The following is a 71,806-nucleotide window of genomic DNA, read 5'->3' on the forward strand; positions in this document are numbered from 1 at the left end:
AAAATCGCATCTAAACAATCAGAGGTATGGAAGATATACTTTATATGACACCAATCTAAGTGATTTTCACCGCTATGTGATCGGTATGTAAACCGGTAGCACAATTTATTGGGTTTAGTTTCGTACATAAAGGAGATATATGGCAAAAACTGGTATCTTAACAATTAGTGCTATAGGAGATAAAGCTTATACAGCATAGATTTTGACGATTTTCTCAGTAGACTTTGTATTATCTATATATATAAAATTCAAATTATGTATGTACCTATAGACACACTTGGCTCCTAAACGAATAAGCCGATCGTAACCAAATTTTACACACGCACTGGATATCTTCCAGGGATGGTCACAGGGTAAAAAATATTTTGATATATAAAGGGGGCGTGGCCCCAAAACGTGGACCCGGGTAACCTTAGGATGTATTTGTTTAATATGGGTATCAAATTAAAGCTGTTCATGAGTGCTTTAAGATAGAGCAATTTTCATATAGCTGGGTGACTAGGGTCTCGAGATATAGACCAAAATGTGGACCTGGGTAACCTTGGGTGTATTTGTTCAATATGGGTATCAAATGAAAGCCGTTCATGAATGCTTTAAGATTGAGCACTTTTCATATAGCTGGGTGAGTAGGGTCTCGAGATATAGACCAAAACGTGGACCTGGGTAACCTTGGGTATATTTGTTCAGTATGGGTATCAAATGAAAGCTGTTCATGAATGCTTTAAGATTGAGCACTTTTCATATAGCTGGGTGACTAGGGTCTCGAGATACAGACCAAAACGTGGACCCGGGTAACTTTAGGATGTATTTGTTTAATATGGGTATCAAATTAAAGCTGTTCATGAGTGCTTTAAGATTGAGCACTTTTCATATAGCTGGGTGACTAGGGTCTCGAGATACAGACCAAAACGTGGACCCGGGTAACCTTAGGATGTATTTGTTTAATATGGGTATCAAATTAAAGCTGTTCATGAATGCTTTAAGATAGAGCACTTTTCAAATAGCTGGGTGACTAGGGTCTCGAGATATAGACCAAAACGTGGACCTGGGTAACCTTGGGTGTATTTGTTTAATATGGGTATCAAATGAAAGCTGTTCATGAATGCTTTAAGATTGAGCACTTTTCATATAGCTGGGTGACTTGGGTCACGAGATACAGACCAAAACGTGGACCCGGGTAAACTTAGGCTGTATTTGTTTAATATCGGCATAAAATGAAAGCTGTTATGTCAAAAGTATGCGGAAGCAAATAAAAAAAAAATTAAAAAATTCATGAATACCGTTTTAGTGAAAAATAAAATTGAGTAATGCGGACAGTTCTTTAATCTTCTTTAATATAAAAATTAATATAAAAATAAGTAGGGTTTTCCTTCCTGACGCTATAACTCCAGAACGCACGAACCGATTTTCACGGTTTTGCATTCGTTGGAGGTTTATAGCTAGGAAAATTCAGGAAAAATTTCAATAGAAAAGTATATGGTGTGTGAGTATCCCCCACGAAAATAAGTATGTTTCATTTAAAGTAGATGGTGCCATTGTTTAACAGCTATTCATTGTACTTTGCTCAGTTAATTTCATGTGACACTAGCGAATACCCGGCGTGCTTCGCTGCGCCTTAAAAGTAATTTTGTTTTGTTACTCCCTCTCACAACATTTGAAAATATTATTTAATATTGCTGTACATATTTGTATAGTAGGGAGATTTTTTCAAATTATATAAATATACGTTATTTGAATATTGAATCAATACACGTTTGAGGAAAGGGTGCGATAGTAGACTCCAGTTATAAGATTATAAATTAAATTTCCAAGAGAAAGTCGGTTCTTTACATATTTTCTAATTACCTTCGAAAATATATTAACTCAAAAAAAAAATAAACAATGCTTCATAGATCGATTTTTTTAAATCTAACTTCATAAAGTTCTTTAAAAATATTTTGTAAATGAGGCCATAAGAGCTTAGGGGGAGAGTTACAACACAAAAATACATTTAAGGCGCAGCGAAGCACGCCGGGTAATTGCTAGTTATTTATAAAATATCTTACGAAATTTATCGGTTTTAGCTGTTCAAATAAAGGAGTTTTACAGTAAAATCCCATATCTGAACAATCAGATGTATGGAAGATATATGTTGTAGTCATCCGATCCTTGTTATTTTCACTGTAAGTATTCTGTTAATAATGAGTGAAAATGGTGCGAAATTTCATGTTCCTAACTGCATAAATGGAGGAGTTATGATAAAAGACCTCATATCTGAACAATCAGTTGTATGGGGGCTGCAGGTTATAGTGACCCGATCTTTGTTATTTTCGCTGTAAGTCTTCTGTTGATAATAAGTGAAAACAGCGCGAAATTTCATGGTCCTAGCTACATAAATGGAGGAATTATAACGAAAAATCTCAGATCTGAACAATCAGTTGTATGGGAGCTATAGGTTATAGTTACCCGATCTTTTTAATTTTCACTGTAAGTTTTCTGTTGATAATTATTGAAAACAGTGCGGAATTTCATGTTCCTAGCTATATAAATGGAGGACTTATAACGCAAAATTTTATATCTGAACAATCAGTTGTATGGGAGCTATAGGTTATAGTGACCCGATCTTTGTAATTTTCACTGTAAGTATTCTGTTGATAATGGGTGCAAGTATTGCAAAATTTCATGTTCGCAGCTGCATAAATGGAGAAGTTATAATGAAAAATCTCATATCTGAACAATCAGTTGTATGGGAGCTATATGTTATAGTGGTCCGATTCTTCCGGTTCGGACAAATGATTAATACATTATAAAAATACACCCACCTACCAAATTTGATCCGGATATCTCGAAAACTGAGAGACTAGATTGCATACAAACAGACAGACAGACGGACAGACGGACAGACGGACATGGCTAAATCAACTCAGCTCGACGTTCTGATCATATAAGTATACATTTTCATGGGTCTATCTCTTTTTGTTCTGGTACTTACAAACATCGGACCAAAGTTATAATACCATTTCATGCTCATGAAAGGTATAAAAAAGCCTTACAAATTGCCAAAATCTAGTTAAGAAATTTTCGAATTCCCACCCGACCTATACATAAAATCGCATCAAATTTCGACACAATCAGTATCGTATGTACTGACAGAGGTGTAGGGGTACGTATCTACATATGTAGCTCAATAACAAAGTTCAATGTAATTTGTGAACCACCCTAGGTACCAACGTACGCTATATGTATGTGTGCATGAGTCGGAACTACTTTACAGAAGTCGTATTTTATTATTTTCTTTAAAATGCTGAAAATATTGTAAAGTGGAAAATTTATATATATTTCATTCAGGAAAATGCTTGCATATTTATTGCTTTAAGGAAGTATACAGCAAAAGCAAAATACTTTTTCAAGCAACAGTAACAATGGAAAATATTTCTTCAAATTTGTCTTGAAAGCTTTATACTTAGCTGTTAACACAAATATGTACCTAACTAGTAAATAAAATGTTGGTTCGTATCTTTCACTTTAACATTAAAATCGTTCTTAAAACAGGACAGAGAGCTTTTGTGTAAGCCATTTCGTGCTCATGCGCGTCATTGAAACGAATGCTCTTTCAGTGCCCAAGGAGGTTTGTTAGATGTTAAGTTAACGATGCAAAGAGAACCGGCTTAAGCTCAGAGACCGGCCGGCAAGTGTTTCCTTCCTGAAAATTGTAGTTGCCACAGTGAAAGTATTTTAATATTTGCCATTATTTCAATGTCCAGTGAAAGCTTATTTAGTATTTTCTACTGTATTGGGTTCTTTGCGAGGAAAATGGAAAGGAAGACTGAAGCCGGAAAATTTAAGTGAAAAGTATTTTACAAACGCAGCTAGAAATATGGTAAATAATTGGGCAAAATTGCATCAAAAAGTGCGATAGCGATTCGAAAATTGTTGCTAACTGGTTATAGAATCCCCCCCATGGTATGAAGTGATATGAACTGTAGATGCGCTAAGGACCGGTTACTCAATGTCCGGAGGTAGAAGTTTCGGTTAAATGAAACAACTGCTTTATCGATTATATGTTATATGCATTATGTCGATAATGACGTTTAACTGGGAGGTAGTGATGACCAGAATGTTATGCATAAGCATGTCGATAAAGAGGCTTAACTTGGGATTAGTGTTAACTAGAGATGGACGTTTTCGACTTCATCCAGTAAGTACTTGCAGCAAGAGCGTATAAAAATAAAAAAAATATACCTTGGAGTTAAATAGTTCACGCATATTTTATTTTCACTAATTTTGTTAAATGAAATCATCCTTTTAAACACTTTGTTTACATTTGAATGTGAAACATAACCTCATTTTTATCATCTGCGAATTCCTGCTAGTACAATTTTTACTTGCACGAATTTGCAGCTCTCTCGGATTGTTAGGTTCTCGAATTCGCTCTCTATTGCAAATTTTTGAATGCATTTCCATTAGAAACTTGCAAGTACTGGTAACAGAATCTCCCCCAGGTGTAATAATAAGATCGAGAAGAAAGATTTGACGCTATATTATTTGAAAATTTGAATAATCTACGGACAATAAAGCGAGACTGCTATTTTATTACTTCACCTGTTTATAACTCATGATTTAATAACTAAATGATTGCTCACTAGTGACATTCCAGTTTTTACACTCCCTTAACTTCCTTACAGAAGCTTTGCACACACACACGAACCCACACACAATGCCATGCTAAGGGATTTGACAAGAGGGAGCGAGAGAACTGTCTTCTGAGCAAATCTTTTATTATTGAATCATGTTTATAACTTCCCTATGCGACCTATTTTAAATTTTTTTTTAAGTTACAAAATACTTGAATAGAGCCTCATAATACCAAAAGTAAAGAAAAAATATTAAAAAATTTTTTTGGGTAGCTATTAGGGCTGCCTCAAATTTGTGCAATATATTGTACAAAAGTCCGCAAAGGATTAAAAGCCCTCAAGAAAACTCAATAAATATTTCACTAAATTTGACGGAAGAAAACTTATATTTCATTGAAAATGAAATTATTTATGCACAAACTAATTGATTTTTATGCAGATATGTTGGAATGAATATTTTATACTTTTTTAAGTATCTTTGGTTAAGATTTGCATTAAAAAATATTAAATTTTCTCCATGAGAAGAAAATTATATAAAGAAATTTTGAAAAATTTCAGATAAAATTACAATATAAAATACAAATGATCCGTTTTAATAAACCTTCCCGGTTTTTCTGCCTTCAGTAGATCAAGAAATCAAGAACCTACCCTTTAGTGCAACAACAGCGCACAGGCATTTCAAAAACCACCCTAATTGCCTGTTCAACTGCAACCTTTGCGGACGTTTGTACAATATATGTCTTGCACAAGACACTTACAACCTTTCCGTGTAATTGTTCAATATATTGGTAAATTGTTTTTGAGCTCTGGGGAAAAATATTTTAATTCATCATAGTTTAATTTTAGCACTTTTATATCTGTGTTCGTATGGAAAAGAAGCTTATATCGAAAGGCTGGCTTTAGTATAAATTGGCATTCGCAGCATACGATTGCGAATGACTCATTGGCGCTGAGCCGTTGAAGAACTTTTGGCTAATAAACGCGCAAGAAATAGTTCCGATACTAGCAAATCAATATTCTTATTAAGTCTCATCAAAAAATTCGTTGTCGTTTAAAGAACAAAGGGAATGCCGCATTATACTAAAGCCAGCCTTTCGACATAAGCTACTGTTCCATACGAACACAGATATGATGAAATGCTTTTTATATTTCACGTATTTTTTGTACGGTAAATTACCACAACTTGCGTGTCACTGGAATTTTGTAAAATGGTATATTTTTGAATTAAATTCTAAAAATATTTTTGAAACGTTTTTGATTTTGAAATTTACGTAAACGATTCGGAACATTCCAAAACTTCGTAAAATTTAATTTGTTTTCAAAAATATTTTTAGATTTAGATTTTTAGTAGCACGCTTCCAATGTTACAAAAAATTAAATGTACAATATATTGTACAAATGCAGGGAAAGGGTTAAAATTACGTTAAGATGAAGTTTGTATGATCAGCAGAACGCGAGATATAACGATTTGAAAAGTACACGAATAATCAGAATCACGAAAAAATGCAAACTTTAACAGATCATATCTCCGAAAAAAAAACCTCGAACACAGCTTATTTCATGTATAGAACCCATATATGTAATACTTCTATATAGGCAGTAAGCTAGCTTCTCAATGTGTAAGCATTCCGAAATCAAAGCGAGACAGTCTAGTACCGTTTTTGTCAATGTATTGCGTACTTGACCCACTGGGAAAATAGGTAAGCACCTTGCGAGGTAAGCCATGTTTTCTTTCAGTTTTTAGTACCAAAATTGTCATCATGGCCAATGTCATCTACTAGTAAAGGGCAAAATGAACACCTCCGAAGACACATTACGTTGTCAGTTGCAAAATAACGTGCAGCCGAAGTTATTTCCAAGCACCGAACTACTCCGAGCGACTGCTCTGCATTACACGTAACTTACTTTGTAAAGCGGCTCAGAAGTATGTCTGCTACCAAATGTACATTCTAAATCCCTACTTACATAAGGCGGCCATGCCTTTGTAAAAGTAAGGGACGTTCGGCAGGGAAATGGTAATGACTGCCAGGTGAAGAGTAAGTTGCTAATAAGGTATTATTACGTGCTCCTAATTCCCACTGGGGAGTGCCGTTTTTGTATATGTGTTGTGTACATGTTTATTTATAAACGTATGTGTTCCTTTTCTTTCGTACGTGTTTATTGATATATCTGTACTCTGTGTCTTTTCGGATGGTACTAGCTCTTACTGCCAATATAGGAGTATTACATATATGATAGAACCCATACAAAAATTTGAAGCTAATCGAAAGTGTGACACCAAATTTGGTGTCCGATATGAAAAAAGAATGTCTCATATGATTAAGCGATGATAAGTATACATATATCTCTAGTTTTCCGAACATGAAATTTATAATGGAACTAATTTCTATGCTTAATTTTTTCGTCAAAGTAAATATTTTTGATACGATTGCAGACAATCCGTGCTTAATCGGTTTCGGTCGTTCGGGGCCTCACTTGATCTTTTCTCCGTGGGTGTTCGTGCTCATTTTTCAGCGCATGCGCAGTATTCACCGAAAGATTCCATATTGTACCCGGGTATTTGTTAAGTGAACAGCTAATTTTCATAAAAGTAACATTAAATAAACTAAAGAAAAATAAATATGTGTCGCGTCCCAGTTTATAAGTATATATAAGTATATATTGAAACCCCCAGAGACAAACAAATATTTACTCAAAATCGTTTATCTCTAAAGACCAAAAATAATTTCAGAAATTTTACTAGAAGTGCAAAACAATCAGCTTTAGTTTATTCCATAAAAGAATAAAACCAAGAAAGCAAATACAAAATACATTTTGGTTAAAAATTTCCAATTCTTCAAGAAAAAAATAACCGATAATGAGCACAATTTGGAGCAAGACTTAAAATGTTTATAATACATATTTACTTTTCAGTGAGGCACTCTCTCACAGTGTTCAATATTCACATAAAATTTATTATAATTTGTTTTTAGATTGCTTCGATCTTCTATTTAGCTCTTCCTTTTAATGTTTTAATATGTAGATATGTATACCTTCGCCTTAGGCGTCTCCGCCTCCGTTGCCGCCACGTGCTGTACTGCCACTACGCATTGTCGTACCGCCATACTTGCTGTGGTGCAAGTGTTCGTCGCTGCGCGGCGTCATGCCATCTGAGCTCATTTGAAATTCATCGTCATCCTCATCGAAGACGGGCTTGCTGATTTTCATGGCTTCTTCCAAGCGGTAGCTGTTGCTTTTGGGCAATGGTTGATCGTCGCATTTTAGTTCACTCATTTGCATTTGAGTGCAGAAGCGTTGAATGTGCTCCAGCACTTCCCGCATTCCAATCTCGGATGACTTTTGACCAATGCTGCGCTCTTCAGAAGAGGTCTTGTGGGGCTCCGAGGGCGACGATTTTATAGTGCTGCGGCAGGAACAGGAATTTTGTGCCTTTTCACATTCATTGGTCGATGTACTTGGCTTCGATCCGCTACAATGTTTCTGGGGTTGCGCTGCGGGTGGATTTGGTGCAGCAGTTGGTTGAGTCCCTGACGTGGATGCCACCAGCATCGTATGGTGTTGGTAGAACATCTTGTCATATTCCGACTTCATGCAAAGATACCTAAAGTGTCGCGAATTCTCCTCGCCATAGTGGACAACCTCTATGGAGTAGATGAAACAAAAACATCAAAATTGTACAGAAACTTTCAAATGTCGCTTACTGTTATTAATATCAGTTTGAAGTTTGTTCAGCAAGGCATTGGTGGATTTCAGTTCAGCTGAAAAGCGATCGACCTTTGCCGATAGTTCACGAAAATTCCGATTAAGTAAATCTGAGATAGATTTCTAAGAGGGAAACATTGAAAATTAGTATTTCAGTTGTGCTGTCAACTCTTACCCCAATAGCGTTTTCTACGGTTTGGCGTATGAGTTCAAAAAACTCCTCAGTGTCATCGTCCTTATCATCGTCGTGATTTCTTGCGTGATGATGATGGTGATGATTGGTATGTTCTTTTTGACCACTACTATCGGCAAAGTTCACATAGTTCTTATTGTCGAACAAGTTTGGCACATTGTACACCGCCGATGTTGCACCATAGCTGTTCTTCTCCGGTCGCGTGGTTTTAGCTTTTGCAGCGCTGCTATGATCTTTCTTGATATCATCCAGATTCAGTGCTTTCTCCTCCTTGCCGAAATACTTGTCTGGCTTCATACTGCTGCTACCGGGGCGAGCGCTCTTTCGTCGGCCAGTCGTCATGCTGCTGGCTCCCATTGGGGCACCGTTTGCATTCAGATTAGCTGCGTTGGCGGACGCCGCTTGACAGTTGGTATTGTATGGCGTGTTCGAAGTGATAATGTAAGCTCCGTATTCTCCGCGGTCTCGCGAATTCTTTAGTATGCTATTGTTTACTTGAGATTTCATTGAATTCGCTTCGAATTTTGACGCATATAGTTCCTCGATGGACTTTCGTGGCCGTTGTCGTACCATTTTGCTAAGATAATCGAGTGCTAGCGATAGTGGGGTTTAAGTCGTATGGTTCTAGTCCTTACCGACTCTCCGGCTGAGACGGCACTTGAGCAGACACGTTGCAGAGATGATTTGGTAGGAAATGGTAGGAACCTTATAAATAAATAAGGGCGGCAAAAAATATTGAGACTTTTCTAAAAAAGTTTTTTTTTTAATTTTTGACGAAAATGTCAATTTGTGTTTCATTGAATTGTGCCCGAAAAATTTAATACACTGAGGTGGAGAACTCAAAGTGCGTAACTCAAGGCGAATTAATATAAGGTGATAGCAGGAGTACAAAAACAAAAATTTACATGTCTTTTGTTTTTGCTTCGGCGCATAAACTGTCAAAATCTGTAAGAGTGTGTGTAGAAATTCAAACAAAAATTTTTCAATTTGATATCAGAAGCCGTGCGGCGAAACACATACACAAAATCAGCTGAGCTAGTAACACCACCTTATATAAATTCGCCTTGGCGTAACTTTTGTTAAAAAAAAGTTTGATACAAAGACACGGCATGCTTAACCATCTTGCGTTTAATACTTAATACGAAATTCTGCAAATTGGGATTGATAACACCCTATACAAAACATATGTACATATTTGATGCGTATTATTGGAAATCTCGTATTTCTGTAAATTACCATTATATGGGAGGTAGGCGTGGTTATTGCTCGATTTCAAAAAATTGCAAGGTAGGCAATATCGGCCTACACGCGCAATCGATCGAAGAAGTTAGTTGGTAGGAATATTGAATTGTTAAGATCAGTCTATTTTTGGGCGGTGCATTGAGCACACGATAGGTTTACTTTTATAACATAAATTTAGTGGTGCATTGAGCACAGAATAAAAAACTTTTATAACGTTGTGAAATCGTTGTTTGAATTTGATCTTCAGTGAACGGTTGGTTCACCGCAACTTAAATTTTTTAATTCACCTCGCTCATTGAGACTTAACTTATATGTATTTCATTTTTTATTTTAATAGGCCATCGTCAAATTTTAGTAATTCTTCCTTGAAGGAAACAGAGGAAAAGAAAGTTGCACTCACTCACTAGTGAAATACAACATTTTGACATTCAAGCACCATTCACAGCTGTTGAAACCAAACCACCTTATATGAATTCGCCTTGGACATAGAGATATAAAACATACACACACATCATAAATTTACAATGGCTTTGTGCATTTGTGGTAATTCCAGACGCATATAATTTCATCACAAATTTTTAAATCCTACGCAAAGTGATGATCAAGATTATATTCCCTATTGAAAAATAGATGCTGCATAGACTGACAATTTTTACACTAATTTGAAGGCACTATTTTCAAAATAGAAAAAAATAAAATTTCAATTACAGATAAATATGTATGTATGAATGGATTTCTAATCCTTTCCGGTCAAATCCGTCCCTGATAAATATAAAAATTTGTCCTCTTAATTGCAAGGTTCATAGAGCCTCATAATACCAAATGTAAAAAAAAAAAAATATTCAAACGTTTTTTTGGGTAGCTATTAAAGCTACCTAAAATTTTTGCAATATATTGTACAAAAGTCCGCAAAGGAGTAAAAGCACTCAAGAAAAATCAATAATTATTTCACTAAGCTTGACGGAATAAAACTTTTATTTCATTATTAAATTATTAATGAAATTATTTATGCACAAACTAATTGATTTTTATGCAGATATGTTGGAATGAATATTTTATACCTTTTTAAGTATCTTTGGTTAAGATTTGAATTAAAAAATTTTAAATTTTTTCCATGAGAAGAGAATTATATAAAGAAATTTTGAAAAATTTCAGATAAAATTACAATATAAAATACAAATGACCCGTTTTAATAAACCTTCCCGGTTTTTCTGCCTTCAGTAGATCAAGAAATCAAAAGCCTACCCTTTGCTGCAACAACAGCGCACAGGCATTTCAAAAACCACCCTAATTGCCTGTTCAACTGCAACCTTTGCGGACGTTTGTACAATATATGTCTTGCACAAGACACTTACAACCTTTCCGTGTAATTGTTCAATATATTCTACATTTTTTTTGAGAACTCGGGAAAAATATTTTAATTCATGATAGTTTAATTTTAGCATTTTTATATGATGAAACGCTTTAGATATTTCCATACGATGTGCTTTTATTGGCGATTTTACTTGACTTTCACGTATTTTTTGTACAGTAAATTACCACAACTTGCGTGTCACTGGAATTTTACAAAATGGTCTGTTTAAATTAAATTCTAAAAATATTTTTGAAACGTTTTTGATTTTGAAATTCACGTAAACTATTCAGTTTGAAATAAACTGTTTTGTTTACTTATTCTTTAGAACGTTCCTGTTCTGTTTATTCTGGCTGTGAAATGGGATTATCTGGAATGTATAAAGAAATGCAGCCAAAGTTTAATTTGTTTTCAGAAATATTAATAAGATTTTTTGTAGCACGCTTCCAATGTTACAAAAAATTAAATACAGGAAAAGGGCTAAACAATAGGTACGAATCATTAGATATCCACTTCTAATTGTATAGTAGGTAAATGAGTTTTTCAGGATGCTAAAGTTGGTCGACCTTTATAATTTCGATAGTCTTCGATTAAGACATAGCCCAATATTCGCGTTGTTGGCAAGCTTGATATTCAAATACATACACAATTTACAAGCCATATTGTGAACTATGTACATATGTATACATGTATGTATGTATGTATGTATGAACATAACCATGGCGACGATTAACCAAGCCAAACACTGTCGACAGTCATCAAGGCAATGAAATTCTAAAGCAGTAAACATGAAGCCATCCAGAAACTAGCATTCGGCTACCAATATTCTGCAGGTTGGGTCAACAATAAGCCATATGTATCAGTTCGAGCGATGAATCCGCGCAAGTAACAGAAATAAAAATTGTCGTAATTCAACTGCGCGCATTTAGCAATTGTTATTTACCCTTTTTAGCGTTTTTTTTTTTTGTCGAACGACCTTACAAAGGGTAAGGGAGCATGCGCTGTAACCTGTGGCCACTTTTTATTTGAGCTTAAACCTGCTGAAGCGTAAAGTCCGACTCACTCAAATAATACAATTGGTTGGTAAATAAAGTGTAGAATGACAGTGAAAGACAACGGTAAAACAGTTAAAATTCTACTGCCGCTCAAATAGTACCTGTGCACAGAGATCCGGCTCATTTGATAAAGTGGTAAGGTGGTAACTAACTACATAGCAAATGCATAAAAACCGTCAAAAGTAATAATGTTCATTTGTGCACACAAAACGGGCATCAAATTTAAATTAAAACAGTCTGACTTTTATTTATTATAATTATTATTTTTTATCTGATTTGCATATAAATGTAAACGGCGGCCAAGCAAAATTATTGGCAGTATTGGCATAGAAACAGTGCTTCGAGGGCTAACACCATGACAAACACATTGACAACATACAACTGAAATGGATTTATCTATTGATTTTTAGATTTAACCAGGGACAAGTGCCCTACAAAAGAAGACAAATGTGAAAAATTACAATGAAGAATGTGTAGAAAAAGAAAAAAAAACCTAACCACTGTTTTAACTGAAGCTATTAGTAGCAAGTAAACATGTACATATGTATGTATGTATGTATGTATGTATGTATGTATGTATGTACATATGCATCTACATACGCTAAAATGTTACCAGCCAATTTTATGCTTAATTGAGCACCTCAAAAGAGCACGTTCGTCAAACATGTACAATGTACAGAATAATGTATGCAGTAAATACATGTGTATGTATGTATGTATGCCCAAGTACATACAATGCATGTACATACGTACATAAGTGTGTGCCAGCAGAAATTATGACAATGTGCAGTTAAAAATATTTAAAAATGTAACTCAATACAATTTCAAAAACGTATAAGGTGGTGGTAGAAAACAAAGTGGATAGATACACGAGTACTTAATAACTAAAAACACTAGTGGGTCATTAAGAGCAAATATACCCACTTCTGTAGGAAACAATAAAAACATGCACATATGTATACATAATGTGAAAATTTTCTGGAAAATTTGGAATGTAATCACGAACAAACATATTTATTAACAATTTTAAACCTCTCTAATTATTTATTCGTTTTAAGACTGTCACAGCGTTTGCCAAATAACACAATGAGATAAAATAATAATAAAGGCATCCAGAATGCCACGCCATATAGACCAACCTGTGGGCCTATCAAGCAATGAACAAACAATTAAATTCTGCCGACAAAACTCTAAACGTTGTGCTCTACATTTTTTTATTTCTTCACTCATTTACTCCGAACAATATTTATTAACCCATTTACGCCCAAACAAAAACGGTTGGAGTTTTATTATATCTACTTTTATTTATGTGATCATAAAAACCATTTTAAACAAACTAAGGAAATAAAATTAACGAAAAAAAGCTTAAAAGTTAACTTTTGGGAGTGTACTTTTTTAGTACAGCGGTCACTTAGGCGTGTTAATTTTTAACCGACTTCCAAAAAAGGAGGAGGTTATCAGTTCGTCGGAATATTTTTTTTTTTTTTTGATGTATGTTACCGCATAACTTTGGACCACGTCAACCGATTTCGGGGTGGTCCCATACTAATCTGGTTAAGATCCGATCAGCGGATCATGAGATATATATATATTTTTTTTTTTTATATGAGAGTTGAAGTCGGTTTTTTTTTCTAAAAATTACTTGTTAAAACATTACCTGACAAGGCATAACGTTTTGATTAATTTACTCTCTTTCCACTTTATAATATCGGATATTTTAAAGCAAAGTGCAATAATTCAAGAAAACATCCCAGCTTTTCATGTGGATCACTTCTAATGTGAAAAGTCGATTTGTAATTGTCCAAATCCGGTATCCCCAGTTATACCTTTTTATCTTTTATTCTATCTGATGTGAAATTAATACCAGTAAATTATTAAGCAATTTCGCTTTAATAATAATAGTAAACTTTTAAACGTGGGTTGAATTGGTGTCGTTTATATAGTACAGAGAGCACAAATGGGTTAATATGATTGTGGTATATTCAGAGTCAAAATAAAGCCGACTTTAAAGATAGTTAAGGCTTTTTGACATAATTTTCGATAGAATATCAGTGAAAAAAATTACAACTAACTTTAGAAATTACTTTATTCCGTCTATAATATGCTCCATTATCCTCGTCACACTTCTTCATCGAGTTTACTGGAATTCGAACCAACGACTCCGGCTTATAGAGCCAATGGTCTACACACTGAAATCAGTTCGCAACGTTAACTGTTGTTGCTTTTTACACTTTTACATTTGCCAACCCAAATATGTACAATCCAGGGTAACGGTAATGGATTTTGTAACTATTTAGACTTGATTGTGTGGTTGCTGTGGTTGTTCTTTATACCTTTCATGAGCATGAAATGTTATTATAACTTTGGCCCGATGTTTGTTAGTACCAGAATAAGAAGAGATAGACCCACAAAAATGTATACTTACTTATATGATCAGGACGTCGATCTGAGCCGATTTAGCCATGTTCGTCTGTCCGTCTGTTTATATACAATCTAGTCTCTCAGTTTTCGAGATATCCGATATATATTAATCATTTGTCGGAACCGGAAAAACGGACCACAACAACATATACATAGCTACATACAATTGATTGTTCAAATATGAGATTTTTCATTATACCTCCTTCATTTATGCAGCTAGAAGCAAAAAGGAGTGAAAATTATTACGATCGGGTCACTATAACCTATAGCGTCCATACAACTGATTATTCCTATATGGGGTTCTACTTAAAAACTCCTTTATTTGGACACCTAAAACCCAGAAATTTCATGAGCTAGAGGTAATCATACAAAGTGCACTGAGAAATTTGTCAAGATCCGTGCTGTATCATCTATATTTCCCATACGAGTGATCGTTCAAATACAAGTTTGTGCGATATAACTTTTTTGTTAAGGCAGCTAATCACATTAAATTGCGTTACAGCCTTACATACCGATCACAAACATGGATATAAAAACAGTTTTTTCACTTACCAACACTACCCTCCGATCGCATATTTTTTTAACCGACCTGGCTGAACTCGGATAAATAGCCGAGTTTGTGTTGTTGCTTTGCAGGTATTTCGTCATTTAAGCGAGTGTTCTTTTGTAGCTCGGTTGAAAAAAAATGCAGTAATCTGTTAAAGTAAAATTTTTTGATGTTCAAGAAAGGTATGAAGCCTTCGGCATAGCCTTACTTACTTACTTACTTGTTTTTAAGTTAATTTTTATTTTAAGAATTTTAACTTTAATGCGGGCTCGTTCTTATTTGTTTTTCGTATTTTTATGGCCGAGTAATAAATCATATCTAAGCTTAAAAAATTGTTGATTATGATAAAAACTTATTAATAACACTGGCCAACAAAATTACATTTTTTTTTAATTTTACTTCGCTGTTTCTAAATATATGTAGCCTAATTTCTTTTCTAGCAGCTCTTGTTTACGAGTTATAGATTTCACTTTTGTAAAACCACCACACATGATGGCTGACTATTGTTGGAACATTCAGAACAGCTCTCTGGCCGCAACTTCTAAAATATAAAAATAGTACTTTTAGACTTTGTGCAAAACTCAGGAAAATTCAATAAATTTTCATGCAAATTTGCAACTTTTTAATCGGATTTTTTTAGAATTTTTTCGAGTATGAAATTTTGTAGTCCAATAAATTTTATTATGATAAAGTTTGAAGTAGCTAGGACTTACCATTGATTTTTGGCATTATTTTCACGCAATTTCTTATATACAAAAAAAAGTTCGAAAATACGAAAAAATGCGAAATACCATTTGTCATAATTTCAAACTAGAGCTGATAGAGAAATTTCATGCACAGAGTTTAAGTGGTCATTATAAATTAGGGTAGTATCATGTAACATAACCTAATCATCAGAAACGCTGTTGTGCGATGTTATTATTTATTTCTATTATTGTTATGAATATTTTTTCCGTTTTCCTTATAATGCTTACTTACGCTGTCTGGTTAACAGCAAATATGTACCTCAAAATGTGCACAACATTGCATGAATGTTCATATGAATGTACATATGTAGATATATTCCAGTGTCTCCTTGCCTTTACTATTCGAATTGCTGTAGGTCTAATGCGATTACAGTGAATAGTAAATCTGCAAAATACGTATGTTCGTTTAAACATCTGCATGCGTACATATGTATTCGAAAATAGGAAATAAAAATAACCTTCCTTTACATATGTAAATGCCACCATAAACAATGCATATTTACATACATTTGTACATGCAGACACACTAAATGGCGGGCGCTATGCAGAAATAGGCAAACCAAAGAACGAGGAAACAAAACTTGCAGAATAACCAGCACAATTTGCATAATTCAGTTAGTGGTGCCCCAGATCTAAGATAGAATGAACGTTATTATTACATAACACTCTTGCTATGACCTCAATATCTAACCTGATTCGCAAACATAATTATCTATCCAGGTATCAAGCAGACACATTGTCAACCAGGAAGCGTTACAAATGAGGTAGAAGTTCCCGAATAAACGAGTATGGCAGCAAGAAAAAATGGTGAGCAATATTCTCTACATGCACTGAAAAAAACTTAATTGCCTTCAGGTAAATCCATACGTCTTTTCAGTTTTATTATGGCCTCTTGTGTTGGCCTCAACATTTTGCTTAAATTCAATTGGTGTCTGCGCGCAAGGATCTACCCTTAAAACTGGCCTACTTAAAATTACTAAACCAACGCCGAGAACCCTCTATAATGGTTCCGCAACTAGAGTTGCAACAGCGGCAACAAGCACCACACCGCCGCCGAGTTCGTCGACAACGGAGATCACTGATAGCAGTACATCGGCCACCATACCGGAGATTTGCATACATGGCTTGAGAGTAATGCCCACCGACATGGACCAGGCACAAAATGTGCGCTATGAACGGGACTTTGTCCACATTATTGAAGGCGATGCCATGCTCAGCATTCTGACAACAGACGTCGCCTCGGTACTTTTTGTTGTGAACCGTATTAACCGAGCAAATCTGTTGGATGCAGATTTTGAAATTGGTGAGTCAAATTTACCACAGGCTGGCTGATGAATTTTGCTGTACATGTACAATATGAAACTCAAAAACCTTAAGACAAGCTGCCTATCCTGCCGTTAGCACTTTCATTAACGAAATGTCAAAGCAGGGCTGCCAGCAAAAGCATTGCTGTCGGGAAAGAAACATATGCAAGCATATTTAATTACGAATTTAATATAGAAGTTTCTTATATATATCTGATTATAGCTTCAGAAAATCCTTTAATATTTACAGGAGTCCGTGCTATCCTCATAGAAGATGAAACAATTGCCGAAAACTTACTCATGCAGGAGGTGCAGTATCTGCAGCAGTGCATAACTCACGCCATTGGAATATTTGTCGACCATGATGTATACAAGAGTTCAGAACAGATCATCAAAGATCTGGAGTACAATATTTGGCCCATACTCTCGCCACACGTATATCTCTTTCCAAAAGTGGCGCACTTATTACATCAAATGCCTTGGGGAGAAAGTATAGCTTCTGTGGAAATTCTCACTGAAAATCTGGCAACTTATAATGAGTTTATGGAGGCAATACGGCATGAACAAATGTGCTTAATGCATTTCAAGAGCGACAAAAATGTCTACATCCTTTTCGGTAATAAGATGGCTCACCATTTTGAAGAAAATGGCACAATTTTCGCAGTTCCCACCGATCGCGCATATCGTACGTTTATATCAGGTAAAACTCGCCAGAAACAAGGACTAAACTCCGTGTTTGAGTATTCAGTAGCCCATACATAAAAAAGCGTCTATAGTATTGAATATTTTTCACTACAGATCTACCAGATAAATCATATATACTTATGGAACGCGAAATAGATGCGGATGCGATTGACGGGAATTCTACCTTATCTACATTAGACGAAACATTTAAGGGCAAATCAGTTCAACCATCTCGAGTTTTCGCTTTTGCTCGTCCAATGCTGGAGCTGGTGCGTTGGCTTAAGGGCTCGTTGATGCGCAACTGTAAGCGGGAGCAAAACATTTTCATATTCGAGTCATGCTTCAATTTTCTCACGTTCATCGCCGACTGGCAAACGCCTGAGTATCGTCAGTACTACGAACCTGCAAAAATTCTAGAACTATTACACATGCATCGATTTGCTTCCCTAATGAACTTCCAAATGTATCAGAAAGTCAGCGAAAATGGTCACGGAACTGCAACCATTTCGTCTGGCGAGGATCACATAGAACTGCGGGAGATTGCGTCCCAAAACTTTGTTACCAACATAACTACTTTCTATCACTACAACAGAGCGAACAGCACAAGTCTAGAGCTGAAACCGAAGTTCGGACAGGTCTTCAATTGCCAGTACAGTGCGGGGGAGAATGCAAGGTATCCGTTTTTATTCGATGGAGAATCTGTGATGTTCTGGCGTATTAAGCCCGATGCTTGGGTAGCCACCGGGATGACGGCCGCTATTCTCGGCTTAATAATAACCTTGGCCATATTGGTGTTCATAGTAGTGCGCATATCCTTGGGCGACGTGTTCGAAGGCAACCCGGTCACCTCGATTCTCTTATTGCTCTCTTTGATTTTACTATTCACATCGTTTGTGCCATTCTCTTTGGAGTACATTGGCGAACACCGTAACTCGCACGTGACTTTCGAAGATGCCGCCACACTGAACACCCTTTGCGCCGTGCGCGTTTTCATTATGACCCTCGTCTACTGCTTTACATTTTCGTTGCTGCTTTGCCGTGCCGTAATGCTAGCATCGATCGGCTCAGAGGGCGGATTTTTGTCCCATGTCAACGGCTACATTCAGGCAGTCATTTGCATTCTCAGTATCTTCGTGCAGTTGGGTATGTCCATACAGCTGCTTGTGATTATGCATGTCGCCACTGAGAGTATATCATGCGAGAATATGTACTATGGACACTGGCTGTGGGTTTTGGTCGCTTACGATTTCATCTTGCTGGTGGGAGTTGTCGCCCTGGTACCGTTCATATATCGCTCACAACGGAATTATCGGGAAGGAATCCTCATTGTTATTGGTGCAGTGCTGACTTTTCTCATTTGGATTGTTTGGATTGGAATGTCATTTTTCGGAGATGAGATACGTGATGCAGCTATTCCTTTGGGTCTTCAGGCCACCGGTTGGGCCATATTGGTGGGAGTGCTTATTCCGCGTACGTTTCTTATCGTGCGCGGTATTGAGCGTTCGGACATTGCTCAGGCGTTGCCGTCGCTTACTTCGCTTGCCTTCGCGCAGAATAATCAGTACTCTTCCGAACAGGTAAATGCTGAGACAGAATGGGGTCTTTTGAAATTTCAACTACTGATACATGACCTGTGTTCTCTTTCCATAGAGCGTTTATGAGTGTGTTAATCCAGCTATGCGTAGTTGCTCGCAAGCAGAAATGGCCCAGTCTCCAAGTGAAATTCCTACACTTCCACTGCGCGGTGGTGGTCCACGACGTCAACAATTTTTTGCCAACCTGCGTCAGGCCAATGCCAACATAAATCCACAGAGACCTCCATCTCGTCCACAACGGGGAAGCCCCACGAGATCAGAGTGTTCATCTTTACCAGACTCACCCGAGAGCAGTAAAATAACTCGATTCTAGATGGGAAGGAATAAGTGAAAGGGAGAAATTTTATATTACTTTATTGTATTTTAACGGTCCATCATCTTTGTATCTAGTCATTGTCTTTTGAAGACTGTCATTTTTATTACTCATCAACTCGAGGCATATTATATACAAATGCATATTTTACCAAGTCAGTAATAAATCCTTACAAGTTTAAGTATATTTTGGGAAGAATAAATTATTTATTTGCAAAGTTCTACCAATATAATTAGCTTTAATATACAGAGAGAAAGAGAGATTCTATTGCGCGTGCGTCCTTATAAAATGTAAAGAAAGCTGATTTCAAAACTTTTGTAAACAAAGCTTGTTCCCAACAGCTTTTTAACGAAAGCTTTTTTTAAAATGCTTATACGCCAAAAAAGCTGCTTCTCTTTCGACACACACGTCGTATGTATGCAAATAGGAGTATATGCGTTTTGCATTAGTTCAGACAAATTATCATTGCATCCAGCATTGAGTTTATTTATTTCCTTAAAATGGGAAACAATATTTATGTGCGCATTCAGCGGCTTTGAGAATAAACAACCGAATAAGTAAGTAGATACTAACACCACTATTCGGTGTAGAATCAAATGTAATCTGGCAGCACCTTTTTTAACTTCAATGAAGCTCTGTTGGGTTCAATGTTGTTTGACTCACTTCGTCCAGTTCAGTTTTTGACGTTAGCTCGAATAGTCTGGACATAACTTTATTTCGACGGCATTGCTTGTCTTTGCCTGTAAAAAATTTTCTATATAAGGAATTGTGAAAAACCAGGTCTTTGTAAAGTGTGTGAATAACTTTTGTGCGATTGTCGTTTCGATAACTCATTAAACTTAGTGGCTTAGTGGTTAGTAAGATTTACTTTTGCGTACACGAGTGAAATTCATTTTTTTTTCATGAACAGAAAACCTTCGGGACTTTGAGCTTTTAGAAAACACAAGTTTTTTAAATAAGTAATACATTTTTAATAAGTAATACCAAGCGTTTAAGAAAAACTCTGTACATGAGCTCTGAGTGTTTACATACATATATTTCTTGGCAAAAAATCTGATTTATTTTTAGAAAAAATCGCAGAAGAAAAATGCCTTGCCTTTCTACCCCATTGGGCAAAGCTTTCATGCTTTGTCCTCGTGGTCTGCCGCCTTTCACCTCTCTTCTATCCATTGCGACTTGACACATTTCAAAGAATAATTTCAGTGCATATCCTGCATACTCTGTTGCTGTCTGCCGCTGTCCGTTTAAGCTTTCGCTGCTCGTTAAGTTGGCTAGATAACAACGAATACATATGGATTTCATGAAGAAATTAAATTTAGAATGTGCATACATACATATACATACATATGTATATGCACATACGTGGGAGTGTGTAATAGGAACATTGCATTAAAGTAAAACAGCCGCCCGACTTTAACTGCAAACAAACAAACCTGCACCTTTATGAAAGCCTGTGTGTGTATCAAACGTGCAATGGATATTTAAAGGAGCAGACATGAAAATAAAAACTAACTAAAAGAGAAAGTATTGAAATTTTTTAAACGGTAAAGTTTTTGATTAATGTTGGTGAATATTCTTCACAACGACAAATGCCGATAATGTAAATGACGCAACTCTTTTAGGAAACCACACTAAAAATTGTTTCTTGTATACGATTTTAATTACATTAACGAGCCTTGTGCATTTTCTACCAGACCCATTGCTACTCGTTGCTTCCTTTTTCTTAGAGAGCATCTAATCTCTTAGTCACAGGTTATAGTTTAATAGCTACATTTGGCTTTTCGCAGAAAATATTTGGGTGTCTGTGTATAAATTAGTCATTCGTTGCCTAAATTCATTCAGCCAACTACGCCAGGTCAACGAAACCAGCGCAACGACCCCATTCCAGTTGCTAAATTGTGATAAATTTTCCTAATCTACGCGGACTATGGAGGAGCTTTTCATTCATAAAAATTTAAAAGCTTTCCTACCGAAAGCAAAACACAGTCGCTTTGGCGTGAGAGCGCATACCGTGTAATGACAGTTAGTATCTGTGACATGTCGTGGAGCACATTTTGTTGAACCAAAATAAAATGAGAGCGAAGCCTTTTTTGTTTACATGAACTTAACGAAAGTTAGCATTCGCAAAAAATAACACGAGCAAATTGTTATACTTTGTGATTCGGCATATGTTCGAATAATTACATTGAACGTACGCACATACATATGTACATATGTATGTATGTACATATCTAGCTGCATATATTTCAGGCTCAATGCTATCGCTAAATATAGATTTATAGAACACAGAAAGGAGGGAAGAATTCAACAAAATAAGCCTACACATGAAGTAAATATTTTAAATATGTATAAGGCATTTTGTCGGAAAGGTACGTGAAATCAAGTACCCCAAAAATATACACAAAACATCTCGAAAACCATGTAGCCCATATAGTTACGGGCTCGTAAATCATCTGACATTTAAAAAACGAGTGTAGTACTTAGCAATGCGGTAAACTGGAACGAAGTGTAAACTCGAAATGAAAACGTTTAAATCTAACTTAGAGCGTGTGTGAGTCGGTCACAAAGTTCGCTGCGAGCACGGTATACAGTAACCCACCCGACCAACGTACACGAGAATGCATCCGTTTTAGATAGTTTAGCAACGCTTTCACTTACAAACCTATTGAGAACGGGTTCCGAAAAAGTATCGTAATAATATTATCCGTTGCTCAGTTTGTGGCAGCGGAACTCTCGTTCTCGACATGCGTTTTCAAAAGGTTTTTCGAAGTGTTTTCGATAGTCGAAACGTATCTCAGGCGGAAGTTATTTCGATCCGTTTCTCTATCGAGAAATTAATGAAAACGGCAATGTTTTCGATCAGTTCGATTATCGAGAAAGTAGCGAAAACGAAAAACGTTTGAAAACGAGGAAACGTTTGAAATACGAGACTCTTAGGTGAGGCGGAGCTTGCGGGTAAGAGAAACTATCGTAAAACTCGTAACATCCGCTAACATACGTTTCTTGGTCGGGTGGGAAGCGATTATGACCGGATGCAGCTCCTACATAAGTCAACCGTGTTCCGAATACAACTCTGAGTGAACTGAGATGAACTGGTTCAGCCCTCTCTGTTTGTAAACACGCTAACTCGAATAAAATTTCGATATTTTAACGAAAGTCGGTGTCGAAGTTGCCTTTGGTATAATTTATGTTAGTGTTAAATTTTGGCGAAATCTGCTAATAACCACGCCCACCTCCCACGTAGTATTTAACATATTTTTGTTTTATTATTATTTTTTTTTACAAATTTCGCTGTTCAAATTTACGTTTGAAATATATTTGTGGATACTTTTGCATCAGTCATTGCCTATGGGTTAATGATAAAAAATTCCTAGACATTCACAATATCTCATGTATTAATTTTCAAATAAGTATATTGTCAATGGCTGGTTTACTGTATACTGTGGCTACGAGTAAATTTTGAACAAGTTTGAGTTGAATAAAATTTCAATAGCCCATGACAAGGCGAATTAATATAAGGTGATAGCAGGAGTACAAAAACAAAAATTTACATGTATTTTGTTTTTGTTTTGGCGGCATAAACTGTCAAAATCTGTAAGAGTGTGTGTAGAAATTCAAACAAAAATTTTTCAATTTGATATCAGATGCCGTGCGGCGAAACACATACACAAAATCAGCTGAGCTAGTAACACCACCTTATATTAATTCGCCTTGGCCCATGAGGTTAGTGAAATTTTTGAAAAATGTATAGAAAATTTTGACAATCGCAAAGTTTGCTGATGTGTATCTTTTTTCGACACAAATCAAGGCATAACAAGGTAGAAGTGATTTCGACATTTCTCTCTTTTGAACTGCGACTGAAATGTCAACTCTTAACCCTATACTATTCAAATTTTTTTCTTTATATAAATTTTCACTGTGCGATTGATTTTAAATACATAATAAAATGGAAAGGAATTGCGAGGTGCGTTGTGTTTGTCAAGAGTCTGGACAACAAACTTGTGCGTTATTTTAAACCTTCGAATTGTCAAGTGAAGCGACAACGGTGGCAAATTGCTGCGATGTTTCATTAGGGGACTCTTCACGTGTGGTCGTGACCTTATTTGTTGCCTATCGCAGCCGAGTATTTCTAAGTGGACGCGTTTGGTCCCAGGTGCAGGATTTATCATACTGAATATGAAAAGAAAATCTCCCTTTGATATACCTACATGGATAGGCCAAATTTCAAATATTGGCCTGATAAAACCTAAATCAGTATTCCTTGTTGACATAAAGAAACTGAAAGTAATTTTTAATAAATTTAATGTAAAGAAAATTTCGAAAAGCAAAAATTTAATATCTAAATTATTGAGGTTAAGTTCTGATGTAAATTTAGAAGAATCAAACTTTTTTTAATATTCTTTAGAATTAAGTATTTGAATAAAAAAATAAATGCACAAAAACATTGGGATAGTAAAAGCAAGAAAATTGTCAAAACGGATTGATAAATGAGTGTGTTTCATTTAGTGTGTAATTTTGTGTAAGTGTGCATTTCCACATTTACATTAAACCGAAAATTCAATAAATAAAATGAAGCTGATTCTAATGAGATTTTAAATATTTTCATATTTACAAAAACTTTCATTTCAAAGATGTTGAGTTCTATCAAATATGGTAAATGCATAACAAAGGGTTAATTTCTTTGTTTACATTTGTTGACATTACAGTCAACTATGAGAGTGCTCGACTGAATTGTCACTTCTACCTTGTTGAATATGCCTTAACACAAATATAGAAAAACAGCCAGAAGCGAAAAAAAAAATAATAGGGCAATTTATCTAAACGCGTAAAAGCCTCATATTCAAATGTTGGGAAATCAAGTTAGATTTTTTCTATGAAGAATGTAGAGTTAAATTCATGTAATTGACATTGCAACATATGTGGTTTCCATGTATGCATGGCATACTGAGTTTTGGTACAACAATAACTAAGAATTGGTATTAGGTGGAATTGGCATTAGGTGGACGATGTTTCGAAAGTCTGAGTTGATTAAAATCAAATTGATTAAAAACTTTATTTTGTGAATTACAATCAATATAAAAGACACTTTTTTAAAATATTGATTTCGCTTTAATTCATAATATCTTATTCCCAATAAATCTACGGTTGGCAAAAATTATTTAATTTCACACAACGGATTGCCAAATTTGTCCCACCATATTAAAAAATTTTATTCACCAATTTTGCTTACAGAACTTTGTTACCGATTCACACACGCCCTTCCTACAATTTTTAGGGAAAACATTCAGCAATTGTAAATAAGATGCGAGAATCCTATAACAAAGGTCTTGATCTTGACACTTGGTTTTATATAGCGCATTTTTATACCACATTGTGCATCCATATATGTATTTAATAATAATAATAGATTGGCGCTTACACATATTTTAGTGTTGGGCCGAGCTTCTCCTCCGATTTGTGGCCAGCGCCTTGATGTTGTCACACAAAGGGGAGGGACCAACAGTTTTACGCCGACTCTGAACGGCGATTGTATTTTTATGAGAAGTTGATTTTCATGGCAGAAATACACTCGGAGGTTTGCCATTTCCTGCTGGCGAGCGCTGTTAAAAAATAAGATTTTTGTAAATTTTTTTGAAATGTTGCCTCGACCAGGGCTTGACCCCAGGCCCTGCGGAGTAGTAGCACGAACTGCTAACCACAACACTACACATACATATCGTCGATGTTTTTGCAAAACCGCCCATCGCCTAACTGCATATCTTACGACACTCAAATTTTACAGGAGATCGAAAAAAGGGTTTTCTTTGAAGGCATTACCTTGACAGGATGTATTTTCTGTAGCTATTATTTAACAAATATATTCTTTTAACAACGATTTTAGGATAGTTATGCTTAGATCTCAATACCTGGAGCTCAGGGTTACCAAATCTCGTTTTCACTACAACGGCGATTTAGGCGGTTTTGCAAAAACATCAACGATATAATATAATACTCTAAAATATATACTTTGCAGAAATTTCCGTGGTGTAGTTCTAAAAACGATTTATGGTAGAAGAATCCAAAAGTCAAACCAACCGAATAAACGTCAAATACAACCACCTTAAATGTTAACAAGCTGCTTGGCAATAACATCTACAGCGGAGATCTCGGTTAATTCCCCGAATGGTGTTTTGACCTCCATTAACGGGAATCTAAATGGTACGCACTTTATAAACCACGAAATAAAGTTTAGATATTATCAAAACAATTTTCTTTTAGATGAAAGTTTCGCCATTGAATTCGAACATTTGGTAGACACAAAATCACACACATCGATGACAAAACAACTGACTTCCAGCTCCAGCACAACGAACCCCAATTGCACACTTTTGTCCGTCGCTGACAATACACGCGGGTCTGCAGGCACGCTTATTTTATCGCCCCTCCCTTCACCTATAGCCAATGTCACAGTGGCAAACACTACCCATGACGTAAATTCCGTTGGGACGGAAGATTACAATGATAAGAAAGTACTGCAAAGAAGTACCAGCAATTGCATCACATTGTTGTCAAATTCTGTTGACGCTAACGGGTTGGCCATCAAAAAATCAGCGAATGATACCGCGTCTTCAGCCAAAGTGGGCAGTGATGCCAGTGGGCGTTCGGCGGCCTTGGAACATGCCTATGTTCATGATGTTTACGAACACTGCGAGGAACCTACAGGGCCAATGCGCCCACGTATCGCACAATTCCTTAATAACTTGGAGCCTGGTTCTGTGATCTGTGATGTTGGCTGTGGAAATGGGCGTTATCTAGCCCATGGAAATCCGGCCATTTGTACGGTGGGAGTGGATCGGTGTTATCGTTTGAGCAAAGTAGCACGTGAAAAAGGTGGTGAGGTCAGTTTCTATTTCTCCAGTGTGTTTAATAACTAATTAATGTCTTATTAATTAAGAAACTTATAATTTCACTATTCTTTCATTTAGGTTTTAATGTGTGATAATTTGGAGCTACCATTCCGGGATGAATCATTTGATGCTGTTCTCTCTTTGGCGGTTGTACATCACTTTGCCACCACAGAGCGTCGGGTGGGTGCTCTTCGAGAGCTGGCACGTATATTGCGTATTGGCGGCCGTGTCATTATAACGGTTTGGGCACTTGAGCAAAGGCATCGCCGTTTCGAGTCCCAAGATGTGCTCATTCCATGGCAACCGCCAAAAATTCGCACTCTTAGCTGGTCGGACGAGGAAGACGATGATAATTTCCTCCCGCCGTATCATGCCTACACCGAGGATTCCACAAACTCAAGCCGATCCGCTGGTGATGGCGACAGTTCGAGTTTGTCCTCATCGTCACCTGGAGAGTCGTGCTACAGCTTTGTCCGTCGCGCTATTCAAGTAAGTTTCTTAAAAGGACAGTGGGCGGAAACATGTAATTACTTTGAAACTTTCAGAAACTGGCTGGTGGCCGTAGACATCCGTGGTTTTTGGACTCATGGACCTCGAAAGAAACGAAAAATGACAGCAGTCTTGATTTCGAGGATGTGAGAGACCTGCCCATTGAGCTCCGACGCCTTGAAGACTTTGAAGATTTTCATGATCCGCCTCTTTCTGCGGGACTCAAATCTCGTAGTCTTGGCAGTATACTTAATCCACCACCTCGTCAAATAGTACGATCTCGTTCCAGCGTACCAAGCTTAGGTGGAACAATTCTTCATTTGGATGTAAGCCAGAAATGCGGAACGTCGAATGCTGCCTACTCATTACAAAATGCTCTGCACGCGATGGAAAATTGCAACGGAGTCTCTGGTACTGGCACTGCAAACAATGTTTCACCAACGAAGTTAATTAAAACATCCAATGTGAAAAGCTTGAATAGCGGGACTTCAATACGACGACCGAAGTTGATCAAACAGAAACAATCCCTTTGTGATGAAGACTTTCAACTGCCAGAAAACCCATTTCCTATGATAAGTACATATAATAGTAATAGTAATAGTGTCAGCAGCAATTTGTACTTGCGCAACAGCGTTTACTATAACAGCAACAATGGAAACTTAAACAACCATACGGGAAGAACCGCGGCAAGTCCACAGTGTCAGACATCTCTTACTGCCCGCCAAATGATGCAGGCGAGTATCTTTTTGCGTAAGCAAAGTTCTTTGAATGAGGAACTAATGGCAGTCAACCGCCTTCGTGAAAAGGAGAGGGTTCGTAAACGTATCCAGAAGCAGACCTCTTTAAATGAGGCTTTTCTTTGTCGATCCGCAATGTTCTCAAGGAAGCTGCATGTCATTCGCGAGAATTTCACAAAGAAGATGAAATCCTCTACGGGTAGCTTCGAGAGGGCCACAAAAACTGGGTTGAACAAACTCGTTCAAAATATTTCAACTTATATAACACCCGATACATCAGGATCCAGTACGTCCGAAAAGACGACCAACGAACCAGAGCTAAGCAGTGCTGCTTCCCAGACTTCGACTTCTTCGAAATGCAACAAATACCATCATCATCATCATCACCACCATCACTACGTACAGAAACATCTGCAACAGCAACAATCTCTCAATCTTCAAAATTACCAACGTCAAAAAAGTGGCCCTATTCAAACCCCCGAAACTGCCTCGCCGCTAGGAGCCAATCTGCAGAAACAATTATCGCTCGGCAGCACTGTTAATAAATATGCTGGTCCCGTTACATACTGCAATAGCGCTGAGTGCACCACCTCGGCCTGCTATTGCAGCACATATCACTATACAGGTTGCAATACGTTTTGTACGACTAACGACGGCCAAGAGAATAAAGAGGAGAAAGCACGGCGGCACTCGCGTGAGTCCGGTTCAGACTCCTCCAAAGATAGTAGTCTGCAATCGGATACTAGTATAGAGTCCGAAGATAGCTTTGCCTCTGTAATTTTCATTCCAAAGCCAGAACAGCATCAGCAGCAGCTTAACTACCAACAGCAACATCAAAATTCAAATTCCAGCTCGAGCAATTCTTCGTCAAGTAACGGTGGTGGCAGTGGTAGTGGAGGAGTGTGCCAGGCTTATGGTAGCTGCTGCCAGCACAAAAATGGTGCATGCAAAATGCATTCGAATGGCACTGCTTCCAGCTGCACGACGTGTCTGAACCATCAGCAAAATTCACACCAGCAGCGATTGTCCTCAGTACCTACTTCGCCTTTGATTATGCCCTGCCCACCCACTCCGGCACATTCTCCAGCGGCTATACAAGCGGTAGCTACGTCACCACCTCAAACAGTAGCTGCAGTAACCGCTGCTATGGCCATTCTTACTCCGCCTTCCAAAAATACGAGAGATGCGAACGACGCCACTTCATCCCAAAACGACAATAAAAACAATGAGCCTGGGGAGAATCGATTCAATTTCGATGCTGCTCACATTAAGCAACACGAAAATGAAAAAGGGGAGCACAATAAACAAAAAGGCGAAGTCACGGCCAAAATTACAAGGCAGATTATTAAGAATTTACCCCCTATACCCAAATTCCGTAAGCAACAGTCTCTACAAGCAATTCGGCAAAATTTTCCTATTGTAAGACGTTCCTCGGCAACGGCCTCTTCGTCTGTTCCCATTATACCTAAACTCATGTCTTTGGAGCTGTTTAATCCCGCCACTGATGATTTAGATAGCGACTCTAGCGAGGCATCCACGCCAAACTCCATCGACAGTGTCATTAGTACAGGTAAAACAAATGCGGCAACAACATCCGCAGATCAACCACAGCCAGGGACATCACCAACGTCTGCACAAGGTGAACAAATCGGCCGCGACAAGTCAAACGAACTCGACTCACAGCCAACGAACAAAGAAAACGAGCAAGAAAATAGCAAAGACGAACTTAAAATTAGCAGTACTCTTCATAATGAGATATTTTTGAATGAAGAAGATAGTTGCCCAATACCTCCTACAAGGGGAAAGGTAATAACAAATGCAAACTCTGTGATTAAAAAAGACCAAGACTTTGCTGAGTTTGCTGAACAACTCAACACTCAGTTGTTACGAAAAATCGAGGAGAGAAATGGCTTCGAAGAATGTGCGAACTCGGAGAATAATTGTGAATCCGGCGATCTCTTAGACACACATATCAGTACGTCGGCAGAGAGTCTTAATAAAAAGCGCAGCAACGAATTGCGAGATTTATCGGCAATCCGAGAGGAACTGCGCGAACGTCGTTTAATGCTGGCAAACCTTTCAACACAACCGAGCTTACAGCAATCGCCAACCTCTTCGACATCATCATTGTCATCGCAAACTCGGAGCTTTACCATCCATGAAGAGAATGAGGAAGAGAGTGACGAACGGAGTTACTCGCTGCAGTTGTATGAGAACTGCAAAATATCAAAAATCAATTATAAAAGAAACCGGCCATACAATCTCAATCCGGAAACAGCCTATCTGCTCCAAGACGAGACGGATATATTTGAAGAAGAAGAAGAACTGGATCATCTGCCTTCACAAGAGGAACAACAGGCTACTACTTACAGCTGGAAAAGCCGGACACCGTTGAACTCTCTCCTCAATACAAATACAACTAACTATGGCTCTGGCGACTCGGAAGTAGGCCCGGAAAAAGAAGAAGGCGCAAATGCGAAAGAGAGGGATAATAACGAACACAAACAAAAATCACTCCGCAATCGGCAATCAACAGAATCATGGGGTAATTCTAACAGCTCAACTGGCTCTCTGGAAAGTCCCTCACAAGGAGGCGCGACAACACACCATCGTTATTACCACGTTTTCCGCGAGGGAGAGCTCGACGCATTGATCAACCATCACGTCGCCAGTCTGCACATAGTGTCTTCATATTATGAACGGGCCAGTTGGTGTGTAGTTGCTGAGAAAGTCCAAGTCTGGACCATCTAAACACAATGCCACGAATAATTTAGAAACATGCATTCGAAGAATTTTGCAAATTTTTTAAGTTCCCGACATAATATCCACAATCTATTTATGTATTTATAAATAAACGGAATTGCTAGTGTAATCACACATCGTAGCTCTAATTTGGTTATAATTCTAAGGCTAAACTCAATTTACATTTACTTGCTTGGCACTATAAACGATACATACATACACACCCCTGTGGTCAGCTGATTAAGTTAGGTAACATTTTGACCAGCACATCATATACATACATATATGTAGCAAGCACCATATAAATCCACATTTCTAACTTTGTACACAAATTATAAATATTCACAAACTACCAATTTGTAGCAAAAATTTTGTGTTCTGCATTTTCTTCCATTAAAAGTATGTTCGACAATTTCTTTCGTATGGAAGAAAAGCACAACACCGTCAGCCAAAAAAATTATCTATACAACATAAAGTATATTATATTTGATGGACAATAAAACTACATAGCTAAACTTTTTTTCAAAAATTCGGAATAAAAATTTTAAAAGTTTTAGGGGAAATTACTTACGTAAGTACATAGTAAAGTTCGTTGAATTTTTACAATTTTTATACAAAGTTTGAAATGTGGATTTGTACGATTATTGTTATATAATGTGCTGGACTTAAAAATAAAAATAATAAACACTAAATAAACAAAATTATGTATATGTATATAAACAGATACGTATTTATGTATACATATGAATTTATGGCCCCTATTATGAGTTGCATTCGATCTTCGACTGTGGTCGCTGAACGAACGAATTTTCATTTGATATTATGGCACTTATTCGGTGAGGAATAGCGCTATTGTGAATTTCAAAAGTATACAATAGTATATTTTTCACCGCTGAGAAGCTTTGTTTACAAATCGAGCAAACTAAATAGTGTGCTTATACATATTTATGTAAATTTGTGAAAATAAAAACGAAATAAAAAAGAAAGCGAGTTTATAAAAACTTGGTAAAATTTAGTACAGCGGAGTTCTGGTTGAACGATTCGTCAGAGGATGAGAGCTTGGAAAACTGAGAGTTTAAGTGTAGTCCTTCGAATATATTTTGACCCAAATCTATTTAAAATATATTAAAACTATAAACAGCTCTATGATTTTTTTCTCAACAGAGTATTGGGATTTTCTTTCACAAGTAAAACCAGCCTTACGAGCTGGTGTTTTCTATTCACGACGTTAGAACTGCATGAAATTAATAAGAAATGTATCAAATTAGTGTCTAGCCGCCAAAAAGTAAGAGAACAAATGCCAAATCATAAATTTTTCACAATTTTCAACACTTCTACGCTACACCAAAGAAAGCAAAATTCTGCTCGACAGAAAATTCGATACTCAACGAAAGTTTCGACACGCTTGCATAGCTCATAATACGAATTTCACTTTCGATCTTCGCTGGCCAGCGAAGATCGGAAATTGAATCCAACTCTCAATAAGGGCCTATTTAAATATATATATGTATATATAGACATATGTATATAAGTACACATACACATATACTACACCTAAACTTCTGAGCTTCTTACATCGAACCGAATAGTTGCAACGAAAATCAAAGTAGTAGAATGAATTTGATTAAGAGTAGATATGTATGTATATATCGCTAATATCATAACGAATTTCATTCACGAATATACTCATTAACATAGCCACATACATACGTATATATGTACACACAAACATATAATGTACTAACCAATTTGAAACTACTTTACCAGACTTTAATTGAAAGTTTTTTCACCTATGCAACGATAACTAAATAATAAAGAGATTTGGAGAATTACTTATTATATATACACGCATTTATATACTTTTGTGCTGTATAATTTATATTGCAAAACTCTTGGTACGGATGAATGTAGATTGAGCCGTATCACGACATATGAAAGAAAAAAATTTTGCGTGTGTCTGTTTTATCTAAACACTTACGTCTAGAAAAAATATTAGGTGTAATAGTTTTGTTTTAGACACCCACTAAAAATCGCTAAATTGCGTTTTTGCTATAAGTTTCTTATTTTTTATCCGATTTTTTTAGTTTTTATGTCGCTGAAAAGGTTTCGCTCAGGTCTCTAATTGACCATTAGACAGTTTCGGCCTTCAAAATTGCTTTAGTTTATGCCGTCACTAATTTAGCAATTACTATTCCTAGATTTTTATTTTTATACTAAAAATCCAAAGCTCTCAAAAAACGATGACGACCTTTTCGGTGACATAAGGCCGTAAAAAACGCGATTAAAGTTCAAATAAAACTGAAACACGCTAAACTTTTTTTCGTGATACGCCTTAATGTACATATCTACAAAAAAATGCTAAAGTATAAACATGCGAGTTAGTTTCAAGCTATAAATATTATACTTTATTTATCAGATTTTCGGGCGGGGATGCCATATAATACAAATGCACTTGGCTATGAAATTTTAAAACTGTTGTAAGTTATATATAAATAGCTAACGGATTCAGGGGAATTAAAATTTGTTCTTTTTGTTGGTGTTTATTGCGCTAACAGAGCAATGAGTATTTTGTCCGTTTCAAATAAAAAAGCCACTTTAAAAATTATCTAAAACTCTCAATGCAGAAGTCTTTTCTTGTACGACGGAGCAGCATTTAGTAATAAATGAGAATGTAAATAAATGAAATTACTCAAAGCTGTGCTTCGGAGCAAAGGATTTTTTATCACTACGCTCTAGCTCCGAACCAGCGATGTCAACTCTTTTAAGGATAATTCCCCCCAAGTCCTTAATAAATTACCCTTTTTTCAATGGTATTCCCTCAAAATAACTTTTAAATACGATTTAAGGAACTTCAATCTCATTTTTAGTAAAAAAAAAACAACAAATATCATTAAATATAATGAGATAACCAGTACAATTTTGTTTAAATAATATATAAAACCAATACTTCCGAGTATATATGTCATATACAGTAAGCGCCACCTGACCTTTGAAGATTTTATTTTCTTATACTTTTCATACAAAATGTTTCTTATTTTTTTTAATAAAAATATAGTTCGTTCAACAGCAAAACCCCAACAGTACGCATCTAGATATATGTTAGGTTAATTTTTCAATTAATTTAAGCTGATCAGTACCAACATATCACGGCATTCAAGTATTTTGGCTAATCGCTTCAGACTTTTCAGATTTCTAAAGATTAGAAGAAAAACCTACAATTGCATGTTTATAAATTTATAATATGGATGCAAACCTGTATATTGAAGTGGTCCAAAAATGTATGTAAAAAATAAGGTCGGATTTTTAATGCCGCCACCCCCTAGGATTGTTATATACCGAAAAAAATATAGCCATATTTTTTTATTTTGAAATCAAAAAAATATTTAGGGAGTGCTCAAAGCGCACAAAGTATTCCATGTATTTTATATGGAGAAAAAACAATTTTTGGTAGAAATGGTATAAAACTCTTGAAAATTAATATTTTTCGACCGGAAAACGGTGGTTCTCTTCAGGAGACCTCCAGTATTAAAATCCAATTGTTTATTTAACCATTTTTTATGATAAAAGATTTTTTATTGGTCCCCCCATTGCATTTTCTAAGGGCTTTGGAGGACCTATAAAATATAGTTACCATGAAAAAGTTGCTAACAAATCAATTGGGTATTTTTACTGGGAGTCTTCTGAAGATAAGTAAAGTTTTCCGATCGAAAAATATTGATTTTCAAAAATATTGATTTTCTGCACTATTTCTACGAAAAGATGTTTTTTCTCTATATAAAAAACATGGAAAACTTTGAGCGCTTTGAGCACTCCATATTTTTATTTTTTTAATCCAAAATAAAAAAATTGGGGTATATTTTTTTTCGATATAGATCAATCCTAGGGTGTGCCGGCATTAAAACTCCGACTTTATTTTTTTGGACCACTCTACTGTATATGTACACTATAAATAAGTAACTACATATGTATGCATGTATGTGCTAAGTAGGTAGCTAGGTATTTTCCAACTGGTTTTAAATACACCCACGGCCAAAACAATACCACCTCTACATTTTGACCAGCTGTGGCTATTTTTATTTTCATTGCTTTTTTTTACAAACATTTTATAACAAAACCGTATACACGCATTCAAATTCTAAACTTGGTGCAAAAATTAGAATAATTCTACAGAGTTTCACCAGAATTGCAAACCTTGTAATACGAAATTTTTGAAAGGTTTTTGGTATGCAGATTTATAGCCCATCAAATTTCAATATCATAACTCCGCAGACGATGTAATTATGAGCTTTTCAACGATATAGGCATTATGCGGCGGATTAAAATGCCGTGGCTTCGCTCGCTTGGCTATGTCGTACGAATGGACAGAAACGCCCCTGCTCTGAAAGTACTCAACGCGGGTCACGATGCTGGTAACCGGGGAAGACAAAGGCCTCCTCTGCGTTGGAGAGGCGAGATGGAGAAGAACTTGGCTTCACTTGGCGTTTGCAATTGGCGTCATTTTTAGCGACTTGAAACTTACAAAACTGCGTACTCAAGATTTTTCTAAGAAATCGAATTGAAAGATTGAAAATTTTGATGAACAATTTTTGGTATTTTTTTTGTGCATTTTCACGAGTTGTGTATGAAATTGCGTTTATTGTTGCTCAAATCTACATTATTTTAATTTATTTAAACAAATACAAAGCTAACACATGCTGTTCAAAAATAGCCTGACAAATTTTTATTAACGTTAAAGAAATCGGCAAAAATGGCGGGTACCGTAAATGTTTCATTGTTTAAATATCCATCATCCCATCGCCATCATCGTACTCGTATATACAAATGTATACTCATTGATTTGTGTTGCCGTTCTGTTTTTAACTAGAAAATTGTTTTGCCAGATTTTAAATAGAATGTATGTACATACATACATAAGTATGTATATTTGTATTGATACTTGAATTTATATCAGCCTTGTACTCACATTTGAATATATTTATATATATATATATATATAATCATGAATCAGCTGGAAAAAAAGTAATAAAAAGTTATATATATTAACGCTTTTGTATTACATCGAATTTTTCCCTTTAAGAATAAATATTTCAATTTAGTAGTTTTCGTATGTATTGATACATAAGATTGTATACTTGTAAAAGTGGCAGAGTAACTCATATGTATATTGTTTTTCGAATTCTTTTGTATGCCGCATAGTTAGAAAAAGTCGGTAGCCTAGTTTAATATTGTAAAACAAAACTACATATTCTAAGTTCTAAACAAAACTTCAAAATCAAGGTTAAGGGCTAATGAATAGAATTCGATTTGAAAATCATAAATTATAAGCAAGATTAGTTTCAGACTGCAGAAAAACGGAGTATTGGCCCCAATCCAGATGTTAAGGGTGTATGGAAATTTCGAGCATGCGGTTTTATTATTAGACTAGACTTATTAACTGTGGTATGTTTATGGTGCCCCAGGCTCAGTTACGTTAGGCAGTGTAGTAATATTGTAATAACGGAAATTATTCTTAGCTAAAACTGTAAATTAAAAAAAAATATTTCGCCGAATAAATCCCTCTTTCAGTAAATCTGCAAAAGTTTTGTTTCATTATTTAGATTTTTCCAGCAGAAAGTATTCAAAATAAAAATTTCTCTACGGAATGTAGGGTTTATCCTTTTACATCCAGGTTCGGGTTTTCTTACAGTTTAACATTTTTGCTAAGCGCTAAGTTTGGCTATTCTTTAAGCTTTCAAGCGCATTTTCCAATTGGCACCCTGTTGGAGTGTTCTAAAATTGTACGTTCCCCCGAACGAATTGCCTTGAAAAGTTGTATGTAAGGAGACCAGAATATCATTTGGTCAGGCAGAAATCACAGATTTCGCTTTTATCTGGGCGGTGGCCATATCCACTAAATCTCGAAATTGCATTTAGCTTTACCGTGTTACTCACAAGTCTGCAGGAGCATATTGATATTTCACATGAAATGTTTTCATGCACTGCTAGAAAGAAATGCACATGGATATGCAAATACATACTAGCTCTGATCCAGTACAGGTTTATTGTTTTTTGGAGAGTTTTGTAGAGAAAGAAATTTCAAGATTTTAGCCGGCCTTTTTCAAGTTGAAAGCGAAATATATTAAAGTTTTACCGTAAATATTACCGTTTTTTAATTTGAAAGAAAACTGACGTTTTAACACAAAAAATGCATTTTTGTGTTCCCGTACTTCTTGGTTATTACATACTCACTTTTAACTCTCACTTCAGAGAGTAATTTTGGTGATTACAATTTTACGGGATTTTTCACGAAATGTAAAAGCCAAGCGGGTAGCAATACTCTCAATTTGAAACTTTTCGTCTCTAAAAACTCTAACAGAAATAAATAGCAAGGTTAATGGCATTTTTTCATTGTATACTGCATTTCCCAAGAAAGAATAATTGCCATAATTTACTGCGTAATTTTCTTCTACCGATTTTAGTAGCCTTTATAGATGTGACAACCAGTCACAAATGGTGTGTGCCTTATTTATCTTCTGCTCTGCATTTTTAACCCATTTTCAATTGTATCATCCTTTCCTATTGGTTGAACGTTGGTGCTGTAGTAGCAGTAGCAGTCATTGGCAAAACTGCGTAGCATTTGCAATGTTCAATTTTCTTTCCCCATTGACCGCATATCAAAACGCCTTGCTTGGTGCGGTCTTTGGAGAACAGCAGCTGCGGTTTCCGGCGCTAGCAGCGATTATTTGCCGCAATTGTTTCGCCATGGTGTGGTTTCATATCGATTCTCCGTTCGCATTTCGAGCTCTCCTAATTATTCCTAGCTAAATTCTTTAGTGGTAAGATGAGCATTTTAGCAACGAATTTTGACTACAGTTGCATGCAACCATGGGAAGTACAAGGATGCAGGAGCATTTGTGTGTGTCTTTCGGAAATTGTGTTGGATGTTGTCGATGCCACGCGGTTATGACTGTTGCTTTCTCAAAAATTGAGGGCGCAGGCTTTATAAGCTAGTTCTTGTATTTTACTGCAAAAAGCTGTTAATTTTTTTTTAATAGAGGATACGTATCTGTGTATGCAAAGGGATGAATGCTTCACCACAATTATAATGGAAAAGTGAAAGAAAGTTATTTGAAAACAAATGCTAAACTTGTGATATCGAAGTATCATCATCGTTAGGAACGTTGCCTGCAGGTAATGTGGGTATTAATAATATTTACTTTGTTTATACCTATGCAAGAACCGCATTAACAAAAAGCTGATTTGCCTCAATACATATTTCTTTCAAGCATTTTTACCTGTGTCGTTATGGCGCACTCGCTGAAACCGTATTCAAAAGTAAACAAAATTTGTTATCTTCATTCGATATTTCTTAAATAAATAATTTGTTATAATAATAATTCAGCTTTAAAATTCCGACTTTACTTTTCTCACATGCATTTTTGGACTACCCTAATATGCCTACGTTAAAATTGTTGGTTACAATCAGCCGGCATTTGTAATTTAACATGCTCGCTATTTCCATTAGTTTAGCAGCTTAAAAGTGAAAGTTTTACAGCAAGAGGAAGCCAAAGGATGAGTTGCTGTTGAGTGAACTGAAAGTTGGCTTTTGTGCCCGGCGAAATGTTTACGGGCATTTCCGAAGTTGGCAGCTGAAAATGCATTTAATTATTACAGGAGGCGCGTGGATACGCTGAGTTGAATTGGGCTTCGAAGCATTCATGTTTCTTGAGAACACGTTTTGATCACTCATGCTACTTATTTTGTTGGCCTTATTATTAATCTTAGACCAAAGTGAGTTAATGAAAAAGCGAACGTGGGCCATATTAATTAAAATTATTGGGACGAATGCTTTTGGAAGCATTTAGCTAGAGTACTGGCATGTTATATTTGAATAGTTCCGCGTTGCTGAACTATGGTTGGATATACTAAAAACCAGGCGTGAAGCCTGCCGAGATTTTTCATGCCCAATTGTCGTATCCCTGAAGCCAGTTTAAGCCAAACTTAGAGGTAGTGCTTTCTACAATGTAGACGAGATTCTATAATTCCAAAAATTTAACGCCTTTAGTACCTTGAGACGCTTATAGATATACAGCTTTAGTAAAATGAGAGCGGAGAGCATTGCCCAGTTGTCGAAATTCGACATCTTTTTTTATACACTTTTGAATTTTACCTGTCACTATTTTGAAGTCCACCAGCATAATGTTTAGCGAATTTACAGGAGAACTTAAAATCGAATTATGAAAGTTAATACCGGATTGATTAATGCCTGTTCTACCAAGTCTCCTCCAAATTATTTCAATAGCTTTTGAAATTAGACCGAAAAAGGAACCTCGATTTTCATTTATAAAAAATATGCAAATTGTCGATGTTTTTGCAAAACCGCCCATCGACCAGTTGCAAAACCGCCTAAATCGCCGTTGTGGCGAAACTGAGATTTGGTAACCCTGAAATCCAGATATTGAGATCTATGCATAACAATCCTAAAATCGTTGTTAAAACAATAGATTTGTTAAATAATAGCTACATAAAATACAGCCTGTCAAGGCAATGCCTTCAAAGAAAACCCGTTTTTGTGTCGTAGATATGTGGTTTTGCAGTTACTCGATGGGCGGTTTTGCTAAAACATCGACGATATGTATTTGTATGTATGGATGAGATGTTAATCGCTGACTAATATGTCAAACATATACCAATGTAGACTGCAAATAAGTTTTTCGATTATACTTGTCTGAGAGCCTCTTGAATGTTAAAAACTTAATTGCCCACATCTACATAAATTGTTCCTTTTTTTATTATAATGATTAAAGGTTGAGAAAGAAGGTTTAGAACAAAAGATAATATTTCCTTCTCTAACCGCGGTTTCAAGACTGGACCAAAGCCCAATATTTCTTCATCACACGACTGAGCTACCAAGTAACACCAAATTTTATGTTACTATTAGATATGTGTTCTAAAAGTGAAACAAATCTGATCATAAATATGATTTTTTAGGATAGCTCTCAGTCCCTGTACCACCTATAAGAAGACAAACGCACTGATCCATCTTAAAACTTTCATTCTATGCGATTTTAAAATTTGGGAGAGAATGGTTCCCAATTGAATTATTCTTGCATGTATTTATAAATGTAGGCGTATAAAATTCCATTACCTTATAATAAATGGTTCCAGAGATAAGCGATATGAGAATTTCAGTTTGCATGGGAAGAGCCACGCCCACTTTCCCAGTACCTACCATTTTTCACCCAAAGTAGGATATTTACAATCTATGCATCTATGCTAAGTTTCAGTTCCCCAGCATAATTGGATTTAGAGATATAGTGGTTTTCACATTTTAGTCTATATGTCAGATGCCACGTCTCCTATGTATCGGGAATAACCACTTTGGATTAGAGAAACTTATTTCCTTTAAATCGGAGCGAACGGTGCCTTTAGAAAAGGGATTGCAAAATTTTCTTGTGACGTATTTATATATAGAGATTATAACATATTTAACAAATTTGCGTACATACATACACATATGTACGTATAGAAAAGTTGTGGTGAAACCCGCGAGTGGAAGCATCAACTTATTTATGTTTATTTATATGCTCCTTGTATTAAACCTTTTATAAGCGACTCTTCCTTTAATAATATACTCAACCAAATATCTCTTTCGACTTCCTTTCCCATTTCTGGTCGTATTTCCGTTTCTCCGCAATATATTTGCTTCTGCTTTGTGAAAGTTTACATCAGTCAAGAGGGCAGTAAATAAATAAAGTTAAGCGAATTGCATTTATGCGCATATTTAATTCGCCATGCAATAAATTCAATAATAACGATAAAAGCGACGTGTTCTCTTCTCCAGGCTTTCCCAAAGTGGTTGCGTATGCCTGGGGTGCCGCTAGTGGCTAGAGTATACTAGTGGTGCGTACAAATTCTTTAAACTTTCCATACACAACGCATGCGGTTTGACGTAACTTCAACATGGTGGCCAGAAAATCAAACAATTTTGATTTTTATTAAAATTACCTTTAGCGGCTCGTCAAACCCCATACAAAACACAAATAGCTTGCAGCAAAGGGATATTTCGCTCTTAAGCGTAGTTCCCCAGTACATTTTGCCAACGAAAAATTGAATCAGAAATTTTTCTGAAAAATAGCCTAAAACGTACCCTTTTCACAACCATTTTCGGTACTTTTGTGGACCTTTTCCGCGTTTCATCCACTTTTCTTCCCGTTTTCGAATTAATTTTCGGATTTTTTGCTGGCTGGGCTGTTCTCGTAACAACCGCAGCAGTTTCGCGCATGTGTATATGTTACTTATTCTTTAGAACTTCACAATCGAGAACGAACTTATAAAAAGTTTGAAAGCTTGTGAATTTTTTAGTTTGCAACTTGACGATAGTACCGACGTAAAGGGCCATAATATTCTTCTCGTGTTAGGGAGGTCGCAATGCAAATCGAAGAAGAAATGACCGGTAATGCGGTAACATACAAAAAAAAATAAAAATAATAAAAATATATCAAATGATTTCAGGGTAAAATTGGCAAAGCTTCCAATAAACTTAAAGGAAGAAATGAAATCATCAAAAGAATTCCAGTCCTGATATTAAAGCCAAAAGGAGCATAAAGTTTGCATTGTGCTTGTTTTCGTAGATATTTGAAGAGTAGAGGTGCCGCGAAATTCGTTTAGCACAACAAGGGTGTTGCGGTGAAAAAAGTTAGGGAACCCCTGCACTACTCATCTCCACATACTTATATATGTACATATGTACATCAATGGTGGCAGCGATTATTGATACCCATGACGCATTTATGAAATCTGTGATACGTTGGCAACTTCTCACTCAAAATCGGCCATCTTGAACGCCATCCAAATTAAAGTAATAATAATCCCCGAAAATCGGGGTGCTCGTGGTCTAAAAATCTGTATATTTCTTTATTGTAAAAACCACATGCATTGCTTTTGGTATTTGACTTTAACTTTCGTATTTTGCCATATATATCTACATATTGGTATTGCGGCATCCAAACCATTATGTTTTAGTTCTTTAACTATTAGGTGAGACCATTAACTAACCCTTCATATATACATAAATACATATTTAAGTTGGGAATTCACATCACAACTGCTCTAACTTTTATTATCAAGTCATAAGGTGCAACTCCCCTACTCTACTTGCTCCTGTGGATATTAAGAAACGGCAGTAGATATCGACGCCATAGTCAAAATTTTATTCTCCGGACAACATATTAACTACTTCCTTATTAACTACTTATTAACAGCTTATTTTTTGGTCACAAAATTGATCGTTCCTTCAAGGCTGAAGTTCAAATACTTGATCGACCTGCAAAATAGTGTCTTGTGGCACTTATCTTAGTTTTTGAGTCAGGTAAGAGTTTTCGCCCTTCTCTAATCCACCAAATTAATCAGACTCTGCAGCGCATATTTATCGAGAGTGTAAAATACCTTACCGATCCCTCAGTTCGTCCGCTAGGATTTTTTTTAAGTTTTCCAGCATTTCAAAATTATACAAAATTAAAAATAAAGTAAAATTGTTCAAAATTGTTGTTGTTGGAAAGTGAAAATGAGAATGCGTGTGTGAGTTTCAGTTTTACATTTTAAAATTGTTCAATGTAAAATTTTAAAAATCTTTCCGTGCAAATATGTATGTTTGTATGTACATATATCGAATGATTCTTAAAACTAAAATGCTTGTGCAAAGTTTCAAATCGAACACCTTAATTTGATATGTAAATTGTCTCTGTACGATTGTATATAGGTATATAGATTTATGTATAATTAAAATATACCCATATTTGTCTCATAAAAAAACATCGCTAAGATTTTGAATTGAATTCTGAACCAGAGTGCGACGGCCTAATGAATTTCATACACATACCTATGTACGTAAATATGTATATACATACATACGTATGTACGTAATTTGTTTGCAATGCAGTCGTAATTGCCATTGTATTGCCATTGCTCATAAAATACATGAAGCGCAAACAAATCGACTTTTCACTGAACATTTTAGAATCGTCTGAAAATTGTGTGACTATATACTCGTATATGTTGTGATCCGCAATCTTAACGACAAATGATATTCCGCGTCACACGCATTTTCAAGTTCGATTAATATCGGACTTATATAAAAAATATACCTAATAGAAATTAATATAAATTAATGTTTTTCAACGATGTTAAAGGGGTAGCGCATCGTTCGCCCTCTGGCCGCGCCCTTGCAATTGACAATGCAAATAATTATTCGGGTACTACTTAGATACTTGGAGGCAATCAAAGGATTAGCAATTGATTTACTGAATTACAATACCATAACTATTTTACTAAAGTCGTTTTCTGCAATCAACTGGAATAATAAATTGTTTGGCAGCAAAATGAGCCATGTATCCCAAGGGGGGTCGTAACGAGCGACGAAATAGAAATGCAGCACTACAAAGTCGTACTATAACGGGTACATACATATCCACAGAGCCGGCACGGTCCGAGCAGACTGTCGATTCAGATTTTCAATTACCACACACATGCGTGCAAACTAGCTTACCCAGTGGGAAGATATGGAATGCATTCCCTTTTTTTAACACAAAAGATTAGCGACCACTATTGAACGGAAAGATAGTAGAGTACAGCTGGGATACTATCGATAGTACCACCACTCGACAGTTTTCGAAGTGATAGTTGAAAACATCGATAGTACTATCGTCGTGAACTTACAAAAATTATAAAAAAATTATAAATTACTTTGTAAATTATTTTTTTATTTGAATGAATCAAAAGGGACTTTTTATCAGTACATCTGAATTAGATATGTATACTTATGTACATACATACATACATTTCCAAGCAATTGAATAGGGACAGGCAAAATCTGAATTTTTTATTTGGAAAAATGAAATTCAGATTTTGTTTGTCCCTATTCAAGTGCAAGGGAGTGAATGCGGTTATAATAATACATTTTAGTACTACAGAAACGAAAACAAAAAAAAAACAAAAAATATGTATTAGATTAAGTTTTATAAATGTTGTACAAAACATAAAAAATATAATATAAAAAAAATGTGTATGGAGTTTTATAGCATTAACAAGTTTTAATACATATAATTTGGTAAAGTTGGTAGTCACTCAAAATCCCAATGATTCTTAGTTTTTTTGTGACGGTGTTGAGAATATTCTTTTATATAAGAAAAATAAACTTACCTAAATAAATTGTGATTTCCTGTAATGCATGAATATTTAAAATTTAACTTTTACTTGAAATTGCCTAGAGCCATAAAGTTGTGTAGACACTAAACACTGACATCGATAGTCTTCAAAAACTATCGATAGAGGCGACAGTTTTCAACTAACGATATATCGATAGTACTTACTATCGATAGTATTCTAGCTCTACTGTAGGGACGCTAAAATGAAGCAAAAAAACGCCGAGACAAGTAAACTTCGTTTTGGGTCCTAGATTACGGATCTGTATTCCGTTTTACTAGATCAGGTCATTTTCCCGAGATTTTAAATTTTGCATTGCGAATGAAAAAATTTTCAAACTTTAACATGGAAAATCAAATTACTCATACGCCGTGGACGTGTATGTACGATTGCAGCTATGTACGATATGGCGTATGAGTAACATTGGGCCGTATGCATAAAAACTAATGGGGAATTTACATGATTCAACTTTCACAGGCGATTAGTTGAACCAAAAGTTGAACGAAAGTAGGCAGCCGACCAACTTCATTGTAAGCGATTAGTTGAAAGGCCGTTTACACCGGGCGATTGTTGCTTTCATCTAAAAATCGCCTCATGTAAATTCCCTATAAGCAATTGCTTTTACTTAAAATTTCACACCTCTCACTTAAATTTATTTGAAAAGATCTAGTAAAAGGTCTGGCATTTTAAGAAAAAGCATTTCCGTTTCCCTGACAGAAATAAATAAAACAAATCGCTGAAAACCTAATTTTATTACCTTTTTATTAGCCTAGAATCCAGAGAGTTTATTTATGTATATATTATTATACCGCGTCCATAAAGAAGAAGAGCTATCTATTGACGTTCATTCTTGCATAATTGCATTTTTATGTGTAGTAGCGTGAATAGCACAAAAATGTTATTTGTAACCAAACAATAAGTGTAAAAGCAAATATTAAAAACAATTTTATGTTACTTTTTTTTACCGACTTCACAAAGAGGAGAAGGTTATCAATTCGTCGAAATTTGTTTAAATTTTGTTTTATGTAAGTATGTTACCGCATAACTTTGGACCACGTGAACCGATTTTAATGGTTCTAGTTTTAAAGGAAAGGTGTTACCTCACAGGTGTTTGGTTTAAATGTGATCATAGGATCATGAAGAAGTTTACGATAATCTTAAATTTTTATATGAGATTGGAAGTCGGTTTTGTTTTTTCCTTAAAAATTACTTGGTGTATACTAAAAGTAAACATTTATATAAATGTAATAGCTCAACCAGCCACCGACGGAGCGCCCTTCGTTAAGATAGGTTGTGCCAGCTGACACGCTCGACTGTTTAACGTCGGATGCGAAATTGCATCCCGATATTTATTATAGTTTAGTAGAAATGAATTTTTGAATTACTATTAACATGTACAAATATAAGAATATTTTCGTAATATTTATATGCCACCATTGGCATTATTAGCACTTAACAAAATCGATATAGCTTACTTTAGATATATTTCCTCATTGCAATCGCTATTTTAGACCATTTTGTATTTCACTGAATGCCAACGGCAACTTTGCATTAGCGGAAGTGACAGCGGCAATTTCAGAACGGCCTTCGCCATGCCACCATCGTTTTGAAACGCGTCTCCGCATCGCTTACTTTTCATTGGTTTTCTCTCTACTTTTATTCCTTTCTAAACATTTTACGATATTTTCCAGTCATTTAACTTATTGTACAGCCTTTGTTTGCCCTTCCATCCGTTTGTTTGCTGTTTGCCAGTATGAACGCTCGTTGATGGGAAATTCCTCTCGTTATTATCGTCTTTGCAACTTTCGCAAACACGGATTTCGCCCCGTCCGGTCCGACACTGCTTGGTACTTAACTTAATCTCTTATACTTTATTATGGCAATTTGATGCCATTGTGAACACATTGGCTACAAAGTGTTTGTATGTATATATGGATATACATTCATACATACTCGCATTGTATCTTATCATAAAGGTATGGGTTTCTTCAAAAGTCTTGCGATTGTACTACGTAAATATTGTTTGTCTTGAGTTGGTAATTACAATATAAGAAAATATTAATGAAGTGGCGGCTCATTGTCCTCGCCAATCCATTTATTCTCCTGCAAACTCATTCATATCCGATCCGATCGCTTGCGCAAAGATGTTTTAGTTTTATTAAAGTGGCGAATTAGCTATTTAAGCAATCACTTTTTTTGTATACATCTATTTATATACATTTAGGGGAGCCGGATAAGGAGCTTGTATTATGAAATATGTAGTATTAAATCGCATCCAAAACTACGAAGATTTCACAAATTTTCATACCATTAATTTCCTAGGTGTTTTCAAAGCAAACTAATTTACAAACGAATCACGATGAATTTAACGAAAATATTTTGGTGGAGTTCATAAATAAACCAATTTACACGTGGGTTGATGAGACCGAACTAAAAAAAAAAAAAAATATTCGAATTGGAATTCCTTACTTTGTTGAGAAGAAAGAACTTAGAAAAATATGTAGCTTTGAAATATTTATAATTTTCGCTTTTTGTACTTATTCCCCTCCAGGAAGCAGGCGTAGGCGGTCAATCATTTATTTATCTGAATCAAGGAACCCCATTTATGATTGAGTCCAGCGTTCACGCTAATTGATAGAAAGTTTGAATGCCTGAAGTGCTTGACGAGCGTGTTGGAGCATTTTGATATCTCTAGAAGTTCCCCCTTAATATTTGTTTTGCGGTAGCCAATAACAATAATGTCCAAGTTTGTATGCCAAACCATTTTAAATGCTAAACTTTACGATGACACAACTTTCCAGTCGAAAACTCAACTGGGAATGAGTTTTGATGGAAGATTCAATTGATGGACTGAACCCAACGAATATTAAGCAGTAAACAAAATTTTACATTTCAGAATAGAAAAATGTGAACAAAAATAACAATTACCAATAACAACCAAATGCACCAACACAGGTCAAATCCGCTCATCAGCTGCGGATAACTGTTCATTATATTGCAAATACATTTGTATAAGCAATAAAATCCATAACTTATAAGAGTTTAGAAAAGGTCTTTATTGTATAAGAGTTTCTTGCTGAATGAAAAAATTATTTCTGTTATAATAGACTGAAACAACTCGATCTAATCAACTGCCAAAAAGAGTTACAAATTGATATTTCTAACACATTATACCTCGGCTGAACAGTTTGATCAAGCATCTTGGCCGTCTAGGCGTGACTTAATGCTTTCCTTTCGAAATTTAAATATAAATAACCGCAACAAGAAAGCAGAAAAGAACAGTAATAACTACCTTTGCCGATAATATCTGCAACAATAACGACAACAAACAACCAGTAGTGATAAGCATCTTTGCAATAACTAAATGTCGAAAAATGTGTGTGAATGTGCAATGCACACAGTCGCTACGAGTTGTGTTTATATCCGACTCAAAGTTATTGTTGCTAAATCAAAAGTTTCTGCCGCTGTTATTGCGCAAGTTTCGCGCGTAAATTAAATAAGTGGTGTGCATGGGGATACCTCTTGTTGCAGATTCAGGAATTCGGAAAAGCTCTATGGAACCATGTTCATACCAATAACAAGGGGAAACAACTAAAAACAATGTAACAGTATTGTATGTATGTGTGTAATAAAATTCCTATTTCTTCAAAAACACTAGCCGAGCACGGTGGGTCGGAACCAAGCTCAACCCAAAGGTCTTGGCACGACAAATTTTCTTGTGAATTTCTTTCTGCAATGTTTTCTAATTAATTAAAGACCGAAAAGAAAAAAAAACGTAAGACAGATTTTTAAGAAAATCAAGTTTAGCTATTTTTTTAAGCTTAAAATAATGCTACTCAACAGTAAGTTCAAATCAAAGGCAAGAGCACTTTAAATTGTTTCATAAATTGTATTTCTGTATTTCGCTTTAAGTCGACTCAAAATTTGTTTGCGTTGCTATGGGAAAACTAAAAATTTTTTTCTGATAAAAAGTAAATTGAAAGACAAAGTTGAGAAAGTATTTAAATATGACGCTGACTATGAGCGACTTCCTTCTGCTATCTGTGGTTACTGTAAAATAATTTTGTATCATCGAAGAAGCGGCAGTGTTAATTTTACAAATTATTCTAAAAAATATTTTAAAAAAAGTGACAAGATCAATGTAAAACCTGTCTTGTAAGTGTCAACTAAGTGCAGTTTGTGGAAAAAGCTCGGCCCTTATTCAACGTTCATTATAAAAATTGCTTTTAGTTATCCATTAATAATAAATATTTAAAGCATAACATTAATTCGTAATTTTACTTTCAGATAAAATACTAACAGTTATGAAAATAAGGTCGATTAGCAATTTATTTTAATATAAAAACTCGCCTCTTTTGTATATATATTTAACAATTTTTTTGTTTATTTTTGAACTTAAATCTGTTAGAAGACAACATGCAAATAAAATTGATAAGGAAACTTAAAGTACAAAAGCCTATGAGTTGAACTTGCTCTTGAGTAACAATGTCTTCAGTATAAAAAAAACACAAAAAACTCGATTTTCTTAAAAGCCTGTCTAACGACTTGTTTGCTTAAATTACTTGGAAAGCATTACAGAAAAGAAATTCGGAAGAAAATTTTAAGAGCCAAGACCTTTGGGTTGAAATTGGTTTCGACCCACCGTGAGAGTTTACGTACCTACTGGTTTCTTAAGCAATGCTCGTACTTTTCGTAGCCCAGACCCCTTTAGTGTTCTTCATAGATCAGGTTAAGTTGAACTCATATTTACTTATGGCTAGGTTCAAACTCGAAATATTTAAATAATTGCTTAGTACGATTTATAATTTCTAAATTGTTTTATACATATTTACAAATATATATGTATGTATTTTAGTAGTTTTAGGAGTAGGTTGGTTAACCGATTTTTTTAAGGATGTATTAAATACGGCTTTGCCCTTTTCTTATTTATCAAACAACTAACAGCAACAAATAAAACTGAAGCCGGCAAAGCGCTCGAGAAATTTTATTTCGCGATGCGATGTTCACCATCCTTGAATGCATACATATAAAAGCATCACTGGGTGCAGAGTTGTGTTTTTTCTTAGATATTCCTTCGAGTGAAGTTTGGCTGATATACATATGAATTTTTTGCTTTTGATACAAGGTGTCTTTGGCAGGAAGTTAGCAACAAGAGTGTTAGCTTTACACCGCCGCTTCAGTTAACTCATCACTCGCCATTGAGTTTCCATAAGTACCAGCAGCCGCTAACAGCCGACGGCAATGGAGAACAAACAACAGAAGTATGAACAACTAATGGAAGTAAAAGGTTCTTGTTCCAACGAAGCCAAAAGAATGAAAAATGGCGTATCAAAGCAAAAAGGGCAAAAAATAACAAAATTAAAGGGGAATTAAAGTCAAACTAATTTAAAAATTAAAATAATAAAAGATTAAAGGTTAAATAAGTGGTAATATACCATGACGCCATAGCCATAACCGTAACCACGCAAACTATCATCGACTATAGGTATCATAACCATAAACAGCTGATTTTTCGTAATCAATTATGTCGGTGTTGCCAGACGCGTAGCAAGACGCGGGCAGAAAATGGGTAATATCGGGGTATATTTGCGCAGAGCTTTTTTCACTATCACTAAATTAACACTAAATTCGAAAAAACACAAAAGCAGATTATAATAAAATATGTACATCAAATTAAAGCTAATGACTTGTGCTTTCTCACTTATATACATTTCTTTTTCATTAATTATGAAATTTTGTTAAAAAAGGTTATTTTATGAAAAAATACGATTTAGTATTTTTGGATTAAAAATATTAAAAAATCATAAAAATTATATGCATCAACTGAAAGATAAATTAATTATCTTTATTTCGACATCATTCGTTTTTGAATCGGTTAAGTGGTTTGTAAGACCAAAACTCAATTGGTGTCTATGGATATGGCGTTATGGTTGGCCATAAGGTTGGTTGGAACAGCTGTTTTATATGGTTATGGTTTTGTCACCACTAATTTAACCTTAAATGATCTGAAGGTGGGCTTATGTAGTGATGACAATAATTAGGAATAATAATAGCTATTTTATATGTGCTGGAAGTAGAAAACGGGAATCTAATATAAATATGTTAGCATGAATTTACAACTAGTTTCAATTTTTGCGCTCCGTGTCAAATAACACCGGAATGAATTAAAGAACTAAGAAAGTTGTTAGAAATTTTATGACCAACTAATTCTAAAGAAATTTCCTTTCGGCTATTTGGAATGGGTTAGAGCCCAAACAAATATGTATTCTAATGGTGATATCGTTTCTTCCAAAAAATATTACTTTTTCCCGGTGCAAAATGTGTTTGACACTACACTCAACCTTCTTGTCCCTTTTTGGCTCACGCATTTCACAAAATTGTCCTTTTAAATAACTATCTGATTTTCAGGGCAACCATCTCGCCTGACAAAGTTTCAAAGGGCAGAGAATGCGCCTTTTTCCCCTACAAGAATGTGAAATTTTGAGAAATGAAACACAATTTGCTCACCCTTTGCCTTTAATTTAGAATCGAACTCGAAAAGAGAAATGGGCAATCCAAAGGTAAAATTTTTTGGTAGTCACCGTAATATACCATTATAAATAGAAGAATTACAATATCTTCATTTCTTAGTTAAATCGTCTTTGGAAAGCGCTAAAAGGCTCATTGTAATGATAAATATGTAAGATACATCCTTATGTACATACATACATATCGAAGAATAAAGTTTGGTAATTGTTCTTTAGCAGCTTGTTTTTTTCAAATGCAATTCGGGGTCGAAAATTTATGATCATTGTAGATTTTTTCTAAATGAATGAAAGAAAAGTGCCCTAAAAATAATAATCTAATTCCAATGTCTACGAAATCCAATCTTACATGGCAAAATGGCTAATTTATGGCCAATACATTGTGGCGAGGGTTGCTGTCCCGCTAACCATTTGGCCGTTTGTGTAGACGGAAGAGAAATTTTATTGCCGAAAATTTATGTTGTAACACAGCGTGTTGCCATAACTGATTGCATGAACGCAGTGATCTTTGAACACAAAAATGTTCTATCCCTGTAGAGAATTCCACTAGCAGGTCTCTTCTGCTCTGATAACACGGCGCTACAAACAATAAGGTCGTGAAATACACCCGAAACAAAACCTAGTGCAGGCTTTAGCTATGGTCGATTACAACATAAAAATAGGTTTCGTATAGTTCCTGAACGGACGGTTCATTTTATGCCCAGCTTCAAATTTTTTAGGTTAAAAAATGTTCGGTAACGTTCAATTTATGAAACTGTTTAATTTAACAGAGTGATATTTGTCCACTCTTTTCACCAATCATTGATGTGAAAAGTACTTAAAAGAGCTCAAAGTGTTAAATTTTTCTTAGCGGGAACAAAATATTTTTGGAGCATTCTTAAAGCGCCTTTAAAACTAAATATAATTGAAGTAAATATGTTGTTATTTTTATAATAAGCAGTGACCGAATGTAATCGGTATTTATAATTTTTCTGGTGTGCAAATATTTATATGAAAGATTTCAATTGTTTCATTGCTCCTCAAATTTTATACGAGACTGAATTTTTTCTACCATTCTTGATACCTTAGACTACTTTATAATGTTTTCAGAGCCTTCGATTAGTTTCTTCAAATTTATTAAAGACAAAAGTGTTCATAAAATAATAAAAATTAAATAGTGGCAAGGGTAATATCCAAAGCAGGGCTGCCAACTATCCTTAGCTATGAAGTGGCATATTGAGGATAAAAAGTGCCAAATGTGCCAAATAGAAAAATAAAAGTGCCAAAAAAGGTGCCAAAGTTTGCTAAAATATATCTTCCCTATTTATATTTGCGCCACGGTGTGCCACGATATTTTTCATAACCATGAATTTTTTAGGGAATTAGTATCTACTATATTTTATAATTTTACTAAATTCAAGTTAGAATCGTTTCATGAAAAGAAGAGTACGTAACAAAGAACTATAAAATCCTTGAAAAATTCGGGCAAGAGTGATAGACTGCAATATGCCTAGAGTACCAGTTTGACCGAATAAAATGTGTTCTACACTGAGGGGAAACAATTTTAGAATTAAAAAAAAAAAAACTGTTAAATTAAAAAAAAATACCCATATGAAAGAGCACAAACACAACTCGTATTAAATTTGAGTATAGACCGTCTAATCACTAAATACGCTATTATTTAATTCTACTAATTTTTTTTTTATACTTAAATACGAACATTTTTAAAAGGTAATCAAATAAAAAATAAACATTTTTCCTACGCGTTTTTTCCCTCAGTATATGTTGTTTGTGATAACGAAAGTGCTGCCACGTTTGTATGAAAAATTGGTTTTTGGACCAGAATACACGGAGACTCTTATTAACTTAACAAAGGGGACACTGAAAATCAGGATGTAAGCGGTAAAAATATGAAAAACCTGGACAATTATACGTCCCGCTTTTAAAAAATATTCAGCGGGACAATTTTCTTAAATTCGGTACTGACCGCCAAAATCGGGACGAATGGTCACCGTACATATAATTCAATTAAATTTTTTGCAACATATAAAACTTCTAAGTTATCTGCCCATTACATGTGATTGTGCCCATAACACTACAATTTTATGGAAACTGATAGAAGTCTACACCAGACTACGAAGAGTTTATAAATCTATTTATTTTGTTAAAAAGTGAACTTTTCTATAGAACTGCGATAAAACCACTGATAATTTTTTTATATCTAAAAAAAGTTTAGTGTAGGATGATTTTTGACCTAGTTAGATTTTTAAGGATAGATAATCGAAATTTATTTTTTAATCCTGCAATAGAAGATCCCAATTTTAGCCCAAACAGTTGCTTAAGACAGAACAGAAATAGAAAAATGGATGAACAAAGCCTTTTGGTTAAACCTTGCCCAAGCGAACCGTACGTGTTACGTGGCCATTGTTTGGTGTAACGTTGCCAGTGTCCAAATTTTATGAGCAAAAATTGTGATAAAACCTCAAATTTACAACAATTGGGTTTAGAGATGTCCACCGGCATGACATACTGAAAAACTAGCAAATATTCGTCCACCCGCTTCGCAGAAACTTCAAACTCTCTGAAACAACTTCCAAATAGTGTAACGTAGCCTGTGCGCATTCGAATGCCCGTAACTTTGAAACCCAAGGATTTATTAAAACCTTTATTTTACAGAGACACAGATTTGACCATGCCTGATCATATCACCTAAAAAGCCCAGTTGGTTTTGTGTTACTTAGTCGACAATTGATTCATATTTTAGAAAAAAATGTGTACGAATGTAACGTAGCCAGTCAAATAATCGACCATATGTTTTAGTTGTGAGGCATGTGCAAGAAGTTTAAGGACCGAAAAAGGGAAAAGCAAATTAAACAAACTACATATCTTGGATGGCAACTGACTCTAATTGCTGAATACATTCTAAGCAAAGTGGTTTGGGCAACCAAGATAAATGTTTGGAGGTTCATCTTATTTAACTTAAAAAAAAATGTTTAAATCGTCCAAATCGTCATCATTTCATGCTTATCTTATCATTTCCGTCTTCTCCTTCAGCTTTATCTTCGCCTCCATCTTTACTCTCAACTTTACCTTCTGCTTCTTCTTCATCTTCGTCTTCTCCTTAAGCTCAATCTGAACCTTTATCTGCATTACACTTCAAAAACACTTCTTCTAGACCACTGTGTCCATATTTATATGCATACAATTTAAAGATAATTTTCTTTTACAGTGGAAAATATTAGTAAGTTTACAGAAATTTTCTTTTACATGAGATTTCCCTACAGGGTTCTTGAAAGCAACAAGTATCTTTGATGCGAATTACTTGGTAATAGCTCACCAAATCGCATACTCACAAACCAACGTAGTATGTACGTGTATGTATGTATGTAAGCATGCACGCTTATGATAAAGCCACTGCAATTTGATAGCGTCGCCGTGTAATGGCCTGCAAATAAAATGTCTTAAATCACGGCATTAAACCAAAGCACTATACGGTGGGAGTTAATTTATTGAAGCGCGGCTCCTCATGCAAACAATAAATTGTGAATATTAAAAGATTTGTAAAACAGACTTCCCCGCCGGTTACGTCAGTGGAAAAGACCAGCTAAAAACTAAAGTTTTTAGGGTTAAAGATAATGAAAATTTATCTTACTGGCTGTGGATTTAAAATTGAGAACGTGTGCATGTATTTACTTTTGTGTTTTACCTAATATGGCTCGAATAAATACTATCTTTTTTATAATGCCCCCAAAATAGAGTTAATTGGGAAAGCTTTCATTTTTTATTTAAATAAATGCTTATAGAAAAGCTCTTAATAATTTATTGATATACATAAATAATTGTATGCAGTGCATAAATCCAATTCTAGGCAGTGGTCACATTTCCCACACAAAGAAATGCATTTATGAACGACTTGTTTGTTGTATATTACGTATGACTAACGTTGAGTGAGAATATGACCATATACTATTATCATTGTTGGTCCTTATTTATTCAAAAAACGACGTTGGTAAGGCAATCAGCGCCATTCTACAGAACAATGATTATCGATTTATATTTGGCATATATAAATAGGAAGATAATGGGTGACATGTGTCAGCAGAATAGCGTTATTCGCCACACAGCGGACGCCTCAGTGGCCATTCTGAATAAACGATTTGAGGGTATCGGAAGAAGCCACGTCGGACATTTCAAGATTATTATATCCCACACGTAATAGCATATTTTGTATAAAAATAACTTCTTTAGTAACTCACACACAGCTAGTTTGACTTCATTTCAACGACGAACAATTTTTATTTAAGAACCCTCTAAAAAAACTATCGTACTAAATTTATGTACATATATAATTTGCTGGAAGATACTTTTTTTTGTCAGAACTAAATTCGCAAAATGACAGGATGAAACAGGATGTTAGATGCCGCGCATTCAACTGTTTACATGTTCCTTTCAATCCGTTTCAAATTTACGTGGTTTATGAATCATTCGAAGAAGATTGTTGGGTACCAAAGAGCTCAGTGGTTCGTCTCTCAATACATAGCACAGTGAAACGTTTCCATATATGTAAGCTACGGCCAAGAGTAGTAACCGTGAACAAGAAACGTACAGTTTTGTAGTATATCGACATGTTTGGTAAAACCATAGGCTCTATGAAATTAGTCAATTTTTCATTCACATTTTTGGAATATATGTGAGAAACTGATATACTAAAATAGTATTTTAGGGTAGATATCCCAAATGTGGTGCATTGGTTAGGGTCTGGGTTCAAGTCCGGTTCAACCGAACATCAAAAAATAAAAAACAAAAAAAGTTTTTTTTTTAATAGAGGTCGCCCCTCGTCAACCCCCCCTTGAATCCGCCACAGGTTCAATATATTCAATAATAATTTATCTGAAGAAGCTTAAAAGGAACTGAGGTTGATAGCAGGCGATTAATGAGTTTAGGAAAATTTGTGTAAGCACCAAAATAAATAAAAGGCAAAGCCAGCAATTAATGGCAGGCAAAACTTGAGTGAAACGAAGCGCTGTATGTAAACTGGAGGGCTTTTGACACGTGGACAGCTAAGGGCAGCAAACTTTAGTGTCAGTTAGGATTGTAACTTGCAGGACATCTTTGGCAGACAAACGAATGCAATAGATGAAGTATTTTTTGTTTTGTGAAGGCATTGGTAGTGGTGCCGTTGACTCCAACCACAGCATCTCTAATAAGCTGGAAAAGTCATGGCAAATCGCCTTTGTGTCCACAAGTTGGCGCCCACAGCACCAAATAATCTAAATCACTCCATCTGCTGAAAAGTCTATAGAGGGGCATATTGTGTAGGCGGCGCGGCACGTTGCCATTACTGACAATTTTCCAATTTGAAAAGAAATTGCCAGAAAGAGTCAATGTTCTTTTGCTGAGGCAAAAGGTATGATGGGACGGCGAACGACTGACTGCGATCAATTGGAGGCAGTTAAATTCAGCAAAAAGTACTTAAGCACAATAAGTGGGCATTTTACACAGTGAGTGAAAGTTTCCGGCGGCTTCCGTTTTTGCCGTTAAAGCTTTATGTCTGTTCTTTTATCTGTGGTAAAGTAAACTGCCAAAGCGCATGGCACTGACTGCTGGCGTTTTAAACATTTCGTTTTACAAAAGCAAAGGAGAGTTGTTATGTTTTGACTTTGCTATGGGCCTCTTTCACTGCTCAATGACCGTCTGTTTATAGAAAAACGGAAACTGATGTTACTTTACCGTTGAGAGAATGTGTGTGTGCGTGTTGTAACCGAAGCAAGCCTGTCTGTTAAAACCGAGCGTAAATACTATCGACGTTCGTGGAATAAAAACACTGTGCATTCATCTCAAATGAAACGCAGATGATTATGACCAAACTTCTTAGTCAATTTGTAGTGGAAGTATTTACGACTGGCTGAAAATAAAAAAAAGTAAGTATAACGCATTTTATTGATATACCTACTATACATACTTGCAAAAAGATAATAAATTAAGTTGTTTCAATTTTGTGAATGTTCGTTATCGTTGTTTTGAAAAATTCTTTTTTCCGGCAATTTTTAAATCTTAAGTTTTGGTTTTTATTTTCCACCCCTTCATTTCAATCAGTTTTAATATTTACTATCAAGACTAAATTTGTTCTTTACATAATAATTACGCGAGTATTGCCTGCTTTCACACCGACCTCAAAACAGTTAACTCTTCATTTGGAGCATTTTGTTATATAAACATATACTTATATAGGGGTGCCAAAAAAATAAAATAAAATAAACGATTAATTAATCATATGATTAATCACAATCCATACAAAAATAATAACTGCAATTAATTGCGATTAATCGAATTTTCAAAACCACTTTTTTACAGTGAGTATTCACACAAACACTTTTCCATGAAAAATATGTAATTCATTTCATCTTGTGGGTTACCCAAATCATCATCTTTTCACCTTCGTTTGTGTATAAGAGATTTATGAGGGGTCCAAAGATCGCACTTATATTTGTACTGATTCTAGTGCGCACATTATTTCATTTCGCAAGAACTTCATTACTGAGGCCAATACTAACGAATCTTTAAAATTAATTTTTTTGAACCGCGGGTCGAGTAAAGTTGATGCAGCTAGCAAAAAAGATTAATCGATATTTAGGAATTATAATAGTTCGAAAGCGAAGCACATGTAAGCGGTTTGAAGCAAAGGATTGCAAAAAAATAGGTTTTTTAGGGAGATCATTTAAGCTTGTATCGAAAAACCACAAAATTTTTTTTTGCAGAACAATTGTGTAAAATACTATACAAAAAATGCAAAATATGGCTATTCATACTCAGACGACAGTTAAATGGATTGCAGTGACTTAGTGTTAAGCAGCGTTTTCTTTATCTTAAAATGTTTTTATTTTTTTTTGTTTTAATATGGGAGAGCCAAACTTACCGGGACACTTTAGAAATATTTTATATTATGAAGAGGGATGGCAAATATTGTTTTATAAAAAATTAAACAAATTTTATGAATTTTCGCCAGATGTAAAAAACTATGTAGATTTAACACTAAACATTCAAAAGAAATTACATTCATATTATTGCACAACAGCAATACGATAGGAGTGTTATATGTTGTATTTACATATACATATGTATATGCAAATTAAGTTAGCCTTACAAACCTGTAATAAATATAAAAAATTGACATAAAATGAAATTCCAATAGTTCCAAAACTAGAAATCTGTAGGAGGTTCTCATTGCAGATCAAGCCGTAATAGAGAGGTTTGACACAAACTGGAGCTGGTATATTTCGGCCGATATTTAAAAAAATGTATACCAATGGGTAGCTACCCCACCATCTTGCAAGCGGAGATTCATGCAATAGAAATTTGCGACGGAGAATGTCTTAGCAGAGGGGCATACTCTAAATATATCTGCATTATGTCGCACAGTCAGTTAGTCCTACTGACACTAATTTTTTTTTTTTTTTTTTTTTTGGTATAAATTATTTATTTAATATTTCTTTCATTGGACGGAATGCCCAGTGCAGAGGTAAGCCAAACAGTTTATCTGTCCTTCAAAAGAAGCTTCAAATATCTACTTAATTTAGGCTGAGATTATCTCAAAACTGTGACTGGGTACTAAACGGGGCACTGCGGCCCTCGCTATCACTTCAGTGAAATGTATTTTTGCAAGCTGGACGAACAAACGGCAGAATACATTCTCTGTGAACATGACGGCAGGCACAGACTAGATCACTTGGCTGGTGATAGGTTTAATCGAGTTGAAATTTGGAATAAAAAGCCTCTGGAAGTGCCACGCTACAGCCGTCCCACACGGCGGGTAACGCAAAATAGATTACTCTCGAGGTTGCGATGCATATGGCTCTGAATAATAATAAAAATAACAATAATATTAACAATACACCAAACTTGTGATGTCCTTCAAAAGTAATTTATAAATACTCTTACCACCAACTAATCGCAAGGAAACAAAAAAAAATTGTTCAAAATGACGTACCTTTAAGTACGTAAAACCAACCATCAGACAACAGCGAACGGAAGACGGCTGTTAACTAATGTTATTTTTTAGTGACCTGACCGTCTCACTGATTGTTGAATATATATAATGCAAAAAAAAGTCGTTGGCAGTGACATACAGATTATAACAATTCAGACCTTCATAGGGCCAAAAGCCTGTGGGCAAGATAATAAATTTTGCGGCCACTCTACCTTAGACTTCTTAAAAATTCATTGAGATCCTATTTGAGACTTTTTGTTGTACTTACGGCAGCTGCTGGTGTTCTTCAGGGTTCTAGGCCATACAATATTTGCCTTTGCATAAAGTCTTTGTGTCCTGGCAAAGTTTTGCTATTTACCGCACAGCAGTGACAGCAGCACCGACTTGAACGAGTTAAATTAGTTGCTTTCTGTTTTCCTTTTATTTTTTTATCTAAAAGTAACAAAGTGAAAAAGTTGTAGCTGGTGAGAATTTAATAAAGTCAAAGGATCGCAGGCACAGTGTTGGTAAAGAATACCCAAAAATGTAGTCTGCCCCGAGAAGTTGGCATAGTTGCGCCTGTTGGTGACGTTTCATTGCTGCCAAGCAGGTTTCGCATTGTTGCAATTATGCGTCCTATTACTACTAGGCGTGTTGTTGGTTGCCTAGTGCAACTAACAAAAGTTTTGCATATTCGAAATATTGTAAGCAAAAGTTTGTGATATATGCTTGACAGGCTGTCCGCCAGCCTCGAAGCGCAAAGTTTGCAGCTTGGAGCGTACACACTGTAAATTATGACGGTGTGTTGCATGTGCCACGCCTAGGATGAGTTTACACATGTCGACTGTCATGCAGCACATTTCCTTAATGCCCCGGCAACGCTGCACGCCGTGAAAGACTAACGAAGCAATAAAAGTCCAAAAAGTATTCTTGGTCGAATCATAGTGTAGGTGGAAGGCTGTGTAGGAGTGATACTGTAAATATGTAAATAGAAAGATATAAATATATGATACGCAAATAGCGTTTTCTTTTTCTGGCATTTTGGTACGAAAGGACCACCCAACTTTGACGGTAATCACAGCATGCTTCTTGAACTATGTAACTAATGGCTATTTGAAGTACAGACATTCCAGACATTTTGATGGATTGATCGAAACACGTGCAGTCAGGCAGTCACACAATCACACAATCACACAAATGTGCAAATAACTAATGACATGTGCGTATGGTCCCCCCTAACGAATATTGCTGCTTACTTGCATTGGCCGCCCATTCCTTGGATTGGATTGGATTCGTCTCTGACGCATAGCTATGCTGCGTTCGCTGAGGTCATCAAACATCAGCTTTTCTCTCGATGCTAACATAAATACGTACAAATGTATGCTCACCTATACATTCGTCTAATCGTATTCATCTTGAGGTCGTTAATCGTTGTGGTCCAACTGCGCAGTTTGTCTTGGGTTTGGGGTTTAACGTTTTAAAGCTAATGCTATGACTGCAACACAATTTGTCAATCTACGAAGTAGCTAAGAAAGGTCAAGGACTTTCCCTCAGATATACTTTAGTGCGCGAGTCAGGCGGCCTATATTTATTAAATTGCACAAGTAAAAAAAAAAGAAATGAACATACATACATATCGTCGTTCAAAGTACAAAACCGCGTGTCGGCCAAATGCAAAACCGCGTATGTCAGGTTGCATAAATTATTTTCTAGAGAGTAAAAACACTCATATTTCAAAATGGTTCTCGTTTTTGTAAAGCAATCGCATTTTGGGCTAGTAAATTTCAGGACGAATGGATGAGGATTGAGCCAAGAGCTTGTGTGAGCAAATCCATTTTTTTTTTTTTGCAAAAAAAGACAGTTACGCGGTTTTGTACTTTGAACGATGATATGTATGTATATGCAAACATAAAATTCCTTCATATTCCATGAATATGTACATGCTGTACAATTGCATCAAGAATGCCAATAAAGGTAAAGATGCACCCAGGCCTTTCAGCTCTGTGGATGCATAAATAATATCAAAAATTCGTTTTCAAAATTGGAATTATTACAGATGTACCAAGAATATCACGGAAGGATAAATTATTTTAATAAGGATAATTAGAAACAGATCTGTGATCATTGTCAGCAAACTTTATTATAAAATGTATTTATATATAAAAGTGCGTTAGCGCAAGGATTAATAATAAGGTTAAAATGGTTTTAGGAGGGGCTAATTATATATTTTTTGTCAGTTTAAAAATATTTCGGTGTAGGTAGAATTCTTCTAAATCCATTACAATCATTATTTTATATACAAAATCTTAAGCTTAAGATTTTCCGACGGTTTACACGTCTCGTGAATCCCCTAGTTGTATATTTAATGGTACTCCATAAATCGCAAAAGTTTTGCTTAATTTCTTTGATATGTCGGTTTGAAAAGGTAAAACACAAGATTTGATAAAATCGATTCATTTGTTGTTCCACTTAAGCTTTGGTAGCCTGATAACTTAATCTTTCTGGTCGTTCAAATTGTTTTCACATCGAAATCTTAGCGTAATGTTATCCCCCTAATGTAAGTTAAATTCAAATATATTTTCACAATTAGTTTATGTGGGGATTTACACAGTTCAGATGAGTAATCTTAATCAATTCTGGAAATTTTCCTATTCAAATATTTTCAAATAGGTATATTATGGCCCTATGTATTCACCCACTACAATGCTTATATACTCTGGTATATAAAATCAGTTGAGGGCACTTTGTGTATCAGTATGTATGTATGTAGTACAAAAAAGGAGGAAAGAACCCCAAAAGAAGATGCACTCTTAAAGGCTGAGTAGTAATGAAGTAAAATTATCTGTTTATATATGTAAGTACATACAAAAAGTTGTGCGAGCCACAATAGGCTTGAATAATTGGTGTACTGGTGGCAATGCGTAAACTGACCACTCAGTCAAAGTAATAAAATTAATTAAAGGGAAGACACTGGCATTCACGAGGCAGCATGAATGTACAATAGGGTGTCTGCTAATTACCAAGTTAATTTACTTTTTCAGTTCGCAACCTATATTTGTAGATTACGTCCAAAAGCCAAATGTTTTGTCTGAAACATATATATAAATTAAATAGTAATTATTTTAAGATCTAATTTTCGCATATATTGCTACAGTTTTAAAACTTTCCTTACACTACATAAAACGAAATTTAATAGTTTCTATATAAGAAAACTTAGTCATAATGCGATTTTGTATTTCCTATCTAAAGTTGATACTGCCTCCAGCCAGCAAACCGCTAAAATAAATCAATTTGGTTTATAGGCACACCCTAATATACACATATGTATATTTACTTTGAATGATTTCTGCATGTAATTGTGATACACAAACACATCGCCACCATTAATGCAAACGACCCTAATTAACATTTTTTTTAGATACAATTTTTTAATTTTACGTTTGTTTCATTTGAAATACACTTCCATTCCAAATTTAATGCCAATTATGAAAAAAGAACTATTTAGAACAAAATGGAAGGCTTTTTCAATGTCTATTAAAAAGGAACAGTCCAGCACCTTCGTGTTTAAACGTTGAATACGTCGTATGGTTAAGAGCATATCCAAGTCAAAAACTAAGGCATACACTAAGAAAAAAACACCGATAACAAAAGAGATAATAATATCGATAGCAAAATGATAAAAACATCGATAAAAAAATATATGAAAATATCGATATCAAAATCGATGAAAATATCGATATCAAAATCGATAATAATACCAATCACAAAATCGATAAAATATGGATAATAAAATCGATATAATGTCGATGACAAAATCAATAACTAAATCCATTACAAAATCGATAACCAAATTTATCAAAAAATCGATTACAAAGTCGATAATAAAATCGATAAAAATATCGATAAAAAAAGCTATAACAATATCGATAGCAAAGTCGATAAAAATATCGGTAACAAAACCGATAAAAATATTGATGACAAAATCGATAAAAATATCGACAAAAAATCTATAGATATATCGATAATAAAACTAACAAAAATATCAATAAAAATATCGATAACAAAATCTAGAAATAATCGATAGTAAAATCGATGAAAATATCGATAACCAAATCGAGAAATAAGCGAAAATAGAATCGATAACAAAGTCGATAAAAAACTCGATAAAAAACATCGATAACAAAATCGATAAAAATATCGATCATTATATCGATAAGTTCCGAAAATATCGATAGCAAAATCAAATTTAATAACGGTAAAAATTTCGATAACAAAATCGATAAAAATGTCGATCAAAAAACCGAAAAAAAATTTGGATTATTATATCGATAAGTCCCGAGAATCCCGAAAATCTCTAAAATATCGAAATAGTTCCCAGACTGAATCTCTGAGCCTCTATCTATATTCCTTTCCCTAAAACTACCTTTATTTTAATCTTTCTTCCTCTATCTTCATCTATACTATTATCGGTATCCTCATCCTCATATTTTGCTTTATATTTATTTATATATACATATGTACGTATTCCCCTTCACCTTTGGCCATATATAAGTAAGTGTTTAAATTTACCTTAGTCTTCATATTTGCCTTTAACTCCACGAAACTTTGTTTTTGTTTTTTATTTTTACCTTTTCTTCATCTATGTACGTACTCACCTTTACTTTTGATCGGGGATTGGTAGTTTTCTGTGTTGTTTTACTTCAAAAAGTTTTCACGTATTATGCATACATTTGTTCATACATATATGTATGCACATATATAATATGTATAGACACACATAGATTACTAAAAAATAGAAACAGATCCACATTAACTGCAATCAACATACATAAATATAATGTACATACGCAACATACGCTGCGATTAGGTTACATATGTATGTTTATCAAAAGCCGAAATATGTACTGCCGCACACATCCATACTTTTTGTCTCCTTCCCTCACTTCCAACACATGCACGTGTTTGCAAACCGATGACGAAGTGATTTTGTTTGGAAAATCATTTATGCCCATATATTTGAAGCAAATAAAAATACTTAGAAGATATCAACCAATACTTCCCATACACCAAACGAAAGGAAAACTCTCGAGTTTTTGATTAAAGAAAACGAAAACAAAATCATTCAAGCGGTTTTCGAGCATTTGTACACGTAAGACGTATTCTATATCAAAAGGAATTTTTGTGATGTTTACATACATATGTAGTTATTTATGGTTATCTTTGAAAATAGTTAATCATGAATTTAGTTTCAAATCTGTTTGTGGAAATATTAGATTTTAGATTATGTACCCGTGGACTTGAACTAAAACAGACACATCGCAGCTTTAAATTTGCGTTGGGTGTCAAATGAGTGTGGTATTCATCTTAGCTCTTAGAATTATCAAATTCCTAAATTTTTACTTATTTAAAGAGGTAAAACGCAAGATTTGATAAAAGCGTTTCATTTGGGGTTCAATTTAAGCATCGAAATCACTTATGTTAGTAGATTATTTAAAATTGTCAAATAAAGATTCCTAGGAATTATATATCCATGCCAGTTTCATTAAAACTCTTTAGAATGTTTTTACCAGTATATGATTTTAGTAAGAAGCTGTAAAATAAAACTAATTTGCTAATAAGCGTTTGGATACAAAATTTTGTGTATGTCTATGCGTATGAGTAATATCTCGGCGCTTGTCTCACTCAAAGCGCTTAAGGTATTATATCTTAACTTTCATACAAAGAAGCTTGTTCAGCAAAGCGTTTCATTCTAATTTACAGTTAATATGTATCTTTGCTCATTTATGTGATAGCAAAACGGAGCGGCGAAGCGCTTATAACTTCAACGTATCTACGAGGGGACTACCAAAAGTTCAATAAATTAAAATAAAAAAGTAAAATAAATTAGTTTTTAAGTGTTTTTGAAGAATAAAAAAATTCTACACATTTTGTAAGAATCCTCCGATGCGCCATTCAATATTTGAAAGAATAGTAAGTCAGAATGCAGATGAGATAACCTACAATTTTTGACGAAAGGCCGCCACCGACATAGCAATTAGCTGTTTTAATGCCGTTTAACGCCGTTTAACGCCGTTTTAATGCTGCCTATTTCCAAAAATTAAGAAAATTATGAGGGGAAGGCCTTCAGTAGCAATGCGGAGATTATTAATGTGGTTAATGTCAAACCTTAGAGGATAAAAAATGTGATGTTGAAGACTGTTTTGAATTGTGGATGTTCAGGTTAAGGAAATATATTGAAATTAATGGGTGTTATATGGAAAATTTAAAAATTAATGAAGATTAAAAGTAGCAAATTAAAGAAATGATTGCGCGTTCGCCTCGTACATATACACGTACATATATACTTACATATGCATGTTTAACGTCACTCGCACTATTTATGTAATATGTGGTATAGTATTATTCATTCTTAATTCTACCCCTTGGTACATAAGGAGATGGCTACAATGTAGCTACACTATTAAAACATATGAAAATATGTATGCGTGTACATGTTTGTATTGTTGTTACAAATAAAGAGGAGGAGGTAAAGGAGCATATGTTCTTGAATGCTTTATTTCCAAGTTTTATTATCTTCCCTGCAAGTCCGAGACTTTGCTATTGTTACAGCCAATTATTTTGTATTTCTTTGTTCATAATTCTTTGTTTTGGGGTTATTTAGAACATTGGGAGAGTTCGAATAAAAGTGGTCAATTACATACACATTTACATAAGTATGGACATACATACATATGTACACCGTACTTATTTCGGTTTGTTTATAGATACTAGATATGTTCTATAACTTTTTGAGAAAGTATAAATAAGTTTGGAAGTATATACAGTAGGGTTGTCCAAAAATGCATGTAAAAAAGTGAAGTCGGAATTTTTATGCTATCACCCTCTAGGATTGTTCCATACCGAAAAAAATATACCCCTATTTTTTATTTTTAAATCGAAAAATATTTAGAGGTCGCTCAAAGCGCTCAAAGTTTTCCATGTATTTTATATGGGGAAAATGGTATGGGATTCTTGAACTCTGTTCTCCTCGGGAGATTTCCAATAATAAAACCCAATTAGTTTTCTAACCATTTTTTCATAGTAACAGAAAATGCAACGGGGCGATAAATAAAAAATTTTTAGTTTAAAGAAATGGTTAAATAAACAATTGGATATTGTTTTTGGAAGTTTCCTGAAGAGAACCAGAGTTTTCCGGCCGACATTTGTTTTTTCGTTTAGTAAGGGTTTAACCATTGTTGACCATTGAAATTAGATCTGGAAACATGCTTCACTGGGGCGTCCAGACCGCAGTATTAACCCAAAATGCCGGCGCTAGCCCGCAACTATCTGGCTGGGAAAATCCTGGGCTAACTGCTTCTCGGTTAATAAGGCAAACAAGGTAATCTTTAAAGATGCTTTATTGGTACTTACCCATTATCCAAATTTGCCGTTGGACGAAAATAGCTACGAGTATAACACTTAAAAATTAAAAGAAGAGTATTCACACTGTTTTTATTTATTGCATTGTATTTTGTTTTAGCCTTGCTATTGAGTGTTTGGTTTTGATTATTTTGCATTGATTTCACCTGAATACATTAATGCGTTAAATTTTTTATTACTTAATATTTTAGAGTTTTATACGTTAAATTTATTTAATATTTACATAAAATTTATTTAAATTTAGTTACCTTCGGCAAATATTCTTCTAATTTGGATGGTTTTGTGCCGAAATTTGTTTACGATTTTTTTTTATGCAATTACGTTAAATGTTTTGATTGATTCAACCTTCGGTTGTCCCAGTTAAACTTAGTCACTATGTATGATGAATATTCAATTGCCTTAAATTACATTAATTATATTGATATCCTACTTATTGATGTTTCACAACATTGTTTTCACACTTTCGTCGTCTTTATCTTAAATGTATGTATGTATGCAAGATGGTTTCAACAGTTAATAAAAAAGTCACTTAAGTTTTTGGTATGAAATTATTACGCTAAATATTCGTTTCATATTCTACTCGTCAGCACTGACTTCAAATCGCTCGATTTTGTTGGTCGTCGTCGCTCATTAGCCAGTAAGTAGCATTAGCAAAACTTAATTATTTACAAGTTGCTTTCTCAAGTCAAATCATTTTGTTTCACTTAGCCTGCTCACAGCGAAGTCAATACCAGCTAGTTGACTTACGTCAAAATGACAACCAGTCACGCCTTTGATATGGCCAGCAGCGCTAGCAGAAACAGAAGCCGGCCAGGAAATTTACCGCTTACCCTGTAGGAGCTCGCCGACGACATTATTGCCGATGCAGAATATTCCCCTAAAACAAAACAAAAAAACAAAGATAAGAAAGTGAAGCCCGATAAAACGATTTCTCGCCAATAATAATTGCAATATAGTATGTGTGTGTATGTATGTATGCATAGAATTTGTTCCATCTTTTAAGTACTTACCGCTCAGTACATGCAAATCCACAGAGACGGGCGCACTGTTTGACGGTTGGCAGGTGTAGTTGCCCGAATCTTTTTTCCTTACGAACGGTATTATCAACGAGCCAATCTGTTACGGGAGTTAATTTAAAGACAACCAATATAAATAAAGCTAACCCATATATATTAATTTGACCTACAGTATTGCGATTGCTATCCGCGTGGCCGAAAATCGTGCGGTCGATTTCTGTGTACCAGTCCAATTTATTATCGTTCGTGATTTGTGTCTTATCGCGGAACCAAATGATGTAGGTGGGCGGATCAAGTGTGTCGCGCACTATACAATGTAGTGCAACCTTGCTGCCGGCTTTAACGAAGCGGCTCTGATCGCCAATCAGCTCGGTGTGTGGTACTATGGAGAAATCAGAGAATACAAATATTTACATACATACCTACATAAAGCTTCCTAAGCACTTACCAACTACTCCCAAATAAACTTTTGCGCTAATTTTTGGCTCAGTGGACACTTGGCACTCGTACCAGCCTTCGTCGGTGTCCTGCACATATTTGATTTGCAGTGACCAGGTGTAATCGTCCTCGCCTTGAAATATAGACTGAAAGCGCTGGTCGGCAATGAAAGTTGCTTGGTCCACAGAAAGTATATGGCCATCGCGAAGACGTACCCAGGAAATCGGTTTGTTCAGTAAGCGATGGATCTGTTCAAAACAAAAAGGAGCCATGGGCATACAAAGAATGAAATGGGTGACATATAAAAGTATACAAAAGCTATATACATTTTTTTTCCAGGCATGCAAGTACGATTTGCATAGGTAGCTAAAGAAATATTCGTTAAATTTCTTTCAAGTGGAGCTCTTAAAGCTGATTCTTGATACTACTGTCACTTGAACATTGTTTTAGCTTGGCGTCGTTGGTACGACTATTATTTTTATTAGCACTGCTGTGAGTATTCTGTGAGTGCAAGCATTCTTATCAGAGTGGAACAACGCACACACACACCTAAAAAGAAAAGTAGCGCCATTTTCCAGGTGTGTTACATGTATGTACATACATAAATACATGTGTATGAGGGTGTGTGCGTGTACATATGTATAAAAATCTCCCTTTTTTATGCTACGAGAATGCGACAGTACTTCTGTGCCTGTGAAATGCAAAAATGTTCATTTCGCCAAAGTTTTGTGATGTGTCTGTATCAGATGTGCCGATTTGCATATCAACAATTTATTTTACATTTCTGCTTTACTGCTATCCTTCGTTATATTTTTTACTTCTACGTACATAGTACCTACGCATACCTGCTTTAGTATAAATATGTAAACACATACATATCTGCATTTGCGACATACATATTTATGTACGCATATCGCCTCTGCGTTTGTGTGAATACAAGTACAATTGTACACGTATCAATTGTTCACTATTTAAGTACGAGTATGCTGCTGTCTGATTTCGGTTATGTTTTTATTTTATTTTTGATTTTTTTTTTATTTGCTGCGATTACGCACGTGTCAAGGTAGTGATATGCTGTCAGCCACAACGCTCCGAAAGATACACCACCATATCACTACCATGTCCAACACCAGTACCGAAGCGCAAACACAGAACTCAAATGAATAAAATATGTATATTTTTACTCAGTGGTTTAATACATTTTTTTTGCTTGCCACAAAATTCAGTTGCTGTTTGTCTGTCACCAAACCGAAAAGGTAAACGGTACGCTACTGATTAAATGATGTTTATCTTGATTGGATTTTGGGAAAGTCTTATCGTGGCATCGGCAGTTCTGCGTTATTTATTCATATTAAATTTTTAAACTGTTGTTGCTTTCATCCACCATTCGTCGGTACTTTGACATACTGACCGGGCCGACACATTAAAGGTTTCTTTATATACATAAATACGTACGGAAAATGAGGAAGAGCTCAACGAATGCGTAGGAAGATTTAGGTTGCCAATACCGCAGGGTCGAAGCTGAGTAAAGGATGTCGCCATTCTGTGGCTTATCATTTTGTTGTGTTAAGACAGCTGTTGTCGTCTGTAAACCTGAATGTAAATTAATTAATTTACGGGACTATGATAAATCCAATGACTTCATATGCTTAATCTATGAGATTGATGACATTTTTGTAAAATTACAGAATCATATTCAAATGCGCATGCTTATGTAGATACATATGTATGTAGACCAGTGTATATGGTAGCTTGTCATTTTAATGATGCCTGTAACATATTCTGCTGATTATACAACCTTATTTGAATGCTCTTCCATTTTGAATAATTTATCTTGTTTTTCGCCAGCTACCTTCCCTTGGGTGAACCGTGTCGGCACAACACCCTGTCAAAACGCAATGATGTAAAGTGACTCAGACAAGTGTTCACATGTTGGTATTTCTAAATCCTCGCAATGTTAGTGAAGTATAACTTTGGTGCTATAAAAGTATTGTTTATCTTTTAACCAAAGTTTGAACTTTTTTCCATGAAACATAAAACATGAATTTCCTATAAAAGAAAATGCACGCGACTGTTCGCAAGGGGAATTACAAAAAATCAAAACCACTTTTTATAAATTGCATTTGCTATATGAAAAAGAAAAATATAAGTAAAAAAAATAAAGCGAATTCTTGGCTGCTTCAAAGATACTCTATTTTTTATATTAAAATTTTATGGCCTATACCCATTTTTTTTTTGTTTAGATAAAAAACAAAAATGTCGGCCGCTGTGGTGTAGTGGTAAGCAGTGCGCGCTTTCACTCATCAGCACCTGGGTTCAAGCCCTGTTCAAAGCAACATCGCAAAATATATAGAAAAAAGGTTTTTTCTTAACAGCGGTCGTCCCTCGGCAGGCAATGGCAAACCTCCGAGTGTATTTCTGCCATGAAAAACAGCTTCTCATAAAAATACAATCGCCGTTCGGAGTCGGCGTAAAACTGTAGGTCCCTCCGCTTTGTGTGACAACATCAAGGCGCACACCACAAGTCGGAGGAGAAGCTCGGCCAAACACTAACATATGTGTAAGCGCCAATCTATTATTATTATTATTAAAAAACAAAAATGTGAGGACTTGTTTCGGTCACTGTATGTAGTTAAATACTATGGAGATAATGTCATTGACGCATTCAAATGAAGCTTTCTTCCACTTTCACTGAATCACTTAAGCTTAGCTCAGTTACTTAAGTGCCTTCGAGTGCACAAATATGCACATACATACATACGAACGAACATACGTTTGTATGTGTATTTTTCATTTTTTCTTCATTGAAGTCAATTGCAAAAGAAACTCGAATAACTTTTAATATTTATTTATTTTATAATAAATGCTTTGGAGATATCAAGGAGCCGTCAAATAAATGAAAGCAAATATTACGAATAGAATATAACGGAGGAACTGTTTTAGACGCAATAAGGGTGACAATAATCAAGAGAAAAATAAAAAAAAGTTAAAATATTTTAACGAAACTTTGAATTTTGTGTATTTCGGTGCGTATTAACGGCATAACAAACATACGTATATGCATATGTATGTAGTTTTGGAGTGGTGTTCACCACTTATGTATGTAATTTTTTAATATTTTTTCTATCGACTTATAATGTATGAGACTATGTGAATCCCCCAAGCATGTTTAACTTAAGGGGAGAGCAGCCATAAGCCCCAAACTCCCTTTATTGGTAAGAGGGGGTCGCATGCCATGTGAATCCCCCAAGCATGTTTAATTTAAGGGGAGAGCAGCCATAAGCCCCAAACTTCCCTCATTGGTAAGCGGGGGTGGAATGCCAATAATGGCTGGAAAGTATGTAAATTTCATAATTAGTTCCAAAAGTTTAAGGTATGGATCGCGTCTGTAGCAAGAATAATCAGAAATAAAAGAACATATTTGTTAAAAAGGAGCGATACGTGAAATGTTTATAATTGTCGTCCTCCCACTTGTGATAAGTATTTATTTAATAAAAACTATCGAAATGATAATGTGCAACATTTGCGTAAATAAATCTTTTTCGATATCAGTTGCAGAGTTGAGTTTAGATTTCATCGGTCCATCGAGCGAATTTAGCATATTTATCACGTAGACCTAGTTAGCTTATATGGAGACCAATATTTGCTGAGTTGGTTTAAATTCTAAAGCAAGCTTAGTGAAACGATATCGAAGCAGAACCTCAAGTACTTCATTATAAATTTAGTGATGATTTAGTGATTTAGTCTCTACACTACGTTCCCTGCATTTTCTGCACTTTGTGGAAAGTTTTAAATTTTAAATGCGTCTCCTGAATTTTGTGAGCTCTGGCGGGCTTAGAAGTATAGTAAATGGGCGGCAATTCGCATATTTAGAAAAGGTGGATTTTAAATCATTATTTCTAATTTTATAAGAAGCAAAGTTATGTAAATATTTCAGCAAGATTATTGAGCTTTATACCTTAGCGAAATGGGTTAAAGCTACAAAGCCTAAGCATTATGTAAATGTGACCTGGTCTACGAAGAGGGAGCTTACGTGCGAAAACTAGTTTTCTGTGAAAAAGCTGTTAAAAGTAAGCAACTCGTTTTGTTTACTCGTTTTTACTCTTCTTTCTCTACATTTTTAGTACACTTCTAAGCAAGTTAGGATTTTCTGCTTTTCACCACGTGAAAAAGCATCTCATCTTCCATCCGAATCAACCAAAAAGTGAAAATTGATTTTTTGACACCTAAGCCCCCTTTCCGTAGACCAGGTCACAAATATTAATTATTTGCTTTCCAATCTGCAACATACTAAAAAATTGTCACATCTCTTAAGAAAACTTGAACTCAACAACGAATTCTTTAACCATGGAAGGTCATGCTTTGTTTTCAAATTTTTTCTCACAGCCCATGGGAAAACATCACGTAGATACTAAAAGAATTCTCGGAATATAGTTAACTTTTTTATGTCTAATTTTTCATTAAAAATAAAAGGTAAATCTACACGCCTACAACCCAATAATCTTCCCCGAATGGCAATTGTTTAATGTTTATATGTTTGTATGTAAAGCGTGGTCCATATAGTAAGTGGTTCCTTTTTAAACATTCAAAAAAAAAAATATATATATAAAAAAACAACTTTTCTTCGGTATGTTATTGGTTTATTCTAATTAGAAAACATT

General features: G+C 35.2%; 4 protein-coding genes across 6 annotated transcripts; 2 read left to right on the top strand and 2 right to left on the bottom strand.

Moving 5' to 3' along the window:
• Positions 1-7,602: 7,602 nt before the first annotated feature.
• LOC118751239 lies at positions 7,603-9,189 on the bottom strand. Its single transcript, XM_036486016.1, has 3 exons — positions 8,491-9,189; positions 8,315-8,438; positions 7,603-8,254 (listed from the first exon to the last, which is right to left on the bottom strand). Exons 1-3 carry the CDS (start codon positions 9,079-9,081, stop codon positions 7,653-7,655), a joined length of 1,317 nt encoding a protein of 438 aa, XP_036341909.1. The 5' UTR covers positions 9,082-9,189; the 3' UTR covers positions 7,603-7,652.
• Positions 9,190-12,066: 2,877 nt separating this feature from the next.
• Positions 12,067-19,944, top strand: LOC118751240 (protein bride of sevenless-like). Its single transcript, XM_036486017.1, has 6 exons — positions 12,067-12,291; positions 16,591-16,677; positions 16,748-17,173; positions 17,398-17,874; positions 17,973-19,435; positions 19,509-19,944. Exons 2-6 carry the CDS (start codon positions 16,659-16,661, stop codon positions 19,764-19,766), a joined length of 2,643 nt encoding a protein of 880 aa, XP_036341910.1. The 5' UTR covers positions 12,067-12,291; positions 16,591-16,658; the 3' UTR covers positions 19,767-19,944.
• A 451-nt stretch (positions 19,945-20,395) lies between these two features.
• Positions 20,396-31,279, top strand: LOC118751241. 3 transcript variants are annotated; one of them, XM_036486018.1, is made up of 5 exons: positions 20,396-20,619; positions 25,780-25,964; positions 26,025-26,644; positions 26,732-27,142; positions 27,199-31,279. In XM_036486018.1, the coding sequence occupies exons 2-5, from the start codon at positions 25,871-25,873 to the stop codon at positions 30,628-30,630; spliced, it is 4,557 nt and encodes a 1,518-aa protein (XP_036341911.1). In that variant the 5' UTR covers positions 20,396-20,619; positions 25,780-25,870; the 3' UTR covers positions 30,631-31,279. The 3 variants fall into 3 exon arrangements, with proteins under 3 accessions (XP_036341911.1, XP_036341912.1, XP_036341913.1); XM_036486019.1 differs by having other exon boundaries at positions 20,396-20,574; XM_036486020.1 differs by having other exon boundaries at positions 20,396-20,557.
• A 34,482-nt stretch (positions 31,280-65,761) lies between these two features.
• On the bottom strand, positions 65,762-69,087 carry LOC118751243 (basement membrane-specific heparan sulfate proteoglycan core protein-like). Its single transcript, XM_036486021.1, has 4 exons — positions 67,156-69,087; positions 66,878-67,089; positions 66,702-66,807; positions 65,762-66,568 (listed from the first exon to the last, which is right to left on the bottom strand). The coding sequence occupies exons 1-4, from the start codon at positions 67,421-67,423 to the stop codon at positions 66,456-66,458; spliced, it is 699 nt and encodes a 232-aa protein (XP_036341914.1). The 5' UTR covers positions 67,424-69,087; the 3' UTR covers positions 65,762-66,455.
• Between the last annotated feature and the right edge of the window lie 2,719 nt (positions 69,088-71,806).

Source organism: Rhagoletis pomonella, unplaced genomic scaffold (assembly GCF_013731165.1).
Source record: "Rhagoletis pomonella isolate Grant_MI unplaced genomic scaffold, Rhpom_1.0 Rhpom_scaffold_00613, whole genome shotgun sequence".
Classification (NCBI taxonomy): domain Eukaryota; kingdom Metazoa; phylum Arthropoda; class Insecta; order Diptera; family Tephritidae; genus Rhagoletis; species Rhagoletis pomonella.

Bases quoted from the DNA above. Each gene is read 5' to 3' on its own strand.
- LOC118751239 (XM_036486016.1), bottom strand. From the start codon at position 9,081: ATGGTACGACAACGGCCACGAAAGTCCATCGAGGAACTATATGCGTCA. The intron at 8,439-8,490 runs GTAAGAGTTGAC...TTTCCCTCTTAG, and splicing joins CCGTAGAAAACGCTATTGGG to AAATCTATCTCAGATTTACT. The intron at 8,255-8,314 runs GTAAGCGACATT...TCTACTCCATAG, and splicing joins TCAAACTGATATTAATAACA to AGGTTGTCCACTATGGCGAG.
- LOC118751240 (XM_036486017.1), top strand. The intron at 17,875-17,972 runs GTAAAACTCGCC...TTTTCACTACAG, and splicing joins ATATCGTACGTTTATATCAG to ATCTACCAGATAAATCATAT. The intron at 19,436-19,508 runs GTAAATGCTGAG...CTCTTTCCATAG, and splicing joins ATCAGTACTCTTCCGAACAG to AGCGTTTATGAGTGTGTTAA.
- LOC118751241 (XM_036486018.1), top strand. From the start codon at position 25,871: ATGTTAACAAGCTGCTTGGCAATAACATCTACAGCGGAGATCTCGGTT. The intron at 25,965-26,024 runs GTACGCACTTTA...ATTTTCTTTTAG, and splicing joins CATTAACGGGAATCTAAATG to ATGAAAGTTTCGCCATTGAA. The intron at 26,645-26,731 runs GTCAGTTTCTAT...TCTTTCATTTAG, and splicing joins CACGTGAAAAAGGTGGTGAG to GTTTTAATGTGTGATAATTT.
- LOC118751243 (XM_036486021.1), bottom strand. From the start codon at position 67,423: ATGCCCATGGCTCCTTTTTGTTTTGAACAGATCCATCGCTTACTGAAC. The intron at 66,808-66,877 runs GTAGGTCAAATT...CTCCCGTAACAG, and splicing joins CGGATAGCAATCGCAATACT to ATTGGCTCGTTGATAATACC. The intron at 66,569-66,701 runs GTAAGTACTTAA...GTTTTGTTTTAG, and splicing joins GGATTTGCATGTACTGAGCG to GGGAATATTCTGCATCGGCA.